This window comes from Emys orbicularis, chromosome 13 (genome assembly GCF_028017835.1).
Source record: "Emys orbicularis isolate rEmyOrb1 chromosome 13, rEmyOrb1.hap1, whole genome shotgun sequence".
In the NCBI taxonomy this organism is placed as follows: domain Eukaryota; kingdom Metazoa; phylum Chordata; order Testudines; family Emydidae; genus Emys; species Emys orbicularis.
Window position 1 is genome coordinate 11,678,512 of NC_088695.1, and position 68,892 is coordinate 11,747,403.

General features: G+C 52.1%; 5 protein-coding genes across 5 annotated transcripts in view; 3 read left to right on the forward strand and 2 right to left on the reverse strand.

Moving 5' to 3' along the window:
* Positions 1-642: 642 nt before the first annotated feature.
* Positions 643-7,812, reverse strand: LOC135888407 (E3 ubiquitin-protein ligase TRIM39-like). The gene is made up of 6 exons (XM_065416215.1): positions 7,402-7,812; positions 7,117-7,203; positions 5,374-5,604; positions 3,575-3,597; positions 2,750-2,862; positions 643-1,160 (listed from the first exon to the last, which is right to left on the reverse strand). Exons 1-6 carry the CDS (start codon positions 7,810-7,812, stop codon positions 643-645), a joined length of 1,383 nt encoding a protein of 460 aa, XP_065272287.1.
* Positions 7,813-25,768: 17,956 nt separating this feature from the next.
* Positions 25,769-32,883, reverse strand: MSANTD7 (Myb/SANT DNA binding domain containing 7). Its single transcript, XM_065415553.1, has 5 exons — positions 32,840-32,883; positions 30,315-30,913; positions 29,530-29,620; positions 27,231-27,793; positions 25,769-26,345 (listed from the first exon to the last, which is right to left on the reverse strand). The coding sequence occupies exons 4-5, from the start codon at positions 27,763-27,765 to the stop codon at positions 25,894-25,896; spliced, it is 987 nt and encodes a 328-aa protein (XP_065271625.1). The 5' UTR covers positions 27,766-27,793; positions 29,530-29,620; positions 30,315-30,913; positions 32,840-32,883; the 3' UTR covers positions 25,769-25,893.
* A 147-nt stretch (positions 32,884-33,030) lies between these two features.
* LOC135887791 (zinc finger protein RFP-like) lies at positions 33,031-45,100 on the forward strand. The gene is made up of 7 exons (XM_065415552.1): positions 33,031-33,464; positions 36,584-36,679; positions 37,644-37,874; positions 39,660-39,682; positions 42,406-42,521; positions 43,090-43,122; positions 43,815-45,100. Exons 1-7 carry the CDS (start codon positions 33,048-33,050, stop codon positions 44,318-44,320), a joined length of 1,422 nt encoding a protein of 473 aa, XP_065271624.1. The 5' UTR covers positions 33,031-33,047; the 3' UTR covers positions 44,321-45,100.
* Positions 45,101-48,020: 2,920 nt separating this feature from the next.
* On the forward strand, positions 48,021-60,878 carry LOC135888248 (zinc finger protein RFP-like). Its single transcript, XM_065416058.1, has 7 exons — positions 48,021-48,428; positions 50,327-50,422; positions 53,030-53,257; positions 54,092-54,114; positions 55,575-55,684; positions 57,438-57,512; positions 60,370-60,878. The coding sequence occupies exons 1-7, from the start codon at positions 48,021-48,023 to the stop codon at positions 60,876-60,878; spliced, it is 1,449 nt and encodes a 482-aa protein (XP_065272130.1).
* A 5,439-nt stretch (positions 60,879-66,317) lies between these two features.
* The window catches only part of LOC135887633 (zinc finger protein RFP-like), a 14,763-nt gene continuing 12,188 nt past the window's right edge, over positions 66,318-68,892 (forward strand). The window contains exon 1 of the mRNA XM_065415355.1: positions 66,318-66,734. Within this exon, the coding sequence (XP_065271427.1) occupies positions 66,318-66,734 (417 nt within the window). The remainder of the gene's footprint in view (positions 66,735-68,892) is intronic.

The window sequence follows — 68,892 nt, forward strand, 5'->3', positions numbered from 1 at the left end:
AGTGCCTCCGGATCAGCATTATCAATACCAATTATTGTACAGTAGATGTAGGTGTAAGAGATTGGGCTGAATCTATACTGACCCTATAACACACCCTGGAAGCTGCTTTTTTTGAATAAATCCCTGATATTAGTTTGTTTACTTGTCTTCTGCCTCTTTTGCATAAAAGCAGAGTGCAGAATGTGCAATTGCATAACCTCCTGGGCAGTATACTAGTCCCGGTTACTAGATTGAAGATTTGTATTGGGAGAGATCAGAAATGCCAGTTAATAGAGCGTTCCGGTTCATAAAGTGCCGGATAACACAGCTTTTACTATACTATTAATGAATAATCTTTCTCACATAGCCTGCCTTGAACCCAGTAGGCATGGCAGGGAAAAGAGAGCACCACCCCAGTTTATAAAAGAGTTTATTTCTGTCGTTTTTACCCAGTGCAACAGACAAGAGCTCCTTTTGTGATATACTAAATCATACTTCAACCCCCACCCCCGTCTCATTCTCTGCAGAAATGTACAGCCCTCTGGGATCATAGAGAACAGGGACCACCAGGCCGGTCAGAGTCATTCTCGCATCTAGTCAGATCGCTCCCATCTCGAGGTTGCTTTGGCAGGCCAGAAATGCACTTCAGATGGGGGCTGCACCTCAGGGACACAGTTGGAGCTGCATGTCCTCCCCACAGAGACAGAACCAAGGGCGGACTCTCTCCCCGCCGAAGGAGGCCGGCGGGAAAGTGAAGATGGGTTTCTCGTTGTCCGCGTCGAAGAAAGACACCCGCCCCACTTCGTAGTCCAGCAAAACCCCAATCCTCCTGGGGTCCCAGCTCAGATAGAGGGTGGTCAGAGGGGAGGTCGGGGCCCAGTATTCATCCACGCACTGGCACAAAACCCAGATTCCCGCCTCATGGCTATGGCTGATCTCTTCCTTCCTCCTCACAGACTCTCTGGCCACCCCCATGGCCCAGTATCCCCCATGCCCCACATCCACCTCCCAGTAGTGTCTCCCCGAGGTGAATCCCTCACAGCCCAGCACACAGGGCTCAGCGTCAAATCTTTTGGGATTGTCAGGCACTCGCCGCTGCGTATCTCCCCATCTCACGCTTCTCCGATCCTCAGACACCGTGAGTTCGGGATGAGCTGTATCTGGATCCAGAGTCACATTCACTGGGGGGGGGGGAGAGAATCAGAGGGTTAGAGGCAGAGCTCAGCTTTAGGGGACATTGGGACCATTTCTCACACTCCCCAGCAGCCCCATCCTCGCTAGGACACTCCCCGATTTCCTGCCTCGCTGTCCTGGGTCCCAGGCAGCTGCCTCTGTGCTGGGGTTGAGCTGGGATTTCACTGCAGCCCCCTCCTGCCAGAATCTAGAAGGGTGCTGTTATGGCTGCCCCCTGCCTTCTCCCCCACTCCCATCATCAGGGACGAAGCAGGGGAGGATGCCCGGATGGAGGCATCAGCTTTAGTTGCAGTTTGGGAACCCACCTCACCCCCCCGTGCAAGGAAAGAGAAGGGGGCAGTACACGGACAAGAAATCTGGCAGTGGGAGGAGCCAGAGGCACCAGCTGGAGAGACCCCTCCCCACCCAGCCATGGGGAGAGGGTAAACCCCCACCACATCCAGCCGATCCCCGGCGACATGCCTGGCTCCCAACACAGCAGTGCCCTCTGCTTACAGGGCTCCGCAAGAGTCACCCCAACCGCCTCTGCCTTATTTTTAACGGGGGAGCTGCTATTTCTCTTCATTCATAACTATTTCTTAAACCCGCCCCCCATTCCCCCCACCGACAATGCAAACAGATCTTCTGCCACCACATACACATATTCTGCAATATGGACAATATGAACCTGTTCCTAGAGCAATCTATTCCTGGGCCTTAGAGAGGCAGCACCTGGGGACACAGGCACCAACTTTATCATATCCCAGGGGGTGCTCAACCCCTGCTTCGCCCCAGGCCCCGCCCCCACTCCACTCCTTCCCCCAAGGCCCCACCCCTTCCCACTCCATTCCACCCCCTCCCGCAAGTGCCCCTGCCCTCGCTCCTCGCCCCCCCCCAGCGCTTCCTGCACGCTGCTGAACAGCTGATTGCGGTGGGCGGGAGGCACTGGGGGAAGGGGGAGGAGCTGATTGGCAGGGCCCACTGGTAGGCGGGAGGCACTGGTGGGGAGGGGGAGGAGCTGATTGTGGGGGCGCTGCTGGTAGGTGCTGAGCACGCACTATTTTTTCCCTGTAGCCCTGGAGCACCCACGGAGTCGGCACCTATGCCTGGGGAGATTCCCCCCTCACCCCTAAGAACAGGGCACAGAGGCCTCCGAATCCGGGGAAAGGAGAGAGGGGGAGAACTGTGGTTTAATTACGGGAAAGATGCAGAGGTACCCAGAGGGAGAGGAAAAACCCTTGGGTTGGTCACTCTGTTTGAGGTGAATTGCACCTAGAGAAAATTTCTACGAAAGCCAGATTGATATTAAACAGAATCAAGAACACAACATGGGCCCTCGGCGTCAACAATAGAGTTTAAATCCTCCAAAAGACTTTACATCCCTCAATAATTAGCATAAGCAGGTTCTTGACCAAGGAATCACATTCATGTCATTCCTGCTAAGTCATAAGGATAATTCCCCAGAATCTTCACTTGATTCAGATATTGTACCAGCTGCCTGTCCTCTTTGGCTGTTTGGTTTTACCTTATCAGCTGATCAGGCAGAGCCCGCCCCCTCTCACATTCAGCGTTACAGCTCCATTTCCTGCCTCAGTACCTTTGGATTCCTTCAGCGTCTTCCTGACACTGTTCCCCTGAGAGAATTCACTGAGGAACTCCTCCAGCTCAAGAGGCATCTCCACCTGCTGCTGGGACTTCCCCTTCTTGCACCTAGAGAGACAGACTGCAGTCAACCTGTGGAACTCTTTGCCAGAGGATGTTGTGAAGGCCAAGACTATAACAGGGTTCAAAAAAGAACTAGATAAATTCATGAAGGATAGGTCCATCAATGGCTAGTAGCCAGGATGGGCAGGGACGGTGCCCCTAGCCTCTGTTTGCCAGAAGCTGGGAATAGATCACTTGATGATTACCTGTTCTGTTCATTCCCTCTGAAGCACCTGGCACTGGCCACTGTCGGAAGACAGATACTAGGCTAGATGAACCTTTGGTCTGACCCAGTATGGCCGTTCTTATGTTCTAATTCATTGTTTTATAACATATAATGTATCACATCACCTGTCAATACGAATTTCGGATAGTGAAGACTGCTGGATTGAGGGGTCAGGTGACTGAATTGCTCTGTGGATCCCAGCCTCAGAACACTGTCAGTCAAGGCACCAGTTTCCCCCACAGGTCCAGTTAACATGCTTCAGTTGCGACGTGAAGAAAGACCAGCTCCAGGGAGGGGAAAGGAGTTATTTTCAGGTGAATAATCCAGCCTTTAGGATGATTAATCACAGGGCCTTAAATAAGGGCACCAAGCCCAGGATTTTGTTCAGCCAAGGAAGGCTGGGATCTGAATTTTAATCCTCCCCCATGCATTTGGCTGGAACCCTTCCCAGCACGGTGAAGCCCGAGGGAGGAGTGAGAAGGCAACACATACCTGCTCAAGGTGCTTCTGACATCCTGGAGGGGAGGGGGGAAAAGAGAGGGAGAAAGAGAGAGAGATTCAGTCCCACAGTGCTAATAATGAAAACTGACACTACATAAATCTCTGTACCTGGTTACACTTTTTCATAGATTCCTAGGTCTGAAGGGACCATCGTGATCATCTTGTCTGACCTCCTGCACGTTGCAGGCCACAGACCCTCGCCCACCCACTCCTAATAGACCCCTAACCTCTGGCTGAGGTACTGACGTCCTCAAATCATGGTTTAAAGACTCCAAGTTACAGAGAATCCACCACTGACACTAGTTTAAACCTGCAAGTGACCCGTGCCCCATGCTGCAGAGGAAGGCAAAAAAACCCCAGGGTCTCTGCCAATCTGATCCGGGGAAAAATTCCTTTCTGATCCCAAATCTGGCGATCAGTTAGACCGTGAGCATGTGGGCGAGACCCACCAGCCAGACACCTGGGAAAGAATTCGCTGTAGTAGCTCAGAGCCCTCCCAATCTACTGTCCTATCACCAGCCTATGTTAAATAGCATAGGGCCAGAACCAATCTTTGAGGGACCCCACTAGAAACACATGTGTTCAGTGATGATTCCCTGTCTACAATTACACTGAGACCTGTCAGTTAGCCAGCTTTAAGTCCATATCATGTGTGCCAGGTTAATTTTATGTTGCTCTAGTTTTTTTAATCAAAAAGTGAAAATGAACAGTGTAACCTCAGGTGTATTTACTGCACCTTCACTAAATCTACCCCTTCTTGTCACTGTCCCTTTGAAGCACAAAGCAGTGAATGTAAACTTATAATGAATAAGCATATGCATCCGAAGAAGTGGGTTGTAGCCCACGAAAGCTTATGCTCTAATAAATTTGTTAGTCTCTAAGGTGCCACAAGTACTCCTGTTCTTTTTGCGGATACAGACTAACACGGCTGCTACTCTGAAATGAATAAATACACTCTGGACCATGATTAAAGGGGGTAGGCCTTTAGCCACAGTGCAGACCTCTTGACGGGTTAGCACAGCGGTTCTCAAACTTTAGCAACCCGAGGACCCCCATTTTGATTTAAACATTTTCATGGACCCCCAAGCCTCCCCATCTCCGCTCAGTCCCAGGCCCCACCCTACTCCACCCCTTCCCCCTTCCCCCAAGGCCCCACCCCACCCCTCCTCTTCCCCGCCTCTTTCCACCCCCTCCCCCGAGCACGCTGCGTCCCCACTCCTCCCTCTCCCTCCCAGCAAGAAGTGCTGGGAGGGAGAGGGAGGAATTGAGGGAAGGAGCGGGAGGAGTTGATCAGTGAGGCCTGCGGACCCCAGTTTGAGAAACACTGGGTTAGCACAACTGCCTTGAAGCATTGACCCAAGACCCTTTCTTGGCCCAAACAAAGCAGGAGAAGAAGGCCGGCCTTGTGATGAAGGCACAGGAATGGGGTTCAAGAGACCCAGAGTCAGTTCTTGACATCGTCAGAGACTTTGGCCCTGTGTCTTTAGGGAAATCACTTAGTCTCTCTGGCCACAGTTCCTCATCCATGAAATGGGGATGATAGACCATACCTACTATAGACCCTGGTGAGTAGATCTTCATTAATATTTGTGAGGTGCCCAGACATTGGACCAAAAGAGGTCTGATCACCAACTTCATAGAGTTTATTTATTTCGATTGGAAAGATCCATAATTATACGCCTCTCCCACCACCCTGACAAATCACAGCACGAAAATGAACTACAATCAAGATTGATACAAAGCAATAGAAAACCCCATCTCCATTTCGCTGCAGAGATTGGAGTTCTCACCTGTGGGAATTCATTCGCTGCCTGCTGGCACTTCCGCTCCATCTCACTGATCTGCTCACTGAGTCGGGAAATCTCCTCGGAGAGTTTGGTGACATTTTCATTCTGTATCCTCACAATCGTCTTGTCCAGCTCTTTTAGCCGGACCAGCAGGAGTCGCTCTTTTTCCTCCAGCATCTGGTGCAGTTGTTGAAATAGAGACACAATCTTCTGCCTCTCGGCTTGTGTCTGTTTCTGTAACAAACAGGGGAAAGGGAAGTTCAGGGACCCAGAGTGGATAAGAGTAATAATTAAAAAAACAAAACAAACCCAGATTTTATTTCAACTATTTGTTTTTTAATTTGGTGCTGCTAGATCTTTACTTTCTTCCCATTTTGTCCAGTTAAATTGCTCAAGCGGAGGTTTGTTCAGTTTCCTAGTTGTTGAGCAAATTTCAGATTTTACAGAGATGTTTTCTTGGAAGAGGTTTTATAAGGAAAACGTTCGTCTGGGCTCAAAAAGGCAAGTCCAGGGTCTTATTAGCAGGGACATGAGGACAGTCAAGTGACATTTGATAAAGCAGAGGGGAGACTTTAGACATCAATACATCTAAAAATGCAGCACTTGAGATACTGAGAAATAAAAATGCTCTGCCTGCTACTCTCCCCAGGGTTCCTAGAGCCTCACACTTGGCCCTGGTGGCTCTGACTGGTGCAGCCTCATATCTGACCTGATCCGTCTGTCCCTGGATAAAAGGGGGCCTTCACATCTGAGTCCTTTCCAGTAGCAGGAAGGGCAGGACTCACAATGACCTTGGCAGAGGCTTGGTGAGAGCGGGCAGGGGAGGTGGAGAAAATAATTCAGAAGTTCTGAGGAAAACTCTGATCTTCTGACACCCCCAGAGCCAGCCATGTGCAAATGGGAACACTGGGACCCTGACTGAGACAGGTCCCAGCAGGGTGCATAAGGGGCATGTGATGGAGGAGAAAAATGGGCCTCTCTCTTATGTGTGGGACTGGCCACACTTGCAGACCTGCCAGGACAGCTCCAGGCTAGTGGCCCTAGTGACAAGGGAAGAAGGAAGCAGGACCAGGGCCCTATGCCTGCACTGTCCAGTGCCCACGGCCCCTCTCCTGGGTCTGGCCCAGCCTCAATGCAGGGCAGGGAGTCACTGCCACAATCCAGCCCACGGAAAGGGACATACAAAGACACAGATCGGGCCACCGTACCAGGGGCCTTCCACCCCCCTCACAGAGCAGGGTCCTCAATTCACCACACCATGCCAGGCCCCCTTCCCCACCCCACACAGAGCAGGACCCCCCAATTAGGGGGGCTATGTCTCTCTACTCCCTCTGGCTTCCCCTGCAGGCTAAGTACCCGCCCCATGGCTCCCTCCACCAGGGACAGCAATTATTCCTTTTGTAATTCAGGGTGTGAACACAGTTACCCTCTATTGGGAAGATGAGCGGGGCTATTGTTATACTGCAATGTGTTAACAAGGGCCATCCACAGATGTGGGTGGCTCCCATTTTACCCTCTCTTTGAATGTCCCAGTTGTCCCCCAAATCTATAGGGCTCTGGCTGTTGAGGCCTAGAGCATCCCCTGAAATTTTGGCATGGATCAGATGCAGTGTTCAGAAGTTACCACCTTACACACAGGCAGCCAAGCTCCATCAACAATTACCTCCCCTGTTCACAGAGTGACACTCCCCCGGACACACAGCCCCCCAAATCCATGTCCCTGCTTGCGTAACAACAGGCACCTACCAGATGCTGCTGGCATCTCCCCTTTTCAGTCTCTTTAAATCCCAGCAGCTTTGCCCTCTCTTCCTGCAGGCGGGTCTGGATTTGTTCCTGATCCAAGAGAAGGGTTTGAGTGGATTGAAGTATTTTGGTGTGTGAGGTTTTCTTTGCCTTGGGGGGTTTAGTCTACACAAAGTCCTGTGTCTGAAGGACTGTGTGACTCTTACTCTTTGTCCCCTGAAATAACAGTGCTATTAAAACAAATAAAAAGAGGCACAAACTCTCTAGCCCTAGCCAGAGCTTCCTTACCTTGTAATCCAAGCCAGCCTCCTCTATGGGAACCACCGTGTGAGCTCTGTGAGCCTGGGAGACTCTGCAAACCACACAGATGGGGGTTTCATCCTCTTCACCGAACAGTTTCAGAGCCTCCTGGTGTTTCTCACACCTTCCCAAGCCTTTGGCTGCCTGGAAACTCAGCCCTTTGGCTATTTCGATAACTCTCGCCAGCTCCCTGTTGGGCCTGAAGTTTCTTTTCCGGGCAGTTTTTCTGCACTGGGGGCAGGAGAAGTTTCTAACCAATCCCGCCCAGCACTGGCTGATGCAGGCTCGGCAGAAATTGTGTCCGCATTGTATCGACACCGGGTCCTGAAAGTACTCCAGACAGATGGAGCAAGCCAGCTCTCTTTGCAGGGTCTCTACCCCAGAGCTCTCTGTGGCCATGGCCAGGGCTCCCTGCACCCCACGTGCAGCCAGCCCGCACCTTGCAAATGCAGCAGCAGCAGCGATTTGAAATTTCCACGTGTTCAGTGTCTGTTACAGGAAAGGGGCGTTTCCATGCCTGGGGCAGCCCTGGCTGGGCTGCAACATGAGCCTTGGTTGCACAGAGCCGTCCCCCCTTCCCCGCCGCCCAGGGGGCTGGGCAGAAAAGTGCGCGCGTTTCTCTCTGTGCAGGGAATAACACGCGATGCCCAGGGGTAGCGCTCAGTTACACGCAGGGGAGAGAATAAATACGTGCCTGGTGTTTGAGTTGGGGGGTTACATGTCGCTCTATGTCCCATCCTCACCTATGGTCACATGGGTGGTGGGTATAATAGGCGAGGTGAGGCTAAGCCTCCCCTGACCCAGGTCCTGGCCCTGCCCATGCTCCACCCTCTCCCCCGAAGCCGGTGGGGGCCAGCAGGCAATCCGGCGCTGGGTCCGGCGGGCGGCCCGGTTCGGGTGCCGGATATGGCCCAGGGTGGTTTGACCGGGGGTCCTCTGGCTGCGGGGGGTGGGGAGGAGGCTTGGGGCTCCAGCAGACAAGGAAGGGGCAATAGCGGTGGGGCCCTGTGGCTAGCCTCCCCAAAGGGGGGAGCTCACGCGCCACCCATGTATGGTCATGAATGTTGGGTAATGTTAGCCAATTCGGCTCGTTTCCCCCTGGAGCTTGTTCAATTACCCCAAGGAGGCACGGAGACAAGGATACGGACACCAAGCTTTTATTTACGATCAGCTGACGGGTGCTCTTTCATAGCCACTGCCAGAGGAAAGAGACACACCTTACTGGTTCAGAATGCCTTCTTATATACTAGTGTACAAACATGTTTACGTGCAACGATATACATTTCTTAAATTCCTTTTTGGACATACTAGGGGTCTGCTTAACATCTTCCCCTAGGTATTTTTGTGTACGTGTATCTAGGAGAGATTACATACATGCAGAGATCAACTGGGATAATAAACAGAGGGTGTGGATTAACTGATGTGATAAGCAAAGGAATGCCCCGAGCGAATAGCTGTCTTTAACTATTTCTCTATCAGTTATCCCCCCTTAAAAGCATGTTGAGAGCTTCTAGACCCCCCAGTCCTTCGTTTTTACTGGTTGATATAGTGCCATCATTCGCTGATATACAATCTGATTAGTTATGCGTTTAACTAATGCAACTAAACAAGGAGCGAAGCAAGCTAGGGTTAATAGGGTTGCGATACAAAATACAACAAGGAGGAAACCCTTTCGGAGCCATCCTATTTGTGGTAGCCAGGAGGTAAACCAGTCTGTGTCCCACCCACCCCAAGTTTGGACTGGGACATGGGTTAACTTTCTTATTTCCTTTGTTAGCTGTTTTACCACCTTTCCATTATTATCTATTTGTAAACAGCAATTGGACTCGTTCAATTTTGCACAGACTCCTCCTTCTTCTGCCAGCAAATAATCAAGAACCATGTGGTGCTGATAAATTGCATTTCTCATTTGGGTTGACTGATCAGCCAAAAGGTCGAGTGCTGTGGCTGTCTGGTTAGTGACTATTTCCAGCACAGCCTGCAATCTAATTATCCGGTTTAGGTTATAAATAGGCTTCCTGGCCCCAGATACTAACTCGCTAGGGTTCCAAGTGGCTGGTCCATAATGTTCTATAATTCTTTCAGGAGGCCACTCCTGAGCTTCCCACTTTTGGGAACTCCCGGCGGTTAAAGAGGAGTCCACGAACCGCTTTTCTCTAACTAGGTCATCATATACTTTGACTCCCAACTTATTTCCCAGTGTTTGGGGTAGCAAAAAGAACAGGGGCCTAATGTACCCAACATAACATATGCCCGTCCAATTTGGAGGCAACCTTCTGTAAGCATATTGCCCGCAGATCCAATAGTGACCTTTTAGGGCCCAAGTCCCTTTAGCAAAGGGACCATCCCAGGTTTCAGAATCCTCCAATGTTGTGTCAAAATATAAAGAATTGCCAGCTCGAAAAGGCGCTCCCGTAATGGTAGGTTCACCTTCTGAGTCACAGTAGTGGCATTTCCAAGCTCCGGCCCCCGCCTTCCAGATACAATTACAGCCTTGTCCGGGCTTATCGGTGCTAGACCAAAAATGATTGAAGAAGGTCCGGGTCCCATTATGGTGTTGCCATGCCCACTGATACCACCGTACCACATGATCTTTACTAGTGGTATTGTCTCGCTGACAACTTAGAACGAGAGCATCAAAGAACCCGTCTAATCCTACTGCCTCACAGCCTTTGCCCCTGTGATGCCAATAGGAACATTTTACCCAGCTACTATTAGAAAGTTTCACATGGGTAAGGTTCCATCGTCCTTGGTACCTGGAACAATTATACGTGTTACAGTTGGAATCATAGCAATCGTATCCTAGGGATAAAGTCCAATCACATTTGCTTTCTCCTAAGTACACTCCCCCTTGCCTCGTCCGGTTAAGGCAAAAGGTTCCTATTCCGGAAGAATAGAGTCGCCAGGGACTACTATCCTCAGTCCATATTCCCGTTCCTTCGTGTACTATACTTAAGTTACTGACCCACCATTTGGGTTGCACCGGCTGAGCTACCCAAGGCCATTTATTTAAACCTCCTGGACCCCCACATACCCAACATTTACTAAGATTAAAAGAGCTTGCTACTGTTTCCCCTAATTGTAAAAACCTATTTTCCCAACCATAGCAATAATGGAAATACATAAACAGAAATATTATAAATGACTTTATTGCTTCTTTCTTTTAAACAGTCCCTTTAGTCCGTCTAATCCTTGGTACTCCCAGATGGAGTCTTCGCCTGTGCCACCCCGGGCTTCCGGTGCCAGGGCGGGCAGAGGGCTGGTGTCCTCTTCTGTTGGCTCGTTCTCCTGACTTTCCTGGTTAGGGTTTAGAAAACGTTTTACCCGTGTATGGTGTGTCCACTTGTCGCTTCCAAGGATCTTAACTGCAGTCTGGCTGATGAGCGAGACAGTATACGGGCCGTCCCAACGTGGAGTGAGGGGATCACGCTTCCACCTCCTGATAAGGACTTGATCCCCAATCTGGAACGGATGCACGGGCTGATCCAAGGGGAGGGCCTGGAAAGATGCCGCGTATCGATGTAGCTGTAACAAAACAGATTGCAGCCCAGATACCTGTTTCCATAAAGAATCGTTCCCCACTTCCCAGTTTACATCTTCCCGGAATCCTGGGATAAGTACTCGGGGGGGAAACCCAAAGACCAGTTCAAAGGGTGAAAGTTTAAGACCCTTACGTGGGGCCCTTCGAACGCGGGTCAGGGCAAGTGGTAGAGCATCGAGCCACTTTAAACTGGACTCTGTACATATTTTAGTAAGAGTGTCCTTGAGAGTTCTGTTCATTCTTTCTACCTGTCCTGAGCTTTGCGGCCTCCAGGGTGTATGCAATTTCCACTGTATACCGAGGGCCCGAGAAACCTGCTGAACCACTTGTGAAGTAAAGTGGCTCCCCTGGTCAGACTCAATTACCTCGGGGAGATGGAAACGAGGAAGTATTTCATGTAACAAAGCCTTAGTGACAGCTCGGGCTTGACAATGTCGAGTGGGATAACATTCTACCCATCCAGTGAGCTGATCCACAAACACGAGTATGTATTTATAGCCCCTACAAGGAGGCATTTCAGCAAAATCAACCTGCCATTTCTGAAAAGGGAAAGCAGCCCAGGGCCGTCCTCCCATTGGGGCAGGAGGGCCGCACCCTTTTTGGTTTGTTCGCTGACAAACAGGACAATTACTGACAATTCTTTGAGCTTCCATGTGCATGCCCAGCCCCTTAAGGGATCGGGTAGCTAAATCAACCATGGCTCCCGACCCCATGTGTCCCTCTCCATGCATAAGCCGAAGAATTTCCTGAAGCACTGGTCGAGGGACAAAGATTTCTCCCCCTGGTAATTTCCACCATCCAGAGGAAATCTGCCTGGCTCCTGCAGCCTTCGCATGGCCAATTTCCTCAGCTGAATATTGGGGAGGAGGAGCCTCAGCCTCTGTGTCTTGGACCATCAGAAGCCAAGAGGCTCCGTCTTGGGCGGCCTCCTTCGCAGCCTGATCAGCTAGGTGATTATACCTACGCTGCTCGGCCTCAGGGGCTTTTCCATGGGCGCGCACATGTATCACGGCAACCCGGAGGGGAAGCATCAGTGCCTCAAGAAGCACTTTAATGAGGCTTCCGTGTGCAATCTTTTGGCCTGAAGCTGTAATAAACCCTCTTTCCTTCCATAGGGTTCCGTGCGCATGCACCACCATGTAGGCATAACGACTGTCAGTGTACAGGTTAAGAGTTTTCCCGGTTCCCATTCGGAGAGCCTCTATAAGGGCCACTAGTTCTGCTGCTTGAGCGGATAGATTAGGGCTGAGTTTAAACCTGTGCACTCCCTTGCCCTTAATCACTACCGCTGCCCCAGTAAACCGCTTGCCGTTCACTACATAGCTAGATCCATCAACATACCCCTCGATATCGGGATTGGGCCAAGGCAAGTCCGAAAGGTCAGGGCGGGGTTTGGTTTCCTGTTGCAAGACTTCAACACAGTCATGAGTGGGGCTAGCCCCACGGGAAGTCTGGGGATCAGGTAGCAAGGTAGCTGGGTTAAGGGAGCTAACGGTCTTAAAAGTTAAGTTAGGGGCCAGCAAAAGCCCTACCTCATACCTAGTATGTCGGCTGGGATTTAAATGTTTTTCTCCTGCGCCTGTTCCCAGTATTTGAGGTACCCCGTGGGGGACCACAACCTCAGTGTCCCCACCCAGGGTCAATTTTTCGGCTTCCTGGACAAGGAGGGCAGTGGCCGCAACAGCCCGTAGACAGGCAGGCCACCCCTTGGCGACAGGGTCCAACACCTTTGAATAATATCCAATAGGTTGCCATGTTGGTCCCGACCTTTGGCATAGGACTCCAGCTGCTACCCCCCCTCTTTCATGAACATACAAGGTGAAGGGTTTCCGGGGATCTGGGAGGGCTAGAGCTGGAGGCTGAACCAAGGCTTCTTTAAGCTCTCGAAATGCTTTTCCCATTTCCCTATTCCATGTCCAGTGAAGCAGACCCTCCTTAGTCAAGGATTCATATAATGGTTTAGCCTTTCCCCCATAGTCAGGGATCCAGAGCCGACAAAAGCCAGTTAAGCCCAGGAAAGCCCTTAACTCACGGGGATTCCGGGGTTCAGGGCTGTCAAGTATAACCTGGATTCTTTCCTTGCCCAAACTACGTTTCCCTTGGCATATATGATATCCGAGAAAGGTAACCTGTTGTTTAACCAATTGAGCTTTTTCCTTTGAAACCTTATACCCCTGTGCCCCGAGGTAGTTAAGGAGTTTTACTGTCTGTTCTTTACAGGCTGCTTCTGTTTCAGTGCTTAAAAGCAGATCATCGCAGTACTGAACTATATTGCATGAGGGGTGGTTAGCCAAAAACGGAGCCAGGTCCCTTTTCAACTGGCTGCCAAAAATCTCGGGTGCACAAGTAAGTCCCTGGGGGACCACAGTCCAAAGATACTGAGCCTTGTAGTGAGTATCTGGGTCCTCCCATTCAAAGGCAAACAGCCTTTGGGATTCCTCATCAAGGGGTATAGAAAAGAAAGCATCTTTTAAATCTATCACAGAGAACCAGCTATGGTTCTTAGGGACCTGTCCCAAGATAGTATGAGGGTTTGGGACTACCGGATAGGGGGCCTCTATTAGTTTGTTAACCTGCCTTAGATCTTGAACCAATCGGTACTGCCCATTAGGTTTAGGGACTCCTATTATCGGGGTGTTATATGGGGATGTACCCTCCGTGAGCCACCCATACTGCAGAAACTTTTGAATAAGAGGCTTTAACCCAATCCGAGTGGTTAACTTAAGGGGGTATTGTCGAATTTGAACTGGGCGGCTCCCTTCCTTAAGAGGGACATGCACCGGTAAGGCATTTCTGGCACGGGCTACGCCTCCCTCCTCTGCCCATACTTCTGAATGGACCCCTTGCAGCTGGTTCTCATCCCTCCCCCGACCCCCCGGAGAGAGATTTCTAGCACTCACAAGTGCCATCTGGTAGTTAGAGGCTTGTTGCTTAGGAAGCCTGACCTCCATAGTTCCATTATCAAATGAAATTTCTACCCGCAACTTAGTGAGGATGTCTCGTCCAAGAAGTGCTATGGGACAGGAGGGGCTACAAACGAACTGATGGGAAATCTGATGGTCCCCTATCTTTACGAGGAGAGGCAAAGTCTTTTCCAAAGCTGTAGTTTGTCCCTCAATCCCCTGTACCATTGCACATCCCTGAGCCCTACCTCGGGGAGCCTTATTAAGGGGGAGCAAACTAAGGGTGGCCCCAGTATCAATAAGGGCTTCTATTGGGCGGCCCTCTATTCTGATTTTTACCGTGGGATCCAGGCTGGCGGCTTGTGCTGCCAGGAGGGGCCGCTGGGTCCCCCGGCCTCCCTATGGGGAGGATTCTTTCCCCGGGAGTCCTGTATTGTAGTAGAAGATAGGGAGGGGCGGAGCTCTATCCTTACACTCCTTTCCTGTAACCTGTCGTTGGGGGCATTCATTTTTCCAGTGCCCTTCTTCCTTACAGATGGCACACTGATTCCGACCCAGACGGGGGCCTTTTCCCTTTCCCGGTGGCCCTGCCCGTCCCTTACTTTTGCCCCCCTTTTCCTCATATCCTCCCCTCAGGGCCATGGCCAAGGCGCGGGCCCCTTTCTTTCGCTCTTCATCATCCCTTCGATCGTAAACCTTCATGGCAATTACTAACAGTTCCTCTATATTTTTGCCCGCCGCCCCCTCCAGCTTCTGCAGCTTTTTCCTAATGTCCTCATAAGATTGCCCAATAAAGAGAGGAATTAGTACCTGTTTCCCATTAGCACTTTCAGGATCTAAGTCTGTGTATCTTTTACAAGTATTACAGAGCCGCTCATAGAAGGCAGCTGGATTTTCGTTCTTTTCCTGTCTTATGTTATACAGCTTGGACCAATTCGGGGTTTTTTGGATACAACGTTTCATTCCCTGTACTATGGCCGCGGCGTATTCTCTATGTTTAGGCTCGCCAACTTTATTCTGTGGCCAGTCAGGGGGGCTCTCAGGCAGCAGAGCATCTACCTCAGCCGAGTTTTTCCCTTGCTCAAGTAACTGTTCGCGAGCTTTTGAGAGAACCAGGCGTCTCTCTCCTGCGGTTAATAGAGTATTAAGCGCAACTCTCATATCGCCCCAGGTAGGGTTATGAGCCGTAATTAAGGTCTCAAATACCGCAGTTAGTGGGGCGGGGTCCTCCGAAAACGGGGGATTCTGCTGCTTCCAATTATATAAGTCACTAGTGGTAAAGGGAACATATATCATTTTAAGGTCACCACCGTGATCCAAAACCTCTCGAAGGGGTGCTTGAAATACTGCGTCACTCTTTTTACCCGATGGACTAACAAATTTTATCTTCGTTTCCCCAGGTGGATAAGTGGAATCTATGTCCCAGTCCTTGGAGCCAACCTGGCTCCTTGTGCGACCAGCTACCGGGCTATGCGAGGGGGTTGGGGTGGACTCTTCTCCAGAGGAGTCTTGGCTATTTGACGCATCCCCTGCTTGGTCACTTGGCTCCTTTTCAAATTTTACGGGTGAAGGGTCACTTGATTCCTTTCTTATTTTTACAGTTGAAGCGTTACCCTGAGGAGGCGGGGAGGGGCCCCCATTTTGGGGTGGGGAAATGGGAAGGCCAGGGTACAAGGGAGGAGGAGGCATCGGATCGGGGGCCGAAGGAATTACAGCTGGCGGGCAAGTTTTCTTAACAGGAGGACAGGGTTTCTTAATAGGGTCACGGGCCAGTAAAGTTTTAATGGTCCTTGCCTTACATTTTTGCAACCATGGGGGAGGGTTAGCTACCAGGTCCTGCCAGATGTCTATATAGGGGTATTGGTCCCAATGCCCATCCCTGATCACAATACTATGTACTGCTTGTACGGTCTCTGGCTTGAGTGTCCCCCCCTCAGGCCATTCTACCCCAAATGTTGTCCATTCAAGAGTACAAAACTTTACAAGATTATCCTTACATAATGCAATTCCATAATCAGTATGGTCTCTAAACTTTTTCCAGTTATTTAGCATACATCTTAAGGGTGTCCCGGAGGAGGTACTCTGTCCGGACCCCATCGTGCTCTTATTCAACTTTCGAGATAAGGAAAAGACAGGGCTCTAGCCCTAATTTAGGGAGACACTTGGTCACGAGGTTCGGCTGACCCCCCTTGCAATCAAGATATCCTGGTCACCGGGTTTCCCCTCGCAGGAGTCTTGGGGCGGCTGAAGTCAGCTTAAGCCTCGGACCTGGTCAGTGTTACTTTACATGAATAAAATCACAGTCTTTTATATTTTTGGCTTCCAGCAGATCATTAGGAGGAAAAACAAGATTACTCCTCCTATGAACAGGAGCACTCCCTGGGGCTTTTCTAAGTCCCAGTAATTATCCAGAATGGCCCACGGACTCGTAGAGTTAGTGGAATTATACATGGGCCATTCCTTATTTACTTAACAACACAACAACACAATAACAAGGTATACACAGAATACAACAATGCCAATATACCCTTCCTTACACAGGCTGCCTAAAGGGTATCTACCATCCAACCCACACTTCGGGGGCGTTATTCCTCAAAACCCAGGAGGTAAACGCACTTACCGCCCGGAGTGGCCGCGTCCGGCAGTTGGATCTTCCCTTCTTTGGAGCCGTCCTGCTTCCGTGTCTTTTGGAGTTCTCTTTAGAGGGGACACAGCCGTCCCGGCCAATTGTAACAACCTGAGGCCCGAGCAAACCAACGCTCAGGGTGGCCACTCCTCAGAATTGCTCTTGGCCGTCGGTCAGAGTCCCCTACAGGGAGAGAAGTCCCATCTGGGTCGCCATTTTGTTAGCCAATTCGGCTCGTTTCCCCCTGGAGCTTGTTCAATTACCCCAAGGAGGCACGGAGACAAGGATACGGACACCAAGCTTTTATTTACGATCAGCTGACGGGTGCTCTTTCATAGCCACTGCCAGAGGAAAGAGACACACCTTACTGGTTCAGAATGCCTTCTTATATACTAGTGTACAAACATGTTTACGTGCAACGATATACATTTCTTAAATTCCTTTTTGGACATACTAGGGGTCTGCTTAACATCTTCCCCTAGGTATTTTTGTGTACGTGTATCTAGGAGAGATTACATACATGCAGAGATCAACTGGGATAATAAACAGAGGGTGTGGATTAACTGATGTGATAAGCAAAGGAATGCCCCGAGCGAATAGCTGTCTTTAACTATTTCTCTATCAGTAATGACTGAAAGGACGAGATCGCGGGTACCAGCTGCAGAAATGAGGTTTCTCCGTAGGGTGGCTGGGCTTGCTCTCCAAGACAGGGTGAGGAGCTCGGCTATTCGGGAGAGCCTCGGAGTAGAGCCGCTACTCCTTCGGATTGAGAGGAACCAGCTGAGGGGGTTCGGGCACCTGATAAGGATGCCCCCTGGGAGGCTTCCTTCGGATCTCTCCCGGGCACATCCCACTGTGCGGAGGCCCCGAGGCTGACCCAGGACACGCTGGAGGGATTATATCTCCCGCCTGGCTTGGGAACGCTGGGGAATCCCCCAGGAGGAGTTGGAACCTGTTGCGGGGGGAAAGGGAGGGCTGGTTCTCCCTACTCTCCATGCTGCCACTGCGACCCTCACCAGGAAAGCAGCATAAAGGGAAAAGAAGTAGAAGATCAGGCTCAGAATGCGGCTCAGGCTGGGTGTCAGCCCCATGCAGGGGCACAAGGGGGAATCACCCACACCTGTCCCCCGACCAACACACCTGTGGGTCTGGCACAGCTGGCAACTGGCCACCACACTCCTGCTGCTGCTGCTCCTCACCCCCCCCTCCCCGCAAGCACAGGTGTGCCACTGGGAAGGGCCATCATCGGCTGGTGGTGTGGGGACGATAGGCCGTCGCCACCACTTGGAGCAGGGAGGGAAGCTGGTGCTGGAAGAGGAGCGCTGCGGGGCTAGGCCCCTGCCTTCCCCCTGCCTGCCCAGCTACAGGGTGGGGGCCTGGGGAGCTGGCCCTGCCCCCTTTGCTGGTGCTTGTGTGTGGGGGGGGTGCAGATGATGGGGGAGCTGCTCTCCCACTGGCTGGGATGGGAGTGGGAGCTGCCCTGACCCTGAACTTGGGGGGAGTCTGCAGCCAGCGGGGGGAGTCCCAGCTGGGCTGGGCTTTGAGGCCCCAACCCTAAGCGCAGGCTGGTGCATGACCTGCCCCAGCCAGGAGCAACCGTGGGAGGGGCATGATTGGGGGACGGCCCCTCTGGAGGCAGAATTAAATAATTGAATAGTCGTTAGAGCAGGGGGACTGGACCCTGGGTCTCCCACCTCCCGTGGGGGCAGTGCCCGAACCACCAGACTACAGCCTCCAAACCACCAGGCTACAGCGTCATGCCCTCTCTCTGGCCCAATGGTTATTTAAGTATTTGTCTACAGTGAAACAGCTTCAGCAGGAGAGACTGAGGGAGCCCCGATCGGGGAGCCAGAAGTTAAGACATTCTCCTGAGAGGTGGGGGACCCCTCTCCAAATCCTCCCCCCCGCCGGGAAAGGGGGGATTTGAATCCTTCTTTCCCCTATCCTAGGTGAATGTTTGAACCACTGGCCTACAGATTATAAGGGAGCTGGTGCTACCTCCTCCGGTGGCTGGGGTTTGAATGGGACCCGCTCCAGCTTGTGGCCTCTGAGCACAGCTACTGGACTGAGCCCCACAGCGGAGATAGGTGTTTGCCCACCCAGGAGCAGCAGAAGCTTCCTAAAAGTGGGCGGGGCTACTGGCACCTGAACCGTGGCCACACACCCTCTGCCGCCCCTTCCCCTGAGGCCCTGCCCTTGCGCCACCCCTTCCTCTCAAGGCCCTGCTCCCACACTGCCTCTTCCCCCGAGCTCCCGCCCCCACGCCGTCCCTTCACCCAAGCTCCCGCCCCCACACTGCCCCTTCCCCTGAGGCCCTGCCCCTTCCTCATGAGGCCCCACCCTCATGCCACCCCTTCTCCCCAAGGCCCCACTCCTGTGCTGCCTCTTCCCCCCAAGACCCTGCCCCCAGCTCGCTCCTCTCTGCTCCCTCTCCCCCCATCACTTGCCCTTATGGCTGGTAAAAAGTGGGGGGCCATGGCCCCCTGACCCCCTCCTTCTGGCGCCCCTGCCTACCTAGCTTCCCCTGCTTTGTGGATCAATGTCTGGGTGCCTAGAGGAAGAAACTGAAGCAACTACGGAACTTGAACAGCGGAAATGTAGTTGCCAAGTAAATTTAGGCACCCGCAGGGTTAGACGGCAGCCAAAGAGGAATTGTGTGGAGCCTAAAACTGGGACTGAAGCACTTAAGGACCTTTGTGAGTCCAGGCTTTTGTTCCAAATTCACTGTCCTCCTTCCTGAAAGCCTCCACTGGCCAGTTTTCCTGCTCTGGTCCCCAGGGCCGGCTTTAGGAAGTGCGGGGCCCAATTCGAACATTTTCGGCGGGGCCCCGGCGGGGATGACTAAAAAAAAAAACATGTAAAAAAAAGCCTTTCATTTCTTAGCAACCAGTTCCCTATAAAAAGTTCTGATTTAAGGGATATGCCACAGTATGTATTTTTTGTACCAATAGGGTTACCATACGTCCAAAAAGAACCAAAAAGCCTGACATGTCCGGGAAAATACGGATGTATGTTAACCCTACCTAAAGTTCTTTTTTTAAAAGATGGGCCTGAACTAGAAATGAGCGCTGTTTCACATGTGTGGGTCCCCGCCACTCCCTGGGGGTGTGCTAGGGTGACCAGATGTCCTGATTTTATAGGGACAATCCCGATTTTGGGGTCTTTTTCTTATATAGGATCCTATTGCCCCCCACCCCCGTCCCGATTTTTCACACTTGCTGTCTGGTCACCCTAGGTGTGCACATGTGTGGGTCCCAGCTGCTCCCTGCCCCCCTCATTGAAGCAGGTGTGCAGGGTTACTGCACTGGGAACTGCAGGGCACCAGTGGACATGGGTCTGGCTGGAGGCAGGGCAGGGGCTGACTGGAGGTAGGGTCTGGCTGCAGGCAGGGCAAGGGGTGCGGGACTGGCTGGAGACAGGGGTGTGTGGGGCGGGCTGGCTGGCTTCAGGCAGGGCCGCAGGGGGGTGCGGCAGGGGTTGGCAGGGCTGGAGACAGAGGAGTGCGGGACTGTCTGGCTTCAGGCAGGGGGGTGCGGCAGGGGTTGGCTGGAAACAGGGCAGGGGGTGTGGGGCTGGCTACAGGCAGGGCAGGGGGTGCAGGGCTGGTGCGAGCGGTGGGGGGACTGGCTGGCTTCGGGCAGGGCCGCAGGGGGGTGCAGCAGGGGTTGTCTGGAGACAGGGCAGGGGGTGCAGCAGGGGCTGGGTGTGGGCAGGGGGTGCAGGGCTGGCTGTGGGCAGCGGCAGGGCAGGGGGGGCGGGGCTGGTGCGGGCAGAGGGTGCGGGTACAGCCCACCATGTACGGTAAGTGCCCCCTCCTCCTCCCTCCCCCACCGGGGTAGCAGCAGCAGCCTGGGATTCGGGGGCTATTTAAAGGGCCGAGGGCTCCCCTGCTTCCACCGCCCCAGCCCTTTAAATAGCCGAGGGAGCCCTGGGGAAGCGGTGGGGCTCCAGCAGCTATTTAAAGGGCCGGGGCGGTAGAAGCAACAGGAGCCCTGGACTTTTTAAATAGCCCCCACAGCCCCGCAGCCCTACCCCAGGGCTCCGGCAGTGGGGCTCTGGTGGCAATTTAAAGGGCCTGGGGCTCCAGCCCCTGCTGGTAGCCCCAGGCCCTTTAAATTGCCCCCTGGGGAAGCCAGGCCACCCAGGTACAGCACACCGGCTCTTGCTGGTACGCCGTACCGGGGCTTGGGCGCGGGGCCCTCTTAGGGGCGGGGCCCGATTCAGGGGAATTGGTTGAATTGGCCTAAAGCCGGCCCTGCTGGCCCCCATGCCATTCTGCTGGGCTTTCTCTGGCATCGGCTCACAGCCCCTGAGCAAATGCTCATGGGACCTTCCCATCTCTGCAGCCCGTCACCAGCTTGCCTCTCATCAGGGCATTGCTGATGGCGCCCACTGTAGAGCTTCTGTACTCAGTACTCCTCGGTGCTTTCTGCACTCTGGTGTGGAAGCGGATTTTTGTGTCAGCTTCATCCTTTGTAGATACACAATGAGCTTCAAAGTGGGCTAGGACCCACCCCCCAAGATCAGTGTTCTCTGTGGGTGGGAGCTGAAAACTATTCTCCATTTCTAGGGCCTCTGGTGGCTAATAAGCAGGGCCGGCTTTAGGCCAATTCCACCGATTCCCCGGAATCGGGCCCCGCGCCTAAGAGGGCCCCACTCCCCCGGCCGGAGCACGGCAAGCCCCGCGGCCCCGCTCCCCCGGCAGGAGCCCTGTGGCCCCGCTCCCCCGGCCGGAGCGCCGGCCCAAGCCCGGCAAGCCCCGCGGCCCCACTCCCCCAGCCGGAGTGCCGGCCCGAGCCCTGCAAGTCCCGTGGCGCCGCTCCCCGGTCAAAGCGCCGGCTGGAGCCCAGCAACCCAGTGGCCCCGCAACCCCGGCCGGAGCGCGGCAATCCGAAGTGCCGCTGAAGACTCGGAGCGCCGCCCGGTGAGTACAAGCCCCAAGAATCGGGCCTCGCACTTGCTAATCAGGGCCGGCTCCAGGGTTTTTGCTGCCCCAAGCAGCCCCCCCCCCAAAAGCCACGATCGCGATCTGCAGCACTTTGGCGGGAGGTCCTTCACTCCGAGCCGGAGAGAGGGACCCTCCGCTGAATTGCCGCCAAATACCTGGACGTGCCGCCCCCCTCCGGAGTGGCCGCCCCAAGCACCTGCTTACTAAGCTGGTGCCTGGAGCCGGCTGCTAATAAGGCCAGTTTCCTGGCACTGCTCTTTGTATCTGCATCCACTGGAGGGGGAGGAGGGAGGACCGTTCTGGGTGCAGGGAATGGCCAATAGGAGGGAAATAGTGGGGCTGAGAGAAGTGAAAGAGAAATCTCTGCTGGTTTTGTAACACTGACAGTCACAAACCCCACTTGTCGGCAGGTGGAATCGAAGCTGGGGCTTTTGGATCTTAGTGCATTAGCCACTACTGCATGAGCCTCAAGCCCTATGGCCCTTAGCTAATTCTGTAGAGCAGACTCATTAATCTCTCTCCCTCTCTTCCCCGTCCCCCTCCCCCCCCCCCCCCCCTCCCCCCCCGCCAATGATCACCTACAGGAGGTGATCATGTGGCTCAGGGTTATTAGAGTGTCCTTGGCTCTGAGTCCACACTCTGTAATCTGTGCCTGTTTCTTAAGTGAAACGTGAAGTTTGCAATCGCCAGGATGTAAGGTAATTAAGTTAATTCACTTACTATTTATTAATTTTAGAAATGTGCAGGAGGTCAGGCTAAATCACTGGTTTTCAAACTTTTTGTATTGGTGACCCCTTTCACACAGCAAGTCTTGGAATGTGGCTTATTCATTAAAAACAGGGGTGGGGTCATTTACTTTAATGGGGGCTCAGGGCTGCCCCACGGAGCTGATAGCTCACGACCCCCCATGTAACCACCTTGCAACCCCCTAAGGGGTCACGACCCCCAGTTTGAGAACCCCTGGGCTAGATGATCATGATGGTCCCTTCTGGCCTTTGAGTCTATGACTCATCTTCAGGGGGAGGAGAACGGAACAATAAGAATCCTTGCATAGATTTTTAGATGCACAATCATCGTTAGCCTTAAATGCTTGGCTCTTCAGACATGGTTTTTTAAATAAATTCTTCAAAAGACCACCTTTATCTAAAAAGCACATTTTAATTACTATAGTAAAAAAACTTACTTCCAAAGTCTTCCTGTCCTTTCTGTCCATCCATTTCTCCCTTCACCCCCCTCCCCCCCCGGCCCATTGAAGGAAGCAACAGCCCTTTGCTTCCAGATAGCTGGAGAAAGAGTTTCCCTTTCTTTACTTCTGACTATCTAATGAACTAGTTTTAAGCAAAATCAGTACCTTAGTAAGATATAAAATCCTTTGTTATGCCTAAAATCTTTGGAAACATATTTTTTAAAGTTGGTGACATTTCATAAACATGTGTATTGTTATGGAGATCACACACAGTAAATTAGTGTTCCCTTTTTCTAAAAGCAATGAACACACTAAACCTCTGTGACTGATTAATTTAAAATAATGTCTGTTTCAGTGAGTTAAATATGTAGTAATCTGGAATGATTATTTTATGAAGGCTTAAGAGTACATTTAAAATATAAAATCAGCTTAGAAATACTGATTAAGAAAATGTAAAACAGAGAAGAACTGCATCATGTATTCCATAATATTTAATGTTGTATTCAGCAAGACAGCTGACTCGCCCTTACTACAAAGTTTTTGCAAATAAATGTCTGACAAACTTCAGGGCATATCAAAAAACCTGTGACTGACATTTTTTATTCCCAAGTTTAGTGCTTTTAATTAGGTACCTTTTGCATGTCAATTCTGCGTGAGGGAGAGGGTACAGGGGTCTCTGCGGGGAACTGTGACTCTCCACCACGTGAGGTGGGCTGGGCATCTTGTTATTCTTTCTGCCTTGTCCCTCCAGCCTGCCCCCCCACCCCCCGGGCTGCAAGCTTAGGCTGCTGTCGGGCATAGGGGCACCAGTTTATAAGGACGGCCCTGGGGGTGCCAAAAAGCGGTGCCCTGGCTCGCCAGGGAGGAGCCACCTTCCGGAGGCACCGGAGATCCAGAGCGTCGGCGGCGAGCCCCAGCCATGGAGGAGCCGGCGCAGCGCAGCTGTGCCCCCCACCCCTCCTGCCCAGGCTGCGGCCTGGCACCCCCCCGGGGGGCTCCTGCAGGCTGCAGCAGATGCATGCGGGCAGAGGCCCCCGTGCCCCCCCCCCGGCTTCCTCCTCGCCACGCTCGGGCTCTGCGGCTCCTGGGGATGTGAGCCGCCACCGGGGCGCGGGGCCCTGAGCCTGCTCCGGGAGGGGCAGCGGCGGCTCACACTCCCAGGAGCCGCAGAGCCCGAGCGTGGCGAGGGGAGTGCCGGGGGGGGGGCGGGGGCGCACGGGGGCCTCTGCCCACATGCATCTACTGCAGGAGCCCCCAGAAGGCAGTTCCTCCCTGCCGAGCTGCTGCAGCGGCCCAAGCCCGGCAAAGCCAGTGAGTGGACTCAGGGCGGGGGCTGCCGGGGGTGGGGAGGGCTCACGGGGGGGGCTGTGCATCCTCCAGGGGAGTTCAGGGGGTGGGTAGGGGGGAACCTGGTCTGGGGAGCAGCCCCTGGGCACGGCTGGCCCCTGGGATCTATAAAGGCCGTTGGGATTTGCCCCTCAATGAACCGATGTACCGGGGGGGGGGGGGGTGTGCACAAGGTGGCAGTTTCGCCTAGGGTGCAAAATATCCTTGCACCAGCCCTGGATATCACCCTTGAAATTGGGCCAGTCTCCTTTGTTGGGAGTCTTGTCTTCTTTTCAGTGTCTTAGTTGCTTGCAGCATAGGTGGAGGCAGGAGAAGGGTGAAGCATGGGCCTGCTCTGTTCTGTTTTATACCCTCAATCCCATGTGCTGGGGAACACAAGTCCAGGCATGTCTGGGGGCATTGCTGAGTCTCCAGGCAAAGTTGAGCAATTCCCCTGGTGTGGCCTCATGCAGGTGAGTCATTGAATTGTAGCTTCCTTGCTGGGCAATGGTTGTTGATGGGTTGTTTGAAACCCCGCCTGGGTGTTGGTCACTTTCCTTGCTGTTGCCTCTGGGGAGCTAATATCTGGCAGATTCCCTAATATACAGCATGTTTTAGTGACCATCATACAACACAATTCTCATAACTTCCTCTGCATTAATGATACACATATATGGATAGAGAAATGACTTTCAGCAGGTCATAACCTTTCTCCTGATACATATAAAGCATGCCTTGTAAGGTAAGATCACAATTATATGAAAATGAGGAATATGGGGGTTACAGTACACTCCCCCAAGGTATAGAATGTAACAGTTATTTTTCGTAAAAGTCAGGGACAGGTCACAGGTGTCCGTGTATTTTTGTTTATTGCCCGTGACTTTTACTAAAAAGAACCGCGACAGAATCTTAACTTCTGTTATCACTGCCTGCTGTGTGCTTCATAATTTCTGTGGAGCAAAGGGAGAGACGTTTCCACAGGGGTGGGGGCAAGGCGGCGGATCAGCAGTCTGCTAATTTTGAGCAGCCAGCTACCGGGGCTATCAGGAGCTCAGCGGGGAGCAACGCGGCTCAGGGTGGCTTTGAAAATCCATTTGATTAATAACCCACGGTAATAGGTGTTGCTTTTCTGCACTGTGCCTGCCAATAGTCTGAACCTTGCTTTGACGGCTGTGTGTGTAGTAATGTAACCTTGGAAATACACCTCTTACTTTGCTCTGAAAATGACTCCCAGCCCCCACCTGCTGCAACCACTAGAGCCCCCTCCCTTGCTACAGCTGGGGAGACCACCCCACACTCCACTCAGCCCCTGGCCCCTCCAAAGGCATTGCCAGTGAGGGGGAAACCGATGCCCGGGGAATGGGCTGAGACCCTATAATGCAGGGGTTCTCAAACTGGGGGTTGGGACCCCTCAGGGGGGTCTTACGATTATTACATGGGGGTTCGTGAGCAGTCAGCCTCCACCCTAAACCCCGCTTTGCCTCCAGTATTTATAATGGTGTTAAATATATAAAAAAGTGTTTTTAATTTATAAGGGGGGGGGGGGGGAAATCGCACTCAGAGGCTTGCTATGTGAAAGAGGTCACCAGTACTAAAGTTTGAGAACCACTGCTATAATGCATTCCTCATAGGGGCCACTCCAGTGGCTGCTGTGAGCGTGGGGGTAGTGTGGGCTAATGCTTAGAGCAAGAAGGGGATGGGAGCCAGGATTCTTGGGTTCTATCTACAGGTCTGGCTCTGTGTGACCTTGTTCACCCCCCGTTGAGTGCCTCAGTTTCCCTCCCCCTTCACTTCGAAGTCATAAAGATGGTTTCGTTTTCAAGAAATGGACTTTTATTGCACACAGAAACATGTGCCACAGAGGTAAACCTTGGAAACCGCAGGGGAATATACAACTGGGAGGGGGAATGCACATTCACCTTCTGTTTAAAAGTGCACAGGCCTGGCCTGTCACACGTCAGTGTATGGGCGGCTGGGATTCCATTCACCCTCCCCGGGGATCGAGTGGAAGGGATACTGCATCGGGCCCCTACGCCAAGTGGAATGTGTGCGAGGGGGGGAGGGGAAGTAGGGCGATGTTAGAGTGCTGTTCTGGAGGGGCTGCAGAGGGAGTAGAGACTTAAAGTATCGCTCCTGAAGGTCAAGCAGACGCCTCAAAATGTCTGTTTGTTCCTTCAGAATCCCCAGCACCTCCTGCTGCATGGCACGCTCAGTTTCCTTGGCTTGCGCCCTGCTCATAACATCCATTTTTTCCGAGACAGCGGTCCTTGGCTCGGTGTCCGCCCTCCCAGAGGCGTTCAATGTCTCATGCAGCGTGTCGGTGCGTGTTCTCTTTGGCCTTTGTCTTATCTGGAAGAGGCCCGCCGACAGTGTGGAGGAAGAGCCCCAGGCCGCACTCCTGGCTGTAAAACCACAAAGGAACCATTTCAGTGCAGATGCAGGGTCCAGGGCAGACTTCCTGCATAAAAATCACTCCCTTGAATCCCCGCAAATGTACAGCAGAACATTTGCATTTCTGCAAGGTGTTCATTGGACTGGTTTGCCGTCTTAGCCATGGGGAGTACGGCCCGGGGGCAGGGGCGTTGGGGCTTCTTCAGAAGTGGGGGTGGGGGAACACAGACCCCTGCCACCCAAATTACAGCCATGTTAAACAGTGGGTGGCCATGCCTCCTGCCCCGATTCCAGCGCCCCTTCCCCATTGTGCCCCTGGGTTCTGGCGCCCCGTCCAGTGATGGGGGTAGGACAAGCTATCACAAGGCAGTGATATCACAAGGGGGTGGATGGAAGAGGAGGGAGAGAAGGGAAACAGGCACTAGTGTTTGCGGTTCGAGCAATTGAAATGAATACTAGCACCATCTCCCATAGGTGACCCTAGCTGATACCACGCTCCTGAGGGTAACAGAGGCGGAAAGGGAACAGCTGCTGCATGCGTTCAGGTATGGACTGGGTCCTTATGCTGCTATCCTGTGTACTGAGATGATGCCTGCCGAATCAATACTGGAGTGGCGCAGGAAAGTGTCCTACCGTGGTGGAAGAAATAAGGCAGCCCTCCCCAGAAACCTTCAACGGATTGCAGACTACCTCCAGGAAAGTTTCCTGAAGATCTCTATGGAGGATTCCTGGGACATCCCTGTGTACATAAACAATCTCTTTCGCAGGGCATCCTCTGCCTAGCTGGTCCGGGCACTGAGAAGCAGACAGCCACTCTACCTCCACTGATTATTTCAATAAAAAATAGCAAATAAGAACATGTGTCCCCACAATATTAATGCTAAGTGTGTACTCACCAGAGGTACCCTCCCCAGCATCACGGTCAGCCATGCTGCAGTGCTGCAACTGGCTGGACTGCTCCGGGGTTACAAACAGCTCCTGGCTCCCAGGGACAATGGATCCCCCGCTCGCCTGTCTCCAATTCGTCTCCTCCTCTTCCTCATCCAGCAGCTCCGACTCACCACTGCCTGCGGTGCCCTGGGACTCTGACTCCTCCGAGGACTCCAGGCGGCTCTTGGGGGTGGTGTCATCGCAGAGGATAGCACGCAGCTCTTTGTAAAAGGGACACGTCTGTGCTGCACCAGAGCGACCGTTCGCCTCCCTTGCCTTCTGGTACGCGAGCCGCAGCTCCTTTGCTTTCACACGACACTGCAGCAGGTCCCTCTGGTAGCCCTTCTCCACCATGTCCCGAGAGATCTTCTCATAGACAGCCGCATTTCTACGGCTGGATTGAAGCTTTGCCTGCACAGCCTCTTCTCCCCACAGGCCAAGGAGATCCAACACCTCCCGCCTACTCCAGGCAGGAGAGCGTTTGGAGCGTGGACCCCGCATGCTCAGCTGGGCAGGCGAGCTCTCCACTCTGAACAAACAAGACATGGGAAATTCTAAAGCTCCCGGTCCTTTAACAGGGGAGGGGTACCTGTGTACCCGGCTGCTGGGCAGCGGAGTTAAGAACGCTGACCGGAGCTGTCACCGCTGAGCATTGTGGGACAACTCCCGGAGGCCACTTAAGCCGCCGGCATCGACTTCATTAAGCGCTATGCTTCTCGCGGAGGCAGGGTAATAAAGTTGACGTAGCGGGCGAGTTACGTTGGCAGGAGGGACCTGGTAGTGTAGACGTGTACACAGTTAGGGCGACATAGGCTGCCTTACGTTGACCTAACTCTGTAGCGTAGGCCAGGCCACAGGCAGGAAGTTCAAGCCTGAAGCTGAGCCGAGGAGTGTGTGATGGGGCTGGGAAGGGCCCAGGGAGCCTCTCTGATAGCCAGGGACTGACCATAATGCAGCCTTGGCCATGATCCCACTTCCTCATCACTCTGGCCACCTGCAGGGCCGGATTAACCTTGTGTGGGTCCGGCTCCAAACGTATTTGTGGGCTCCCATGGAGGCAATGGAGCATGGCACAGGGAGGTCAGTCCACAGAGCGAGGGGCCAGACAGGGGCAATGGGCCATGGCATGGCAGGGGCGGCCCTGCTCCACCCAATCCAGTGCAAGAGCACTATTTACAAACCGGCAGTTGTCAGATGCACAGTGGCCCGCCCGGCCCTGTGCTTCCAGCATGTCCCTTCCCCTCGGGAGCGGGCCCATGCCATGCCACACAGCCCCCCACCCAACACAAATACCCCCACCGACCCCCCCTATGCCAAGAGCCCCCCTGGACCCACTATGCCCAGCACCCCCCCCAGGTCCCCATCACAAATGCACAGCACCCTGCACACCACCCCTGCCCAGCACAGCCCCACCACAACTGCCCAGCACCCCACACAGAACCCCCACTCCCTAGTGCCCCAACACACACAGATCTTCAGACCCCCCCAGATTCCCCAGAGACCCACTTCCCCATGCCCTGCCTCCCGGACGCACTCACCGGCCCTGCTGGGAGGCGACTGTGTCTGCCGGGCTGAGCTGGCAGCGCAGCCAGGGCTGGTCCCAGTGTTGGGAATCGCTCCGGCTCCTCAGGCGTGGCGCAATTGCCCCGACCGGGCTCCCTCAGGACCCACTTGCCTGGAGGGGCCCAGCCAAGCCCCCCACACTGCCCGAGACTGGCCAGGCTTCTGCACCAGTCCCAGGCGGCTCAGCTCCAGGGAGACAGGTGGGGCCCCACAGGTGGTGGGAAGCGGACTGCCCGGAGCCGGAGGTGCACTGCGGTCCAGCCAGGGGGCTAAGAGGAGCCGGCGGGTGGGGCCAGGGGTGGAGAGGAGCCCTGGGCCAGAGGAGAAGAGCAAGTGGTGGGGTGGGGTGGGGGGGAGCCAGCAGGCTGGCAGGGTCTCAGGGCTCAGTGCAAGCAGAGCAGGCCAGGGCCCCTTCTGAGCATGGGCCCGGCTCCATGGTGCCACTGGAAACCAGAGACTGGCCACCTGCTGCTGGATTCGATCAGCGTCTGTCCTGCCCCAGGGCTGCCCAGAGCTCCTGGGGAATCTGCCCCAGCCCCAGAGCCAGGCAAGGAGTCCCAGTCCCACTCCAGCCACAGAGGGGAACAGAGACAGACACACACGATTCCCAACCAGCAGCACACGGCCCCAGAGAGACACACAAACCTCCCACACTGACATTCATCCCCACGGCCCTGCTGGGTAACAACACTGGGCACCTACCAGGTACTCTGGGCTTCTCCTTTCTCTAGTCAGTTTCAATCCCAGGAGCTTTTCTCTCCCTTCCTTCCTGCAGTCGGGTCTGGAATTGTTCCTGGGCAAAGGGACATGGGAGGTGCGGGGTAGGGTGTTAATTTTTTTCCTTTAGAGCATGAGGCTCAATGATCCTCCCCTCCCCCAACAATAACGCTGCTGCACGGATTTAGCTTTCCAGTTTATTTAACCCAGCAGCAGGCCGGGAGAGCACCCACATGGCAACTCACAGGCCAGGCCATGGAAGGTGCAGGAACTGGGGGAGAACCCCCGGTCACAGAGGGGAGCTAGTTTATCTTAGGAATGCAAGCTGGGTCCAGGCCTCCAATGTACAAAGCCTAGTGCCTCCCTATGTAGCAGTGGCCTCTCAGCGTGCTTGGTAGAGATCTCTTTCCTACAACTCTGCTCCCATATTGCTGATTGCTAGTAAAACAGAGGGAGGCAGGTTTGCTCCAAAAATTCATCATCAATTATTCCTAAGGTTGAGGGCCAAGATCAGTATCTTAAGAGTTGAGGGCCAAGATCAGTAACTTAACCTAATGATCCTGATAAGATCATTGTAATTAACAATTAACAACCAATAACGTGGCAGAAAATATGGAGTTCAGGTGAAAGGAACCCCAACATCTGGAAATTCACAAGTAAGGTGCCAGACTCCACGAGGTCTGTCTGAACTGCTGAGCTTTGGCCTCTGAAATCTAGGTTTGGAAAAAAGCCACCGGTACAAATATTGTTAGTGGGCAAATATTTCCTACCTTGTCCTCCTGGGCAGCCTCCTCTGTGGGAACCACCCTGTGAGATCTGGCTCGGAGCCTTGGCTCTATCACACACCACACAGATGGGGGTTTGGTCCACTTCACAGAAGAGTTTCTGGGCCTCCTGGTGTCTCTCACACACTCACTCGTCCTGAGCCTTTGGCTGCCGGTAAACTCAGCCCTCTGGCTACTCGATAACTCTCGCCAGTTCCCTGCTGGGCTGCAGGTTTCTCTGCTGGGCAGTTTCTCTGCACTGGGGGCAGGAGAAGTTTGTATTTAATTCCCCCCAGCACTGGCTGATGCAGGCCCGGAAGAAGTTGTGCCCGCAGTGGACAGACACCGGCTCTTGGAAATACTCCAGGCAGATGGAACAAGAAGCTTCCTCCCGGAGACTTTCGGCAGTGCAGGGCTCTCTGCAGGCAATGGATCCCGCCGGGAAAGGGGTAACAACGTTAGTTTGAATTTACAGCCCTCTGGCAGAGGAACACAGGATGGAATTGGGTGTTTCCCTTCCTGGATCTGTCTCATTGGCTGAGCCGCGTCTGTGACTTCTCCCAGCCCCTGGGGGATCTGGTGAGAAATGTGAAATCCTCTGTGTGCTGGGGACAGTGTTAAACTCAGGTTAATAGGACATTTACATTGGAAATAAAGTCAGACAGAGAGATTTTGTTCCCTTAGGGGAACACAGACTTTAAAGGCATAGTCACTCTTTGAAAATAAATAAATAAATTGAATTCAGTTATTTGACTCCCAAATCACCACATAAGAACAGCCACAATGGCTCAGACAAGGTCCATGAAGCCCAGTGTCCTTCTGACAGTGGTAGGGTGACCATGTGACTGGTTTTTGATTGGAACACACGGTCGAAAAGGGATCCTGGCAGCTCCAGTCAGCACTGCTGACCAGGCTGTTTACTGTCCAGCTGGCGGCGCCACACAGCGGGGCTGGCAAGGTTCCCTGCTAGCCTCCATGACGTGCGGCTCCTGGGAAGCAGCTGGCATGTCCTCACTCCGGCTCCTACGCATAGGGGCAGCCAGGGGGCTCCGCACGTTGCCCCCCGCCCCAAGCACCGCCCTCCCACACTTCGAACTCCCCAGCCCAGAGCCTCTTCCTGCACCCCAAATCCCTCATCCCCAGCCCCACATCAGAGCCTGGCACTCCCAGCCGGAGCCCTTACCCCCTGCCTCCCAACCCCCTGCCCCAGCCTGGAGCCCCCTCCTGCACTCTGAACCCCTCATTTCTGGCCCACCCCAGAACCCACACCCCCAGCCCAGAGCCTGTATCTTCTCTCACACCCCAACCCCCTGCCTCAGTCCGGAGCCCCCTCCTGCATCCCAAACCCCTCATCCCTGGCCCCACCCCAAGCCCGCACCCCCAGCCCGAGCCCTCGCCCACTCTCGCACCCCAACCCCTTGCCTCAGCCTGGAGCCCCTTCCCTCACTCTGAACTCCTCATTTCTGTCCCCACCCTGGAGCCCGCACCCCCAGCTGGAACCTGCACTCCAGCCCCCGGAGCCAGCCGGGTGAAAATGAGCAAGTGAGTGAGAGTGGGGAGAGCTAGTGACCGGGGGTGGGGGATGGAGTGAGCGGGGCGTGAGGCCTCAGAGAAGGGGCAGGGCATGGGCGGGGTCTTGGAGGAGGGGTGGGGCAGGGGTGGGGCAAGGGTGTTCAGTTTTGTGCGAGTAGAAAGTTGGCAACCCTAGACAGTGGCTGATGCCAGGTGCCTCAGAGGGAATGAACAGAACAGGTAATCATCACGTCACGTGAGCCATCCCCTGTCACCCATTCCCAGCTTCCGGCAAACCTGGCTGAGTGGGAGCCATTTAATCAGCACGGAGGCAGGAATCTCCTGGTTTCCATACAGGGCGCAGCAGGAGGCATGGGGCAGGATGGTCCGGGAGATCAGAGGCTGCTAGGAGCGAGCAGGCTCCAGCAGAGAGGCCTGGGAGTACGGGTACGTCTGCACCGCACTGAAAGATCTGTGGCCTGTCTGTGGCTGGCCTGGCTTAGCTGCCTCGGGTTTGCAGGGCTCTAAAATATCAGTGTGGACATTGGGGCTCAGGCTGCAGGGTCTGCGGCTGCCCGCACAGTTCTTACCATGGCCCGGCTGTGGCTCCAAGGCCCTGCTTCAGACACAAGATTCTGGCTGATGTATCTTTACCAATGGCCCACTAGACCCTTCCTTGCTGCTTTCAGGAAGAGTGGCTGGCAGAATATGGATCATATCATACATTCAGGGCTTTGGAGCGGAGCCCGGAGCTGGAGCGCGGAGCAGCTCCGGAGCAGTGGAGCTGCAGGTTTTTGCCTGGAGCTGGAGCGGAGCCGGAGCACAGCTCCAAAGCCCTGGATACATTAATACATTTAACACATGCTACATTATTAACATTCTTTTATTTTTTATTCTAAATTATACAAAATACAAACATAAAATCCTCCTACTACACGCTGCAGTGGCACACTGTGGACGCGTCCTCAGCTGCCAGAACAGAATTTGACCAAGCTTCGTAGTGTTGTGTGTAGACCAACCTCAGTCCTATTGACGCGGCTTGTCACACGGCGATTTCATACTGTGTCCTGCCCAGAGACGGGGGGAATTTCCCCTCCCCAGGGACTGCAACTCCTCACAGCTCAGAAAATGAAGGAGCTTCAGCAAGGGAACCGCCCAGTTGCTGACCAAGGCTGAAGAGATTGTAAAGTGAAACTAACCTTTTCATTCTCCCCCTGGCAGGCAGCCATGGCAGCCCCGGATCCTGTGGAGTGTTTGCAAAAAGAAGTTTCTTGTTCCATCTGTCTGGATTATTTTACTGACCCGGTGTCTATCGATTGTGGACACAACTTCTGCCGCGACTGCATCAGGCAGTGCTCGAAGAAATCGGAGGCCAAACTCTCCTGCCCTCAGTGCAGAGGCACGGCCCTGAAGAGAAAATTCAGGCCCAGCCGGGAGTTAGCAAATGTGGCTGAAATAGCCAAACGGCTGAGTTGCCAGGCTGCCCAAGGGGCAGGAAGGGAGAGGGTGTGTGAGACCCACCAGGAGGGTCTGAAACTGTTCTGTGAGGAGGATCAAAGCCCCATCTGTCTGATCTGCAGAGAGTCCCGCGCTCACAGATTTCACACTGTGGCTCCCATAGAGGAAGCTATCCAGGATTACAAGGTAAGAAACTACAGTTTAGCGCCATTTTTGTACCAGCTTTTTTTTTTTTTAATCCTTATTCTTTTCTCTATTTCAAAGGACACAGAGCAGGAGTCAGATAATCTCTCACATACACGAATCTGTAGAGGGAAAGTGACCACACCTCCCTTAGATTAATAGAGGATATTGTGAAGGCCAAGACTATAACAGGGTTCAAAAAGAACTAGATATGATCATGGAAGACAGGTCCATCAATGGCTATTAACCAGGATGGGCAGGGATGGTGTCCCTAGCCTCTGTTTGCCAGAAGCTGGGAATGGGTGACAGGGGATGGATCACTTGATGATTGCCTGTTCTGTTCATTCCCTCTGAAGTACCTGGCATTGGCCACTGTCGGAAGACAGGATACTGGGCTAGATGGACCTTTGGTCTGACCCAGTATGGCCATTCTTGTATGGCCAGAAGAGACCAGTATGATCATTTTGTCTGCCTTCCTGTATAAAACTGGCCATAGAACTTTGCCCAGTTACCCCTGTGTCGAACCGAGTGACCTGTGTTTAGCTAAAGCACAACTTCCAGAAAGGCATGCAGTTATGATCAGAAAACTTCAGGAGTTGGAGAAACTCTGCCACTTCCCTGGCTACTCACCCTCACTGTTAACATTTTGTGTCTTATTTGTCATTTGAAATGATCTGTCTTTAATTTCCAGCTATTTGTTCTTGTTGCATTATCACCCAATCCACTAGATGAAAGAGTCCTTTAGTACCTGGTATTTTTTCCCCCTTTGAAGGTATTTATGCACTAATCAAGTCACCTTTCAATAGTCATGATAAAATAATCAGATTGAAATCCTTAAATCTCTCGTTGTAATGGCTGGTCTACACTGAAAACTTACACTGACATAGTTACATCTCTCAGGGATGTGAAAAATCCCCCTAGCCCTAGTGTAGACAGTGCTACCCCACTTCTTTGCTCAACCTAGCTACCGCCTCTTGGGGCGGTGAATTAACTACGACCAGAGAACCTCTCCCATGGCTGTAGTGAGTGTCTACACTGAAGTGCTACAGCAGCCACTGTAGCGGTTCAAGTGTAGACATAGCCCTAAGTCGTTATTTCCAGCCCTTCAGTCATGTTTGTGCCTCTTTACTGCACCCTCTCCGATTTTTCATCGTTCTTGTAAAAAAGTGGACCCTGGAATGGGAGGCAGTATTCCAGGATCAGCCTCACCGTGAACATATACACAGGTAAAAAAATATACAAACTAGTCATGACTCCACTGTTTATATATCCAGGGATCATATCAGCCTCCACATCGCAGTGGGAACACATGTTGAACTGTTTGTCCACACTGACCTCTAAATTCATTACAGCAGTGGTCCCCAAACTTCTGAGGGTCATGCCCCCCTAACCCCTGTCCACGTTCCCCTGGCTCCCCCCCCGAGCCAGGACCGGGAGCAGGGCTGCGGCTCCAGGCCGGGAAGGGAGGGCAGACAGGGGTAAGGGGGTTGAGGCTGGGACCGGAGCTGGGGTGGGTCGGGGCTGGGCCAAGGCTGGGGGCAGGTGCGGGAGCAGACCCGCAGCCGAGCTGAGATGGGGTCCAGCAGCCGGGCCCGCAGCCAGGTATGGCTCCGCTCCCGGCCTTGCCCCCAGCCTCGGCCCCGGCCCTGGGGCCGGGAGCGGAGCTGCACTGAGGCTGGGGATGGGACTAGGAGTGGGGCCGGAAGCCGGGCACACGGAGCAGAGCTGGGGGCGGGGAGGGGTTGGGTGGCGCTCCTTCCCTGCCCCCTGTGGGATCTGGCCTGGGTCCCATTGTGGCCCCCCCCCGGACGTTCCTCCACAACCCCCTCGGGGGGCATGCGCCACAGTTTCGGGACCTCTGCATCACAGGGTCACTGCTTTCCAGGATACAGTCTCTCCTTCTGTAGGTCTGGCCTGCATTCCTCGTTCTTAGATGTATAACTTTGAATTTGATTGTAATATACATTTAACTTATCAAATGATCCAGATCGCTCTATATGACTGCCCTATCTTCTTCATTATCTACCACTCCATTAATCTTCACATCATCCGCACATGTAGTCAGCATTGATTTTATATTCACTTCCTGGTCATTGATAAAAATATTGAATAGTTTTAGGTCTTGCACCGATCCCTGCAGAACGCCCCAGTTCAGTAATGGTTCCCTATTGAAAACTATTTTTTGAGGCAGGTCAGGCAGTCCTTAATCCATTTAACATGGGCTCTGTTGACACTGTATAGTGTTGATTGCATTATCACCCCACATTCTGATTAAAAGTCAAATGCCTTCCAGAAGTGTAAGTATAGTACATCTGTACAGTCAACAATTAAACTTGTAATCTCATTGAAAAAAAATTGAATCAGGTTTGACGACCTGTTTTCCGTAAAACCATGTTGACTGGCATTAATTGTATTCACATTGAATCCCATATCAGTTTTTCCAGCATTGTGCCTGGAATTGATAGGCTAACCAGCCTAAAATTACCTAGATCATCTGATTGCCCTTTCTGATTACTGGCATGACATTAGAACGCTTCCAGTCTTCTGGAATTTCCCTACTGTTCCAAGAGTTATTAAAAATGAACACCAGCTAGCCGGAGATCTCCTCAGCTAGTTCCTTTGGAGTTAGTTATCTGGGAACGCTGATTTAAAAATGTTTATCCCTCCTAGATGTTTTCTAACATCCCCCTTGGTTGCAAATGGGCTGGGAAATACTTCATCATCCTCACGTGTGGAATGGATCATCCTGCTTCTTCCCAAGCTCAGACCAGAAATATTTATGGAACACTTCTGCCTTTTCTGCATTGTTCTTAGCAGGTTTATCATGATCATGATGTAGTGATGTGCCAATACCATTGTTAGGGGGTTTGTTTGTTTTTTCTGATATGCTTAAAAAACTCCTCCTTGTTGTCCTTAGCCATGCCAGTTGTGATTTTTTTCCCCCCCTGATGTCTCTGGCCTCCCTTATCAATTTTCCACACTTCATTACTTCAAATTCATATTGATTACTATCTACTTCCCCTTTCCCCCTTTTGTTATGTATTGTTCTAAGAAAATCAATCACAGAAGAAAATAGCCCCCCTTCCCCAGTGAAATCTCATCCAGAGCATTTCCCCCCCAAGGAACAAATCCAGATGCAATTGCAGACTCTGAAAGAAGAGAGAAGAAAGCTCCTGGGGTTTAAAGTGACTGGAGAGAGGAGAAGCCAGGAATATCTGGTAGGTGCCCATTGTTATTACCCAGCAGGGACATGGGCGTGGGTCTCTCTCTCACTGGGTCAGCCTCACTCTTTGACCAGTAGAGTGAACAATAAAAATCAAAAGATGCTCAGGTTGCTAGATCAGCACCTAAAGCAAAACACACAGGAGTCACTGGGAAGAAGAAATCAAACAGCCACAAGCTAGGCTGTTCCCGATCTCTTGCACGGAGCTATAACCCTGGCAGTTACTTCACCGGAATGGCCCTGTGCCAAAATAATGCAGACTTGCTCCAAACGCAAAATCGGTGGCCACAAACTAGGGGTGGAAAGTGCAAAGCACAGTCTAAAGCAGCATTTCTCAAACTGGGGATCCCGACCCAAAAGGGGGTTGCAAGACTATTGTGGGGGAGTCATGAGGGCGGCGGCTGCTGGCCAGGCGCCCAGCTCTGAAGGCAGCGCTGCCACCAGCAGCAGCGCAGAAGTAAAGATGGCCTGGTATGGGGGGGCTGGGTTGTCACTGCCTGAAGTATTTTCAAAGGGGGTCCCAGAAAAAAAAGTTTGAGAACCCCTGGTCTAAACCCAGAGAGGATGGGCTGAGCAGGCAACGGGACAGAGAGAGACACTTTCTACTCCAGTGGACTAAATATAAGGAAGCGAGAGACAGATATTGCCTCAAAAGTATGAGCAACCATAGAAGGTTTCTCAGCCAAACATGATGAGGATAAATTGTGTGTGACCCTGGGAGGAAGGGAAGAGACATCAGCGATAGCAACTGGCCACTGGGTCACGAGCTTCCTAACTCTGAGGAGCGTTAAGCGCTGGGAGAGGTTAACTTGGGTGGTTGTAGAATCCTTGACCTTGGAGGTTTTTAAGGACAGTTAAAGTCACCCTCCTGTACATTCAGGGCCCAGTTATATGTCCCCTGAATCTCTATGTTCTTGACCTGCCTTTCCTTTCCCTTTGTTTTAATCTGTTCATTACAGGAACAGACGAAAACCCAGAGGTGCAAGATCGTGTCTGAATTTGAGCAGCTGCGCCATCTACTGGAGGAACAAGAGCGGCTCCTGCTGGCCCGGCTGGCAGAGCTGGAGAAGGAGATTGTGAACTGGCAGAATGGGAGTGTCGCCAAACTCTCGGAGGAGATTTCCCATCTCAGTGAGCTGATCAGTGAGTTAGAGAAGAAGTATCAGCAGCCAGTGAGTGAATTCCTGCAGGTGAGACCTCCGTTCTAGGCAAGAACTGGAGCCTAGGAAACTCCGTATCTGATTTATGGTATTTCATTCAAATATGTTGATTTTTTTACTTCACATTTTGTCATGATGTTGAGATCCTGGGCGAGCATGGGCAGCAGGGATAATAGGCTAGAGGAGGCTCTGCCTCCCCTGGTGCTGCCGCGGTTGCAGGGTTTGGCGGCAAAGTTTTTGCTTTATTATGCCCCATTTAGGTTCCGGGGCGGCTGAGGAGGTGGTATGTGCTATTTAGCTTCCTGGGTTCCTCAGTAATCTTCCTGGACTCCAAAGGGATTGTCACCTTGGCCTGGATACACTCAGTGTTGCAACACCTGGCTTTTCGGCCCCTTGAAAATCACTGGCGTCCACAAAGCCGGGTTAGCCGCGGTGGCTCCCTATTCAATGCATGCTCGGTAGGGAGCTGCCTCAGCCAGCCGATGGGAGATGCTGATGAGAGGGATGTGCGCTAAGCCCAGAGTTAGAAGCCTAAACCTGGGATGCAGGGAGGCTCCTAGCTCTGCTTGGGAGCCACAAACAGGACCTGCTCTCCTCACTTAGGCATTTCTTGCGAGAAGGGCTTAGGCCAGGGGTTCTCAAACTTCATTGTACTGCAACCCGCTGCTGACAACAAAAATTACTACATGACCCCAGGAGGCGGGACCAAAGCCCGAGCCCTGCTGCCCTGGGTGTGGGGGCCTGCAACTTGAGCCAGGCGGTGGGGCTCAGGCCTCGGCTTTGGCCCCAGGCCCCAGCAAGTCTAACACCAGCCCTGGAGACCCCATTCAAATGGGGTTGCGACCCACAGTTTGAGAATCACTGGCTTAGGCACCTGCTTAACGCCAGACAAAATGGCTGGGTGAGGGGATGAAGCAGGCTCTGCCTCAGAAACCTGTAACGTAGTGGTTAGTGTACTTGCTTAGGCTGTGGGTGACCCCAGTTCAAGTCCTGCTCTGGTGAGCAGGGTGTCTGCCCCCTCTTAGGTGAGTGCCTGCCCTAGAGGATGGACTGCGGTGGGTCTTGCTGCTTGAAGCCATCTTTGTGCTTTATTTACATATTAATTAGACCAGAGACAGAATGAGAATCACCCTCCAGTGCAGTGAGGCCTCTTCCCCTTCCTCTGACCCCATCCCTGGGTCTTGTACTTACCTGATCGGGCCCTATGGGAAAGCTTGGAATAGGAGCCGCTCTTCTCCCCTGGTTCATGGATCGGACTGGGGCTTGGACGTGACGTAGGTGCCTGGACACCGGATGCTGCCTGCCAGAAGCTTGGGGGACTTGTACAGTGAAAATGTAGGTGCAGTGTGAGGCTGGTATCCTCATTTCACACATGAGGCACGGAAAGATGAAGTAAAGCTCGCCAAAGCCACAGAGGAAGGAGCTGGGCCAGCAGCTGAACCCGGATCTAAGTCTGCCCCGGGCCATTAAGCACAAGGGTAGTCACTCTGTGTTAGGCAATAAAGGTCTATCGGTTGGACAGCAGGTGTGCCAGCCGGGCACACCAGCAGCGCTGCTGCGTTCAGATCCTCATGTGGCCAGATCCCGACCTCTGGGGGCCTGCTGATTGATCAATTCGTTATTTCATAATAACTGATTTGTGCTTAAAAGGGGCAGTGGCAGGAAGGTGCGAAATTAACAAAGCACTGATGCTCACCAAATAGAGCGGAGGGTCATAGGGATAAAATGCATGGAAAGGTGCAAAGACCCTTCGTTGTTCATTCTGGTTGTTATTGCTGTGAGACTGAGCTCTCTGTATCTCTCTCTCCCCTGTAGGACATCAGAAGCACCTTGAACAGGTATGTGGCTCCTTCTCCCTCCCACTTGACTGTGTGGGAAGCTCGCCCCACAACTCAACAGCAAAGCACATGGGAGAGGGGCACAGTTCAGCTTCTCCTCTCTAGCTGGCGATGACTGGCTGATTCTGATCCCCGAAGGAAGCACGATTCAATTTGATTATATATACTGTGGCAAATTGCCGGCACTACTATGATGGGTCTCGCGCTTTCTCTTTGCGGGGGGCGGTTCAGGGCGCCGTTTCTTGCCCCTGGACTGGGATATTAACTGCCCCACTACTGTCCTAGAGGAGGGGAGTGGAGAGGGAGGGACCCGGGCCCGCCCTCTCCTCCGGGTCCCAGCCCAGGGGCCCTAGGGATAGCGGTAAACCACTTGAACTAGCGATTCCTTCCCCTGGGCTACTTCCCTCTCCTGCCCTTCAGCTTGTGGGGGCTTCCTGCCCTCCTTCTGCACAAGCCAGGTGTCCCTTTACCTAGGGTCTTGGTCTTCTTAGCCCACTGCAGCACTTCTCCAAACTTTCCTCTGCTTCCCTCCAAACTGCTCTCTGCTCCAACACCAATCCACTCTGCTTCAACTCCTCCAAACTGCTCTCTGCTCCAACACCAATCCACTCTGCTTCAACTCCTCCAAACTGCTCTCTGCTCCAACACCAAACCACTCTGCTTCAACTCCTCCAAACTGCTCTCTGCTCCAACACCAATCCACTCTGCTTCAACTCCTCCAAACTGCTCTCTGCTCCAACACCAATCCACTCTGCTTCAACTCCTCCAAACTGCTCTCTGCTCCAACACCAATCCACTCTGCTTCAACTCCTCCAAACTGCTCTCTGCTCCAACACCAAACCACTCTGCTTCAACTCCTCCAAACTGCTCTCTGCTCCAACACCAATCCACTCTGCTTCAACTCCTCCAAACTGCTCTCTGCTCCAACACCAATCCTCTCTGCTTCAACTCCTCCAAACTGCTCTCTGCTCCAACACCAATCCACTCTGCTTCAACTCCTCCAAACTGCTCTCTGCTCCAACACCAATCCACTCTGCTTCAACTCCTCCAAACTGCTCTCTGCTCCAACACCAATCCACTCTGCTTCAACTCCTCCAAACTGCTGTCTGCTCCAACACCAGTCCACTCTGCTTCAACTCCTTCCCTTGTCTGATTGAAGCAGGGGGGTTTTATCAGGTGACTGGTTTCAGGTGCTCTAATTGGCTTCAGGTGCTTTAATTGACTTCAGGTGCTCTAATTAATCTATAGCAAACTTTCTTCCCTCTACAGGGAATAAGGCTCCCTTCTAACCCTCTCCTACTGCCCTCTGGCCATGCTGTATCACAATACTAAGGGGCCATACTGCAGTCACGAGGTATGGTTTTTGCTCCTAGCCGGCCTACAGCTCACGTACTGAGAGCAACCAACCTTCAGCGGCATGTGCTTTCGCACAGGCAGTATAAACCCACTCAGAACCTTGGGTCATTACTCACCTATGCTGAAGCATGTTCTGCCACGGCTTTACAGTCCGGTACCTGAGCTTGCTCGGGTACGTTAACTGGCATTGCAATCCAGGGCCGGCTTTAGGAAGTGTGGTGCCCGATTCGAATACCTGGCGGCAGTCCGGGTCTTCGGCGGCACTTCGGTGGCGGGTCCTTCACTCGCTTCGGGTCTTCCGCGGCACTGAAGGACCTGCCACTGAAATGCAGCTGAAGACCCGGAGCGAGTGAAGGACCCGCCGCCGACGTGCCGCCGAAGACCCGGACCGCCACCGGGTGAGTAAAAAAATTAAAAAGGCGCCTAAGTTAGGCGCTCTTCTTTAGGGCATGGGGCCCTCTTAGGCGCAGGGCCCGATTCAGGGGAATCGGCCTTAAGCCGGCCCTGTTGCAATCACATCCCAGGATTGCAGTATAAGCCATACCCTGAATAAATAAAGCCCTGTCTCCCTAGCTCAGCCTGTGGGGCAGAGTCACCTTTGGTATAGAAATCTCCCACTGCTGAACAAACCCCCAGGGTAGATTCCATTTCTACTAGACTATAGAATTAATCATCCTAGGGAAAGGACTCGTCCGTCATCTGAATGTGTGTATTGAGTAACTTGGATACCTGAGGGACTGACACATCTGGCAGTGGGCTTTGGGTTTTTTCACCTCTGTGTCACGGGTTAGGACCCTGGCCAGATCAGCCATGATCAAAAATCTTCCCCACCCGATGAATCTTTGGGGAGTTCTTGCTGGAGTCTTTGGGGAGTTCCAGCATGCCCTTCCCCCCCAGTGTGGAGTGGTGATGCCTCAGTTTCTCCACATGATCTTCAGCCCGCTTCCCCTGTAGAGGTGGCTTAGCCCTCCAGCCAAGACACTTGTTCAACCCCTTCCAGGGTAACAGAGTCCTCTGGTCAAAATCCAACAGAAACACCAGACAAAAGAATCATTAGCCCAGCTGGGGTCTGCTTCCAACCTCCTTCCTAGCAGGCAGGCTCCTATCTGCAAGGGCCTGTCTCAACACCCAGAACATGTGCCTAGGCTTCAATCAAACCAATAATCCAGTAGAGGCCTGCTCTCCTGCCATGGGCTCTGGGCAGCTGCCATCCCCAGACAGCATTAATTTCAACTGGAGTTATGCACCTATCCCTAACCCTAACCCTAACCCTGGCTGCTTAGTCCAGCAGCATTCACTGGCGTGAAAGTCACGTTACAAGCCCATAAAATAAAGAACAATCAATAAAAAAGCCTGTCTTCCTCCAGGTGCAAGGTGGGGGACTTCCAGCAGCCACTGGAGATTTTTCCAGACGTGGAAAAGAGACTCAGCAATTTCTCTCAAAAAAATATTGTTCTGAAGGAGACACTGAGGAAATTCAAAGGTACCAAGGGGGCGCAAATCCAGACGTGTGTCTGTGACGGGGAGGATTTAGGCACTAGGCAATTGGCTGCTAAGGGAAAGCCCAGCTAAATAACAGTAAAGGAATATATCATCATCCCTGAAGTAGGGATAGGGTTTCGAGAGGTGTATATAATTGTGTTCTCATAGATGGATTTGCTCATCTATCTTAATTACTGAGGAGCGCGATATACTGGGGATGACATCAGTTCTACCTAACACAAAGGGATCAAATCATATTCTTGATTCTATTTTATTTCAAACTGCCTAGGAATTCGCAGGAGGTGAAACTCACCCCTCTGCAGAGACCCAATGGTCCATCGTCTCTCACTTGAATTGTATTATGGAGATTCAAGAGGTGCATAGATCTTGGCCTGGCCCTTCTGTAGGGGGATGAATTCACGCTCCGTCCACCTTAATTTCTCTCTGTCTGGATAGCTCTGTCCCATCCCCTCCATTTGTTTCCCATCATTAAAGTCCTGTTAGACTGGTGAATTGCAGAAATCTTCTCCTAAAGATAACACCACGACATGCCTCTCTCCTCCCTCTAGATTCTCTGCCGTCTGAATTGGAGGTGGAATGGGGTGAGTGTCTGGAAAACAGCTGGAAAAGTGACTTGTGTCAGGGATATTTCCCTACTGAGAAGACCATGAGAGTTGTGGCTCGGGCTTTGCTTGCAGAAGAAGTTTCTGAGGTCGGACAAAGTAGCCTCTTGGCAATGAAGGAGGAGCTTTACAGGAAAGGGGGAAGGCCTTTAGCACCCCAGTATTAGTAATCCTTTAACTGCTGTTATCCCATGGGAGTGAGAAGGGGGCTGCCGGGCCATATGGAGACTGGCCAGCTCCCATCGCCACTGAAAAACAGCTTTGCTAAAAATTGGAAAATTTGGAAGTTGTTTCGATTTCTCGTGTCTCAAAATTCCACCCTGCCCCTGGGCTAGGGAGAGGAGTCTTGAGTTGGTGCCTTTTCCATTCCCCGTGGGCTGGGGTGACCACCTGGGCTCTTTGGTACAAACAAGAGGCCTCTGCTCTCATTCGGGGCCACTGATTCCAACCCTCCAGGGTCATTCCATGTACACTGGGGTTTGCGTTCTCCCTTTGGCTGCCTTCCGGGTGAGTACAGGATGTCTCTTCAGCAGGCAGCATGATTCTCTTGTCTCTCTCTACTGCTAGGAGTGTCCCAGCCAGGACGGGGCTGCTGGGGAGTGTGAGAAATGGTCCCAGCCTCCCCCAGGGCTGAGCTCTGCCCCTAACGTTCTGATTCTCTCTCCCCGCAGCGAATGTGACTCTGGATCCGGACACGGCGAATCCCCACCTCGTCCTGACCGAGGACCGGAAAAGCGTACGGTGGGAGGACACGCCTCAGGATCTGCCCGACAATCCTGAGAGATTTGATACGTACTGCTGCGTGCTGGGCCGGGAGGGATTCACCTCGGGGAGGAACGACTGGGAAGTGCTCCTGGGGCAGCAGGGATTCTGGACTGTCGGGATCGCCCAAGAATCTGTGTGGAGAAAGGGATGGATCAGTCTGGACCCCGCCCAGGGGATCTGGGCTGTGGGGCTCTGTGGGGGACAGTACCGGGCTTACCCCGACACCCTGCTTCCTCTGAGTAGGAGGCCTGGGAGGATCCGAGTTTCTCTGGACTATGAAAGGGGGCAGGTGGCTTTTTTTGATGTTGATAACGAGGCCCCGATCTTCACTTTCCATCCTGCCTCTTTCAATGGGGAGAGAATCCTCCCTTTCTTCTGGGTCTGGGAATCCCAGCTCACGCTGTGTCCCTGAGCTATGGGCTAGTCTATCCCAGTGTGGACCATGAACCGGGCTCCTCTGGCCTCTGACAAGCCCAGCTCTATGATCCTGGAAACTGACGTGTATTTCTGAGGTGTCAAAACCAGGAAGAGAGTGAAGCGGTCGGGCTAGAGAAGCAATGGGCATGGCCTAGCCTGTGTGTCCTCATCCTCCGTTCTTGGGGAGGATTGTAGGTGTCGGAAGGGTGAGCAAATTAGAAATTCTGTAGCAAGTTCTCTGGATTTTGTAGCCCCTGGGCGAAATTTCATGGGAGCTCCAGCTAATTGTTTCCTATGGAGTATTTGACTTGAAGTGAAATGGGGTATTTATTTTGGCACTGAATTGGGTTTATTTTACTCTGTTCCCACACAGTCAGTTTCCGGGCTCCCATTCATGTGTTTATTGACATTGTTGGGAGAAGGAGAATCTGAACGCTTTGGCTGCTGGTTAGTACTAATAGGGCCTTTAAGGATGTTTGGGACTGTGGATGTTTCTGCTAAAAGCAATTGGCAGTCAAAGGGTTAACAATGTCGACAAATGAAATCGCCCTCTTTAGGTTTCAGAGTTAAACCCGTTGACTTCAATGATGTACTCCACATTTCTCAAGGCTGTGTGGTAAGAATGGGTGAGGGACAACAAGATGGGTCCTGAAGGATGGACCTGGAAAGAGGTGGAGAAAATTTTATGGACTTTTATAGTGTTATTGTTTTAGCAAGTGGATTCTGTGTCTTTATGATCCACCAGATGATTGTATTAAAGTGTCTTGATTGCTCCAATGGGCTCCCTTGTCTTTCCTGTTTAGTACACAATACAGTAGCACCTCAGAGTTACGAACACCAGAGTTACAAAGTGACCGGTTAACCACACACCTCATTTGGAACCGGCAGTACGCAGCCAAGCAGCAGTAAAGCCAAAAAAAAAAAAAAAAAAATATAGCAAATACAGTACAGTGCTGTGTTAAACGTAAACTACTAAAAAAAAATAAAGGGAAAGCAGCATTTTTCTTCTGCTTAGTAAAGTTTCAAAGTTGTGTCAAGTCAATGTTCAGTTTGAAACTTCTGAAAGAACCACCCATAAAGTTTTGTTCGGCATTACGAACATTTCAGAGTGATGAACAACCTCCGTTCCCGAGGGCTTTGGAACTCTGAGGTTCTACTGGAGAGAAATAAGCCAAGGAACCCTCAGAACTAACGGGTGCGGTGGTTGCTTTTTACTGACATGCCCATTGCCACGAGGGTGGGTCACTCCAGTGAAAGGGAATGGCAATGAAAAGAACTTTCTCACCTCTTTTTAGAAATGCCCACGCGTCTACTGGGCAATATTCAAGTGTCTTCATGTGGTTCCTTCGGGATCTAAATGTCCAGTGGTGGAGGCACGTCCGTCACTACATCTGGCTGGAGAGCTCAGCTCAGTGCACGAACACTTCTTGAAACACCTCCTGGACTTAAACAAGGTTCAGGAGCAAAGGCGCCGATTTTCTGAGTTCCCAGGGGGTGCTCGACCCCCACTCTGCCCCAGGCCCTTCCCCCACTCCACCTCTTCCCCCACGCCCCCACCTGCCCTGCCTCTTCCCGCCCCTGCTCCGCTCCAGGCCCTGCCCCCACTCCACCCTTTCCCCCAAACTTCACCCACTCCGCCTCTTCCTGCCCCTGCTCCACCCCAGGCCCCGCCCCCACTCCACCCCTTCGCCCAAGCCCCCCCCCCACCCTGCCTCTCCCTCCCCCCGCTCCTCCCCCCCCCCCCCCCCCCAGGGCCTCCTGCATGCCAGTGAACAGCTGATAACTAGCAGAAAGGAAGCGCTGGAGGGAGGGGGAGGAGCTAATTGGCACTGCTGCCAATGGGTGCCGAGCACCCCTATTTTTTTTCTGTGAGTGCTCCAGCCCCAGAGCACCCATGGAGTCGGTGCCTATGTTCAGGGACCTCAAGGGAAGCTGTCAGTCCGGCCTTCGGAGGTGGCACTTCCTGAGGTGTTTATCTCATAGCGGCGTCTGTGACAACCCAGGCATCCCTACCATGGCTGCCAGCTAGTGGTGTGACCGTGTCGGCCGTTCCACCGACTTGGGTTCTAAATCTGTCCCTGCAGAACCTCTTTGCCCTAATTATCCATGAATGAAAAGCCTTTGGCTGACACAAGCCCTGGAGTCACACAAAGCACTTGTATTATCTTCCTTATTTTGGGAGAAGGGATGGGGTGGGGGTGGGGCCTTGGGGGAGGACGGAGTGGGGGCGGGGCCTTGGGTGGGAGGGGCGGCACAGGGGCCGGGGTCATGGTTTGGGCACCAGTACCCCCCTGCCCACTTTTAGGGAGCTTAAGCCGCTTCTGTCCCTCACTGGAAAGGTCCATAGACAAAACAATCACAACAACCTGCAGACAAACAGACGAAACGTCAGGGCACCGACTTCCTGCTCTGCTTTGTCTCCTGTATCCCCTTCCCCCACCCATCGTCTGACTGGTCAGCCTAAACCAAAGGGTTCTCAGGGTGGGGATGGTCTTAAAACTCCGACCATCCCCGTCTCCTCCCACTGAGGGCAGGTCTATGCTTAAAACGCTGCCGCGGTGCCGCTGTAGCGCTTCAGTGAAGACGCTACCGTTGCTGACGGGAAGACTTCTCCACCTTCCCAGAGAGGCGGTAGCTATGGAATTCTCCCGTCGACACTGTGCTCTCTACACTGGGGGCTAGGTTGGTTTACCTGTGTCACTCAGGGGGGTGGATTTTTCACATCCCCTGAGCGATGTCGTTATATGGACTGAATTCCCTAGTGCAGACCAGGCCTCAGTTTCTGATTTTTTTTTTTGATTGCTTGTTGCTCTGGTAGCACAGTTTGCCTTGCCTTTAATGGTCTGCCATGGTTGATGTACGTCCCTGTCTGCAGCATCCACTCCTTTCCCCCCTCCAGGAAATCATGGGAATGTTAATGAATACGGAGGAAGGATTTTTGCTTTGACCCAGGTCCTGAAATGTATTTAGTCTCCTAACTTCCAATGGAGGCTAAATACCTGAAGATCTGGGCTTTTATTACAAGTTTGTCTGGCCTGCAGCACAACTGGACTCTGAGCCTGACTGGGGCAGGTCTAGGAGCTACAGGAATATCAATAAATAACATAAATGCAACTTGGGTGGCGCAAAGGTGGGAGATCAGCAGGGGATAAAGACGGACAGGGACAGCGCTTCCCTACTTGGTAATCATAGAATCATAGAACTGGAAGGGACCTTGAGAGGTCATCTAGTCCAGTCCCCTGCCCTCATAGCAGGACTAAGTATTATCTAGACCATCCCTGACAGGTGTTTGTCTAACCTGCTCTTAAAAAGCTCCAGTGAGATTAGGTGAAATCTAACTCCTAACCACCAATAATTTTTCTTACTGTGTCTGGATTTAAATAAATGATTACATTACATTCATTTATTGACATTTGGGGGCCGGATTTCACCGTTCTGCCCTTCAATAGCAGAGAGATGCATTCTCTTAATTGCGGTTTCAAAGAGTTTTTTTTAAACCTGGGAATTAAGTAGCGTTGTTCCCTGCATGGGGAGGGTCACTTTGCTCTCCAGGGCCTCAGGGGCTGAAACTAGATGGGGCTCATTCCAGCCCAGCAAATGAGCCGGCTTCAGGAGAAGAAATGCTGTCAGGATGCACTCAAAGGGAAGTGATGTGAAACTAACCTGCTGTCACACTTGTCCTCACGGAGAGAGCCATGGCTACTGTGGAAAAACTCCAAGAGGAAGCTTCTTGTTCCATCTGTTTGGAGTATTTCCAAGACCCGGTGTCTATACACTGCGGGCACAACTTCTGCCGAGCCTGCATCACTCAGTGCTGGGGCGAACTGGCCACAAACTTCTCCTGCCCGCAGTGCAGACAGACCGCCCAGCAGAGAAACTTCAGGCTCAACAGGGAGCTGGCGAACATGGTGGAGCTAGTGAAACAGCTGAAGTTGCCTCCAACAAAAGAGCCAGAGGCGGAGCGAGTGTGCGAGAAACACAGGGAGCCTCTGAAACTCTTCTGTGAGGAGGAACAACAATTAATCTGTTTGGTCTGCAGAGAGTCCTGGGCGCATGGAGCTCACGCTGTGGTTCCCATAGAGGAGGCTGCCCAGAAGTACAAGGTAGGGAATCTCTCTCTCCAGAGTCTCTATTTATGCCTCTTTTATGTTTTTGGTTGGTTGCCTTTTCAATATCAAAATGGCAGGAGTTCAGTAAAGCCTAGTGTAATTTGGGCCCTTCGCTGGGCAATTTCTAGACTAAACGTTTGGGTTTCTTTCCAGTTTAACTTGAACTCCTCATTTCCTGCGTTACTGATGGTCGATTTATGCTCACAACAGAGTTCTTGCATGGAATTTTGGCCCAGAGCTTCAGAGGTCTTTAGATTTCTGGATTCCATTGAAATCACTGGAAATTGAGAGCCTGGGTATCTTTGAGGAGCAGAGCCCTAGCCACAAAATTTTTGACCTGTGCTCCTCATAACTGGTTTTTTTTCTAGTGGAACCTGAGCGCCTAACGTCTCATTCATTCAATTTGCTAACAAGTGTTCCTGCAAGGGGTTGTGCTGTTAAGTTACTGATCTGTGCACCTAACATTTAAGAAAATGCTGTATAGTCTGGGAATTAGACCTAAATGAATGTGCCCTTTTGCATCAAAGGTCGCAGTCTTCCAAACACTAATTAGGGCTTGTCCATTACATGGAGAAATTCCTGATCACCTCTTATTTTGGAGCAAGAGTGCCCTTGCTCCTGTAAAGTGGATTAAGCTGAATAGGAATACGTCACTGTTGTTTTGGAGTAAAAGTGTCCACACATGTACTGTGCTTTAAATTCACACCCACAATGACTGGCAAGTCTAGATAAGTCCTTATGCACATGCTTAAATTTATATAACCATGTCAATGAGGCTACTCAGAGTAGTACGTTAAGCATGTGTGTGTCACAGGATCAGGGCTATTTCACCCTGAAATTACATTCCTCAGGCACTGAACCTGTTGTGACTAAAACTGACTGGAGTAATATATTACTCCTTGCTCTATGCCACATATTTCACTCCCAATAAGGTAATATATTTCTCCAATTCTTGTACGCTGAGTATCCAGTTTAACACTGACTCCTAATTCCCTGGCTTTTTAATGGATGTATTTTGCTAACAACTGCAATGTTCTTGTAAAGATTTTTTACCCTCATGTTACTGATCTATGCTTTCAATCTTAAGGAATATTTTTTATTTGAAAATAGGATTTGAGTTATTTTGTCTTTTTGTCATCTAATAATTCTGTCCAAACACCATATCCTTGAGGGCCTGGACACATTGATCTGGATCCACAAAGCAATGTAGGGCAGGTCTACACTAGCGCTTCCTTCAATGTAACTTAAGTCACTTGGGGGTGTGGAGTCGCCCACTCTCCTGCTGATATAGCTACTGCCGCTCCGGGAGTGGAGTCACAGGTGCTGACTTTTTTTTCCCTAGTGGGTGCTCCACCCCTGCTCCACTTCACCCCTCCTGCCCTGCCCCACCCCCTCCCTCACGGCCCCTCCCTCTTGCCCCTCGATCCCTGAACAGATGGTCAACATTGGTACAGCTGCGCTGCTGTAGGATTCTAGCATAGATGAGCCTTTAGATGTTGCAAGTCCCTTGCTGAAGCTGGTCTATTTGAAATAAAGTTGACTAAGGTTGTTTTATTCTTCTTTTGTGTCATTAATTTCATACCCAACAAAGCAATAACCCACTCCTTGCTCCCCAGACTGCCTGACTGCTAAGCAGGGTATTCAGAGCCCTTGGTTTGTGTAGATTATACAGACCAGCATTACTGACTGGGGGGCAGGGGGAAACCCCAGTGAATTATGGGAGGCAAACTTGGCCCCATCCAGCCAGGGAATTTACATGCAAGTGACATTAAGAAAGTTCTCCCCGTGAGTTAGAGTAGCTGGTAAAGAGTTTATTTAAATGAAATCTGAATTGGATCCACTCCTCCCCCACCCAAAACAGAAATCCCACCAAACCCTTTTTCTCTTCTCAGGAGCAAGTCAAGGCTCGACTGCAGGCTCTGAGGGAAGAGAGAGAAAAACTCCTGGGATTTAAACTGACTGGTGAGAGGAGGAGCTGGGAGTATCTGGTAGGTGCCCAAAGCTGAGATGGGTATCTCTGCCTGTGAGTGAGTATCACTGACCTTGTGTAGACTAGGATTTAAATATGGGCTATTAGATCTTGGGGCTTGTCTACACTGTAAACACCACCATGGCACAGCTGTAGCGCTTCAGTGTGAACACAATTTACGCTGACAGGAGGGGCTCTCCCATTGGCATAGGTAATCCACCTCCCCAAGAGGTCGATGGAAGAATTCTTCCTAGCACTGGCTACATGGGTACTTAGGTCGGCTGAACTATGCTGCTCAGGGGTGTGAAAAATTCATCCCTGACCGCTGTGGTTATGCTGATATAACTTTTAAGTGGAGCCCAAGCTTAAGAGCCTGGGATGTGAATGTTTGTGTCTCTCTGAGACAATAAATGTGTGTGTGTCAGGGTGTTTCTCGCTCTACGGCTTCCGTGTGGGGGCAGTATTTGTGTTTTATTGTGACCACATTCTCCTGAGTGTGATGCGTGTGTGATTAAATTTCCACATGCAGAGGCAACACATAGGGGGGTCATGTGCCCCCCAGATTTGCTGCACAATTTGTACTGAGCATGCTCCCATGGACTGAGCATGCTCAGTAACACTGCTGAAGCCGGCTGCCCTCACTCTGCCCCCCTCCCCCCCCCGTGGCAGGCACGGGTTGTCGCTGTCTACGGGAGTGCCTACAGGAAGTTTCTGGGTGTCTCTCTCGTGTGTGTCCATGAGCATTTGTCTCTGCAGTTTGTATTTGTTTTTTAAATGACCGATGTGCTGATATCATGATTTTTCTCATTGGATTTTTTTGTTGGTGTCATGCTTTTAATTTCCCGCACCTCCCTTTGCCCAGGAGTCTCTGTCAGTGCAGTGTGTGTGTGTGTGTGTGTGTGTGAGAGAGAGAGAGAGAGAGAGAGGGGCCAGGTCTACACTAACATGTTAGTTTGACCCAGCTATGTCATTCAGGGATGTGAAAAATCCACCCCCCCGAAAGACGAAGTTAAGCTGACCTACCCTGGTGTAGACAGTGCTAAGTTGATAGAAGAATTCTTCCATCAACCTAGTGACTGCTTCTTAGGGAGGTGAATTTAGCACAGCAATGGGAGAACCAGTGCCAGATTACCGCATGGGCCAACAGGCTGGAAAAATCTCCCCCGCCACAGCCCCAGGGCGGGAGGAGCTCTCTCTCCCCACCACAACCTCAGTGCAGAGCTTCTCCAGTCTCGGTGCTGCAGTGGGGGGAGGGGGAGCAAGCGGGGGGGGATGAGGCTGTGGTGGAAGGGGTGGAATGGGAGCGGGACTGTGGGCGGAACAGGGGCATGGCCATGGGGGAAGGGGCAGAACAAGGGCGGGGCCGTGGGTGGAACGAGGGCAGGGCCACAGGGGAAGGGGCGGAACAGGGTGGGGTCATGGGCGGGGTCGCAGGTGGAAGGGGCGGAACGGGGGTGGAACTGCAGGCGGAAGGGGTGGGGTAGGGCCACAGTTTTGGCATTGGGGCCCTCTCACTTGCTCCGACCCAGGGCCCCAGGAGACCTTGATCTGCCTCTGGGGAGACCCCCTCCTGTTGCTGCAGTGAGTGTCTACACTGACACACTAGCACGGCGCAGCTGCAGCGCTGCCACTGTAGCGGTTTCAGTGTAGACACAGCCAGAGAGGGAGAGAATGTTAACCTGAGTCCTGCCTCCTGCTGCCCTTTCTGCTGCTAGATGAATCTGGAGTTCACTAGGCCAGTGATATGAGAACATCCTAATCATGCAACGCTGTAGCCAAAATGTGCTCCTTGGATGCATAACCATGGGACTCTTGAGTAGGGGTAGAGAGGTTATTTTACCTCTGTATATGGTCCTGGTGAAACCGCTGCTGGAATCCCATGTCCAGTTCTGGTGTCCTCAGTTCAGAAAGGATGTTGATAAACTGGAGAGGGTTCAGAGAAGAGCTACGAGACTGATCAATGGAATAGAAAACATGCCTTCTAGTAATAGATGCAAAGAGCTCCATCTATTTAACTTAACATAAAGAAGGCTTCAGAAGTGACTGGATCACGGTGTGTAAGTACCTACGTGGGAAACAAATGTTTGATAATGAGCTCTTTGAAACTAGAGGACAAAAATATACCACCATCCTCTGGCTGGAAGTTGAAGCTAGACAAATTCAGACTGGAAATAAGACGTATATTTCTAACAGTGCGGGTAATTAACCACTGGAATATTACCAAGGGTCATGGCGGATTCTCAGTCACTGACAATTTTTCCATCAAGATTGGATTTAAAAAAAAAAAAAAGATTTGCTCTAATTAAAGAGAAAATGTTTTGGAAAATCCTATGGCCTGTGTTACACAGGTCAGACTAGATGATCACAATGGTCTCTTCTGGCCTTGGAATCTATGAATCCATGCTAAAGATCGCACACTATTAACATAAATTAGGACTGACTAAGGAAGCTTTAGGAAGATCTCTCTCTCTCATCCACAGGGAGTTTGTCTCAAAAAAAGTCTTGACATGACTTTTTGGGGTAGTGAGAAATTTCCCTTTGGCAGACACATGGCTGTCTGAAATACCCCTGATCTCTCTGCAGGGTCTTTACCTGCCCATTCCCCATCTCTATCTGTCTGATACAGGAAAAGATCAAAAAGGAGAGGCAGAGAATTGGGTTTGAATTTCAGCAGCTCCGCCAGTTTCTGGAGGAACAAGAGCGCCTCCTGCTGGCCCGGCTGGAAGAGTTGGACAGGATTATGAAGTGGCAAAAGGAAACGGTCACCAGATTTCCCATGGAGATTTCCCATCTTAATAGCCTGATCAGTGAGCTGGAGGGGAAGTGCCAGCAGCCAGCGAGTGATTTCCTGCAGGTGAATTTCCTTTCTGTGGAGATAGGCTCCAGCAGTGGGCCTTTCCCCGTTGCCAGAGCCTTTCCCCACTTCTGTTAGAGACACCCCAGTTGCCTCTGCACAGTATCCTGAACTATTTTCACAGGGGATGATGCATAAAATTGGGGATGACGCACAGGGGATGATGCCAAAATTACCCCCAACATTTTCTCTGATGTGGAATATTCCTGGTATGTAGCCTGCTCTCCCAGTTCTCTGTGAGACGCTGCCTACGGCTGCCCTGTGCATGCAGAATGCGTCAGAGCCCTGTGGCAACTTTGCTTGCCAGAGCTCTGCACTCAGCTAGTGCCCTAGGGAAGTTCAAATCCAAATGAGCCCATAAATATTTAACTTATTGTTTGTATTGCAGTAGCCTCCAGAGGCCCCAATGTGCCAGGCACAGAGAGAGGCTGCAGCAGATCCAGCAAATGAACCCCATAATCCAGCCTCCAAAGTAGGAGGCTAAACATTTTGCTAAGGCAACATAACACGCGCCAAACCCAGGAATCTGCTGTGGAGATGGAGGTGGAGATTGGAGTGGGAAATGTTAATCTTCCTGATTAGCATTTGCCTTTTGAAAACACCCTGGATTGTTTCTCTGTGCCCAATAGAACGTGCCGCCTATCCCCAGGGGAAGATTTAGGGGCCATTTTGGAAAATCCAACTCCGTGATCTAAATGCTTTAATAAATATGTAGAAGTAGGTTGTGACTTTAACCTATGGAACTTGATGGGTGAAAGCTCATTTCCCGCAGGCAGGATCTTTGGCATTTCACATGTGCAATCAACTTCCTTTCTCTCTTTCTCTTCCTTCTAGGACATCAGGATCACCTTGAGCAGGTACATGGCTCCGTCTTACTCTCACTCCCCTTTCATTCTCTTGTCATGTTAAAACCCTGGGGCACAACAGCAAGGTGTAGGGGGCACAATCACAATTCTCCCAGTGTTAAGTTTAATTAAGTGGTTTTAAATAGCTTCCACCCAGTGATTACTTTGTAATGAAAGAAGTGCCGTGGCTGAGGCAATTAGAAGCCATATTTTTTACTTTCATAACTGATGTGTCAAGCCCAGAGGTGCCGGGGCTATGAACTGCCAGGCCTAGAGGTGCCGGGGCTATGATCTGCCAAGCCCAGAGGTGCCGGGACTGTGAACTGCCAGGCCCAGAGGTGCTGGGGCTATGAACTGCCAAGCCCAGAGGTGCCGGGACTGTGAACTGCCAGGCCTAGAGGTGCCGGGGCTATGAACTGCCACACCCAGAGGTGCCGGGACTGTGAACTGCCAATCCCAGAGGTGCCAAAGCTATGAACTGCCAGGCCTAGAGATGCCGGGGCTATGAACTGCCAACCTAAAGGTGCCGGGGCTAGGAACTGCCAAGCCTAGAGGTGCTGTCACTGAGCTCTGGCAAGCCCTGGCACAAATTAAGCAATGCTTCCACCTCTAAGGGACTGGCTGTGTCAGGATGCTGGGGATGGAATAAGAGGCCTTTCATCTCAGCACCTCTACAGGCAAGATAGGTGGGGGGACACCTCCCCGATTTGAGGATTGCACTGCAGCATAGGCAGGAGATGCCTACTGGGAGGTAACAGTGCCTGTGCCCAGAGGCAGAAACATAGGTACCCATGCCATTTTTAGAACATAAGAGTGGCCACACGGGGTCAGACCAATGCCCCATCTAGCCCAGTATCCTGTCTCCCGACAGTGTCCAATGCCAGGTGCCCCAGAGGGAATGAACAGAACAGGCAATCATCAAGTGAGACATCCCCTGTCGCCCATTCCCAGCTTCTGGCAAACAGAGGCTAGGGACACCATCCCTGTCAGCCAGGCTAATAGCCATTGATGGATCTATCCTCCATGAATGTATCTAGTTCTTTTTCGAACCCTGTTATAGTCTTGGCCTTCACAACAACTTCCGGCAAAGAGTTCCACAGGTTGACTGTGTGTTGTGGCTAAAAGGTAGGTGTTGAGTGAGCTTAGGCACCTACAGGGTTAGGTGGCAGATGAAGGGGGTTGCAATGTCACCTAAATCTGGGACTCAGGTGCCTAAATCCCTTTGTGGATCTGGGCCTAATAGTCTCTGTAGCCTAAGGATGGATCATAACTGTGGGGGAAGCATGCACAGCTAGTGCCTCGGTGTCACCTTCTGTGAGGGTAGGACACACAGAGGAATCCATTCTCCATGGCCCCCAGTACAGCAGCATTGACTGGCATGAGCTTCATATTAAAAGGCAATTAAGAAATGCATAATAAGGAGTAATTAATGTAATTAATACAATTCACTTCAGAGAGTTTTCTCTCTCCAGGTGCGAGATGTTCCAGCAGCCCACAGGGATTTCTCTTGAGCTGGAAAAGAGACTCAGTGATTTCTCTCAAAAAACTATTGCTTTAAAGGAGACCCTGAGGAAATTCAAAGGTACCAAGAGGGGAGGCAGGCAGAGAATCGAGATGTGTCTCTGTAACTGTAAGAGGGGACGGGCTCTGGCCACTTAGCGGCCAATGTAAAACCCAGCAAAAGTACAGTAGAGGACCATTGGACGGGGCAGTGGGAACTGTCCAGGGCTAAAGAAGTTTCGAATGAGGATTCAGAAATGAAATAACATGAATATGGTTCAATGTTATATTTACTTGTTTCTCCTACATCATGAGAAATTTGGGATCCAGGTGAAGGGAGCAGTGCCAGATCCAAAAGGGGCTGAATCCTGCTTATGAATAGGGCCCTATCAAGTTCATGGCCATGAAAAATGCGTCACAGACCGTGAAATCTGGTCTCCCCCTGTGAAATCAGGTCTTTTGTGTGCTTTTGCCCTATACTATATAGATTTCATGGGGGAGACCAGTGTTTCTCACATTGTGGGTCTTGACCCAAAAGGGAGTTGCAGGGTGGTCGCAAGGTTTATTTTAGGGGGGTTGCGGTATTGCCACCCTTACTTCTGCATTGCTGCCTTCAGAGCTGGGCGGCTGGAGAGCGGCGGCTGCTGACTGAGGATCCAGCTCTGAAGGCAGCAGCGCAGAAACCAGGGTGGCAATACCATACTGTGCCATCCTTACTTCTGCGCCGCTGCTGGCGGTGGTGCTGCTTTCAGAGCTAGATTCCCAGCCAGCAGCCACCGCTCTCCAGCTGCCCAGCTCTGAAGGCAGCGCCGCTGCCAGCAGCAGCAGCAGCACAGAAGTAAGGGTAGCAGTACTGCAACCGCCCCTACGATAACCTTGTGACCTCCCCCACAACTCCTTTTTGGGTCAGGACCCCTACAATTACAAGACTGTGAAATTTTAGATTTAAATAGCTGAAATAATGAAATTTATGATTTTTAAAATCCCATGACTGTGTAATTGACCAAAATGGACCATGAATTTGGTAGGGCCCTACTTATGAATGAACGGAGAAAGAGATCCAGTAAACAATGGTTTAATAACAGAGAAAAAGAGGGAACAGATCAAGGAGATAGAGCTGGGGGCTGGGAGTCAGGAGACCTGGGTTTTGTTCTAGCTCCTCCACCGATTTGGTGAGCGACCCTGGAAAAATCAATTCGGTTCTCTGTGCCTCAGTTTCCCCATCTCCAAAATCACGACGTTCTATTCCTCCAGCACAGCCACCCCCTTGCACTTTGTGCATAGGAAGTCCCTTCTGGCTTCCGGCAGGAAAGAAAACATGGCGCATCCGTGGTAGGTCACCGCCGCTGTTCTAGTGCTGGCCATCTTGAAATCTGCATGGAGAAGGAAAGCTTCTCGCGTGCCCTCTCTTGGCTCCCTGCCAAGCTCTCCCGTTACTTAGCCTAGCAAATGACGATTTACACCAAGTCTCCCGGCTTAGGTTAGCCCAGCCCCTCACCATTAGGGAGCAACAAGTGGGGCTGATCAAAGCTCGATGGGTCAGGCCAACAGACAATGAGAACTGCAGTCTGTGCTGGGTTCTCTGATGTTCAGTCTAGGAATGTATTGGTGTTCTGATATCCTTCAAGGAAACAAGTGATATAGTCACATAAAAATGCTCCTGGGATATTCTTGATTTGGTTTAAGGTACATCTGGCTTGACTAAACAAGTTTTTTCTCTCCATATCTCTGCCCCTTTCCCTCTCTCTGTTTCCCTTCCCTCATTAAGCGGGCTTGTTTAATTCAGAGTGGAAAGCTGGGCATAAAGTTGACTGCATGACATCTCTCCTCTCTAGACATTCTGGCTCTGGGACTAGAGACTGGTGCAGGGAGATCTCTAGCATGGGGCGTGGACACCATGGGAAGAAAGGGTGAGTTTTTACAGGGATATTTCCTGGTTTGCATTTGTAGCTCTGGCTTGAATGGCAGAAGAGCCTCTGAGATCAAACAAAACAGCCTCCTGCCAACAGAGAGAGAGAGAGAGAGGGCAACAGGAAAGGGGAGGGGGACTTAAACATCCTACAATATTAACCCCTTAACTGCTGTTCCCACATGACAAGCGCGGCATGGGAGTGAGACGGGGCCGGCAGTGCAATCCCCTGACTGAATGGGACTCAGTGCTGTTGGCTTGAACCTCCCCCAGTGTCCCCCCGGGGCACTTGCTTCTCTCCCTCAATCACCTGGATCTCCCATTTTCTCTTCCCACTGGGCTGCGGGGTCTCCATTTATGGTCCTCCCTTCACCCTGGCTCTTTAGGACCTCTCCACTGTTGCCTGACCCTTTGGAAGGTTAATCATGTTTGGATTGGCGGCCAATTGATCGGAGTCTGAGAAGGTTCTTTCCCCAGAATCAGACCTAACACTACGGAGATTGATATCTTGTGGGGAGTCTCAGGTTGTATGACAAGGACTCATTCCCTGACGGCAAAGTAAAACTTTAGATACCTTTATGAAAATAATGGAGAAAGCTAGAAAAGACCTGAGCCACATAACAAGGTAGAGATCATACAGGACCGGGGTTATCTGTGGTATCACTCGATGCATAAGCTCCTAGAATTGCATACGCACAGCCTGGGTTGAGGACCTGGTGGTAAGAGACAACAGGACCAGCCCCATCTCTGGCATCTATAGGCTAATACAGCGGTTCTCAAACTTTAGCAACCCAAGGACCCCCATTTTGATTTAAAAATTTTTGAGGACCCCCAAGCCCCCCATTCCCCCCTAGGCCCCGCACCACTCCACTCCTTCCACCAAGGCCTCTTCCCCTCCCCATCTCTTTCTGCCCCCGCTCCACCCCTGCCCCTCCTCTTCCCCACCTCCTCCCCCGAGCGTGCCCCATCCCTGCTCCTCCCCCTCCCTCCCAGCGCCTCCTGCATGCTGCTGAACACTGTTCCCTGGTGTGCAGGAGGCACTGGGAGGGAGGGGGAGGAGTTGAGGGAGGAAGGGGGAGGAGTTGATCAGCTGGGCCCCTGGAGCACCCTCGCAGACCCCCGGTTTGAGAAATGCTGGGTTAACATGTAACAGCCATTTCAGCCCATGATCATACCATCACCCCTTGCTCCAGCGGATTCGCGATTATTTCTTCTGATGTTCCTTGCGGTAGCACTGACTGGAACATTGTAACTCGTACCATTGAGCAAGCTCTCCTTAGTTCCCAATATCTAAAGGTAGGCCATTAATCTATGCCAAGGGTTACCACCTGCTTAACCACGCTTATGCTAATTTATGCTTCAGCTAATCCTGCAGCGGTTCTCAAACTGGGGGTTGGAATCCCAAAGTGGATCATGACCCCATTTTAATGGGTTCACCAGGGCTGGCTTCGACTTGCTGGGACCCAGGGCCAAAGCCAAAGCCCAAGCCCGAGCTCCACCACCTGGGGTTGAAGCCAAAGCCCGAGGGCTTCAGCCTGGGTGGTAGGGCTCAGGGTTACAGGCCCCCTGCCTGGGCTGAAGCCCTTGGGCTTTGGCCCCTCTGCCTGGGGCAGGAGTGCTTGGGTGGGCTCAGGCTTCGGTCCCCACTCCTGATGTCATATAATATTTTTTGTTGTCAGAACAGGGTAGCGGTGCAATGAAATTTGAGAACCCCTGATTAACAGTACACAGGCCTGTAGGTTTCTCACATTACAGCTGAATATAATGAAAGCAGCTAAATATAGTGAAGGCAAGTGTCACGGAGTGTGGGGGAGTCAGGGCCCCGCACCCCCCACTTCCTGTGATTCACCGTGACTCTCAGCCATCCAGTAAAAGAGAAGGTTTATTAGACGACAGGAATACAGTCCAAAACAGAGCTTGTGGGTACAGAAAACAGGACCCCTCAGTCGGGTCCATCTTGGGGGGCTAGGGAGCCCAGACCCCGCTGCTGGGCCTCCCTCTGTTTCCCCAGCCAGCTCCAAACTGAACCCCCCTCCAGCCCCTCCTCTGGCCTTTGTCTCTTTCCCGAGCCAGGAGGCCACCTGATCTCTTTGTTCTCCAACACCTTCAGTTGGCACCTTGCAGGGGAGGGGCCCAGGCCATCAGTTGCCAGGAGATGGGATATCGGCCATTCTCTGTGCAGACAGCATCACACTGGCCCTCCAGGGCTCTGCAACAATCACACACCATTATCCCACCACCTAGATACTTAAGAAAGGCATAGGGGAAACTGAGGCATTCACACAGTATTCAGAGAAAACATTAAGAACATTCCCACTTCGTCACAGCCAGACAGTGAATATCGGCAAGCTTGCCCTATGGGCTATACCACTGGCTGCCTCCTCCTCCTCCTCCTGTCTGCCACGTGGGCTGGGAGGCAGCTCTCCATCGGTTGGCGTCCCCTATTTCTCTTCCATTCCGCAGTGGGCTGGGTGCTCTTCCCCAGGGGTTCCCCCTCCCCCCCCCACTGCACAGAAGTTTGAGCTGTGATCTGGGCTGCTTCCTGCTTGCTAGCTGGGGACGGGGCGTCTCTCCCTAACAGGCACAGCTGGTGGCTCCCAGGCTCTGCTGCCTCCCCTGCTGTGTCCCTGCTGCTGGCAGTGGGGCAGCCCCCACAGGGAGACGCAGCAGGGGAAGAGGCAGAGAGAAGCAGTCACAGCAGCAGATATAGCAGCACCCCTAGAGCCTGGGAGAGGACAGAGAAGCAGAAAATCAGGGAGCGACCCAGGTGGGATGGGGCTGCTGGGGAGTGCGAGAAAAGGTCCCCTCCTTCGACAGGGCCGAGCTCTGCCCCTAACGCTCTGATTCTCTCTCCCCAGCGAATGTGACTCTGGATCCAGACACGGCTCATCCCCAGCTTGTCCTATCTGCAGATGGGAAAGGCGTGAGACGGGGACACGAGCAGCAGGATCTGCCCGACAATCCCGAGCGATTCGATTCCGTTCTCTCCGTGCTGGGCTGTGACGGGTTCGCCTCGGGCAGACACTACTGGGAGGTGGAGGTGGGCGTTGGGGGAATCTGGTCGGTGGGGGTGGCCAGGGAGTCTGTAAGGAGGAAGGGACGGATGAGCAATTACCCTGAGCAAGAGATCTGGGCTGTGGGTCACTGGGGTGGTCAGTACCGGGCTTACACCGCCTGTGAGACCATTCTACCCCTGCCTACGATCCCCAGGAGAATCCGGGTGGCTCTGGACTATGAAGGGGGGCGGGTGGCATTTTTTGATGTTGACAACAAGTTCCTGATCTTCATTTTCCCACCGGCCTCTTTCACTGGGGAGAGACTCTTCCCTTTCTTTTTGGCGGGATCCCCACTCCGGCTGTGTCCCTGAGATAGGGGTGAAGGGGAATGGTCCCATATGATCATAGGTGCTGACTCCACAGGTGCTCCGGGGATGGAGCGCCCCTGGAAAAAAAAATAGTGGGGGCTCAGCACCCATCAGCCACAGCTGTTCAGTGGCGTGGCCGATCAGCAGTTTGGCAATGCTAATTGGGGGGCTCTGCTAAGCAGCTGATGGCGGTGCCAACAAACAGCTGTTTGGTGGCTCGGAGAGGGGTTTGGGGGAGGGCAGAAAACAGCGAGTGGTGGGCAGGTGGGGGCTTTGGGGAGTGGGCGGTGCGGGGGTGGGAAGAGGCAGAGTGAGGATGGGGCCTTGGGGGAAGGGGCAGAGTGGGGGCGGGGCCTCAGGGCAGAAACAGCCCCGGGGAAAAATAAAAGTCGGAGCCTATTCATGTGACAACCATAAAATAGGTTTCTCTAACTTCTGACTTCATGACACTGAGGCTAGAGCATATTTCTGGCCAGACAAAATGGCAGAGAGATGGACGTGAAGGCGAAGCAAATGGCATTTGTCTGTCAATTCTTTATGATTCTGGAGGCCCAGGGATTTTGCAAGATCAGGGAATAAGAAATGCTGCCCATAGTCACCTGTAATTCTGCAGCCTCTAGGGGAAATTTTGCAGCAACGTCAGAGACAATTTTAAAGGGTGTTTTTAAATAGATTTAAATGGTGCAGTTAGTGTAGCAAGATATTTGATTGTGTTTATTTTACACTATTCCCGGGTGATTAGTTTCCAATATCCCAACATCTTTGTGCTGAGAATGCAGGAGAGATTCTTTTAAGGGGGAGCTGGAGGTTTTAGTTTCTGGATGGGGGACATTTGGGGATTTTGGCGCAGGACCTTAAAGGTATATAGGAGTCTATTTCAATGGGAGTTACACACCTAAATACGTTTGAGGATCTGGGCCATTGGCACCTGGGGTGGGATGAGAGGCTGTTTGGTACTGAGGGATCGGCGTGTGGCTGGAGGTTTTGGTGAAAACAATCAGCAGTGAAAGAATTGACAATGCCCAGTGTAGTAGGAAGAGAACCTAAGATATAAGCCCTTGTATCAGAGGCCTGGTATGAGGCCTGAGCTAAAGTAGTGGGCAAGCTTTGCTGATATAAAGCAAAGTTAGCAAAAGTCAGGCTGTGAGCAAACGTCAGGCTCCGCCTGCTTGCAAGCTCACAGAATCTGACAAGGACAGAGCTAACATTGCAGAAACACAGATTCCTAAGACGTGCTAGGCGCAGAGTACTCACCCAAACACATTCCAGAAGAGTGGTACCAGAACATCCCAATATCAAGGATGGTACCAAAACATTCCCCAAGGATAACAAGAACACACTGACCTCTCCTAAAAGATAAGGTCAGGATGACAGTGTAATAAATAAAGATGTTTTAATCAAACCAATATGTACAAGGAAATGGGTAATAACTAGCTACGTCAGGGGGCAGTAACTAACTATGTCAGAGGGGCAGTACATAATTTGTTTGTATCAGGGTATAAAGGTGTATCTCTGAGAGAGTCCAGCCGAGGCGGTAACGGAAAATCCCGCCATTCACTGAACTGCGTCCATTGTCCATTGTCACGGGCATACATGTCTTTGTAAAGTCTGCCAGGTGCCATTACCGTGCTTTGTCGACAATAAACCTGGCCTGGTTCATCCCTTAATGGATCTTGTGGTCATTGGGCGGTTCGCTTGAGGTCTGCTGTGCCGGCTGTCTGCGCAGAGCTGGGGCAGCACACAGGGAGTACACACACATGCAGCCGAACATCTAACCACACCCATCTTTATGTTTGAGTTAAAAACCCACTAAACTCCATGGGGGAATCTATATTTCTCAGAGCAATTGGAGGTGGGGGGAGGTAGGGAAGGGAGGAGAGAAGACCAAAGAGGGGGGAACCTGAAGAGAAGGGAGAAAACGAATCTTTTCCAAGTTTGAAGTTTTAGGTTTTTTAAGGAAATGGGTTTGACCTTTTCAGGATTCACAAAATTGATTGTGTTAAAGTGTCTCAATAGCTCAAAAAGGCTCATTTGGGGGGGAGGGGAGTTACTGATTTGTTTGCTGTTTTTCTGTTGGGTGAAAGAATTAACAATGCCATCATTAGGTTTCAGAGTACCCCATTGATATCAGTGGTACAGGCCACATTTCTCCGAGCAATGGGATTATGGTTGGGGACCCCATGGAGAGGGGAGAGGAGATGGTGGGACTGGAGTGGCAACCTGAAGATGGTGGAGAAAATTATTAATCTCCCTATCTGAAGAGTATTTCACAGGATTCTATATAGAGAAACAAGGCAGGGGAGGGGATATCTTTCATTGGACCAACTTCTGTTGGTGAGAGAGACAAGCTTTGGAGCTTGCATAGAGCTCTTCCGGTCATTTTATTTCAGGATTTCATTTATTTATTAAGGAAATGGATTTGACATTTTTATGATCCACCCCGACCCCAGGAATGCGTGCGTGCGTGCGTGCGTGCGTGCGTGTGTGTGTGTGTGTGTGTGTGTGTGTTGTTGTTGTTGTACAGGAGCTCTCAACTCCCTTTTATAAATTGTGAATGCTTTTTTTGCCAGCGTGTTTGTAACCACTGAGATGAGTTAGAATGAATGGGAACTACACCAACCCCTTGCTCCTTCTCAGTGATATGCTGCATCTAAATGTGCAAGCCTGGATGGGTCAGATGCTCATATGCTACCAAGATAGAGGCACATAATAAACTAGAGACCTTAGCATATCCTCCCCAAGACTGAAACATTTATTCTTTGAATAGAGAATGCACGTTCTGAGAATTTACAAACAAATCGGTTAGTTGGCTTATACGTTAAAAATGGAGTCTTTCAGAACTTTATCACCCTGTGTCAGACCATTTATTGGATCATAATGAGCTTAGAGAAGGCTGCATATTTCCCATATTTCACTGATATCTAATCCACAGGCTACATTTGAAGTTTTTTTGTCCTTTTTTTAAAAGGAAGAATAGTAATTTTTTGCCATTATTAATAGATTTTAGGCCCAGAAGGGATGATTATGATAATCTAGTCTGACCCACATAACATAGACCAGTACAATTTACCTAGTGATTTCTGCATCAAGCCCATACCTTGTTGCTGAGCTAATGAATAAGTCCATCAATCGCTATTAGTCAAGATGGTCAGGGATGCAACCCCATGCTCTGGTTTTCCCTAAGCCTCTGACTGCCAGATGTTGGGACTGGATGATAGGGGATGAATCTCTCAATAATGCTTCTTTTCTGTTCATTCCCTCTGAAGCATCTGGCATTGGCCATTGTCAGAAGACAGAATACTGGGCTAGATGGACCATTGGTCTGATCCAGTATGGCTGTTCTTCTGAGCATACATTTTAGAAAGCTAGTCCATCCTGATTTAAAGGCCTCAAAGCATGGAGAATCTGCCATATTCCCAGGAGGGTTGTTCCATCAGTTACTTATCACCACCATTAAAGATGTGTATCTTAGTTCTAATCTGAATTTGTCCAGTTTCATCTTCCGGCCACTGGATCTTGTTATGTCTTTTTTCTGCTAGATTAAAGAGCCATCAGCTATCAGAAATTTCTTTCAAATAATCGGTTCAGTGACAAAAGAAAAACAAAAACGCCAGTGAAACCAGAGAAGAGAAACATACAAAAGTTAGCAATAAAAACACAGAAATGAAGGAAAAGAATCAAACTAAGCTCTTTCTCTCAGCCCCACCCCCAGAAGCCTCTTCTTCACTCGGGGGGTAAAAAATGATGTATTCTTAACCTGCATTTAAATCCTAATGAAGACAAGCTTTAGCCTGCAGTAACTGGTCCGGGTAAATCCTCTGGGGGAAGTGGAGTGGGGGCAGATCTGAACCTGGGAAACTCCACTATCAAGGCCCAAAGTCAGCCAGGAGGCAGTGTGGAGGGAGCCTTCAGGATTGGGGCTTAAATGTAACTCAGATACTCACTAGTGGGCTCTGCTGGGAAAGGCTGAGAGATGGAACCCAGGGTGATCAAAGTGAGCAGAGAGTTCTATGGATCTCTTCATCTCCCTTGCGGAAGCTGCTGTCATGCAGATTCCAAACTGAAATATTCATTGGACCAGAGACAGAGAGACACTAGCTAAGGTGCTCCCTTGAGGAGGTGGGGAAACCCCTGCGCAAATCCCTTCTCCTCATCAGGTGGAGCGGGGGGTGGGGGGAAGGGGGAATTGAACAAGGATCTCCCACGTCCCCGGCAGTGAGTGTCCGTCTCCACCTGGTTTGAGGATTGCACTGGGGCTTTGGCGGGAGATGGGCATCCAGATGACTAGAGGGAAGCAGCACACGCCCATGGGCAGAAACGTAGGTGCCTAGGGGACTTTCACCCTGAAAACTCAAGGACCAAGTTGAGCTGAGATGCCAGCTGAGGGGAGGGGAGGGGTTCTGTGGATCACAGTAGCACTGAAATCTGGGGTTTATAATCCTCCATCTCTTTGTGGAGCTGGGCCTAAGTGACGTCCTAGATTCCAAGGCCGGAAGGGACCGTTGCAATCATCTCGTCTGCCCTGCTGTATCACACAGGCCAGAGGACTCCCCCGAAATAATTCCTAGTGGCGATCTTGATTTTTAAAATGGTCAGTGACGGAGAATCCACCCTGACCCCGCGAAGCTGTTTCTGTGGTTAATTACTCTTGTTGAAAGATTGGACACAAGAAGGTTGCGGCAGAGCATGGAGCTGAATCTAGATCCTAGGCTAGTGGATCATCCTCCCTCTCATGGGTGGTGGGTATCATACACCAGGGCAGGCTCATCCTCCCCTGACGGAGGCTGTGGCCCCGCCCCTGTTGTGCCCTGAAGCCCCGCCCTGCTTCTCTACCTGGCGGGGGCTCAGCTCTAGCCGGTGGCCCTGAGCTCAGGCCCGTCGGCGGACAGGGGTGGCGCTGGGCCCAGCGGGGGAGGAGGGGTCGGGCCAGCAGCTCGGCCCAGCGCTGGCGGGGGCTAGCGGCTCAGCCTGGTGCTGGGGCAGGTCCTGCGCTCAGGGGGGCAAGCTGGGGCAGGAAGGCCAGGGCTCCTCTGGCCATGGGGGGGTACTCGGGGCCCCAGAGGGCAGGGGGCCTCGGGTGGAAGGGGGCAAGCTAGCCTCCCCAAAGTGGGGGTTCACCCACCCCCATGCATCCCTGTGCATTCCTCACCAAACTCCCCCAAGGTCTGTAACTCTGAAAGTCTTGCCTATGCAATCGGAAATACCCCTTGCTGTCAAAGGGGGGCGGTTAAGGTGCAGCTAAACCAGTGCTCAAAGCAGTTCAGCCCTAAGTGTGAGCAAATTCACTGCACCTGTCGCTCATGACTATAACAACAGGTGAGGTCTGTCACACAGAAGAGGTGACTTCAGGAAGCGAAAGGCTGGGTTGCTGCTTCCTGCTATGTGCGTTTCAGACCAGAGGGGAAACTGAAAATAACCCAGTCAGGCTCCCTGCAGCTAGCCATGGCCACAGAGAGCTCTGTAGGAAAGCTTGAAGATGAAGTCACTTGTTCCATCTGTTTGGAGTATTTCAAAGACCCGGTGTCTATACACTGCGGGCACAACTTCTGCCAAGCCTGCATCAACCAGTGCTGGGGGAGATCGGAGACAAACTTCTCCTGCCCTCAGTGCAGAGAAACCACCCAGCAGAGAAACTGCAAGCCCAACAGGGAGCTGGGGCATATTGCAGAAATAGCCAAGCAGCTGAGCTTGCGGGTGGCAGCTGGAGAGGAGGGGAGAGTGTGTGACCTGTATGAGGAGGATTTGAAATTCTTCTGTGAAGAGGATCAAAAGCTAATAGGTTTGATCTACAGGGACCGTGAAGCTCACAAGTCTCAGCCTGTGGGTCCCACACCAGAGGCTGCTGCTAGGAATTACAAGGTAGGAAATCGTGGTTAGTATCATAGAGTTAAAACTGTCCTTTTAAAAAGGGGTTGATTTCATTTCTCATGTTCTTCCATGCTCGTCATTTTCATCTGATCTCCTCTGCTCCGACCTGTGACCCCATCTCCCAGCTCTCATCTAAGACCTCTTCCTAGCCAGCGCTCAGAGCCAGGACTCTGGCCTCTTCCTCCACCTGTCGTCCACTTTCAACGTTGTGGACTAAGCTCCTCTGGAAATCTTGCCCTCCCTTCGCTTTTGTGACTGTCCTCTCCTGCTTCTCCTCCTCTCTCTGTAATCGCACCTTCACATAGGTGCCGACTCCGTGGGTGCTCTGGGGCCACAGAGAAAAAAAATGGGGGAGGCTCAGCACCCACCGGCAGTTCCCCTGATCAGCTCCCCCTCCCCCCAGTGTTTCCCACCTGCCGGCAGGCCCCACTGATCAGCGCCTCCCAGCACCTCCTGCCTGCCGCGGATCCGCTGTTCCACGGTGGGCAGTAGGCGCTGGGGGGGGAGGGGGTGGAGTGAGGGCGGTGCGTGCTCGGGGGAGGGGGTGGAAAAGGGCAGGAAGCGATGGGGCAGAGGTGGAGCGGGGGCAGAGTGGGGGCAGGACAAGGTGGGGGGGGCAGGAAAAGGAAGGGCGGGGGTGGGACCTTGGGGAAAGAGCTGGGGTGGGATCTGAGGCAGAGCAGGGTCAAGCACCCCCTGGCACAATAGAAAGTCGGCGTCTTTGCTCCTTCAGCATATCCTTTGGAGCATTGTCTTCGTCCCCAGTCCAACTTTCTGCACTGGCTCCCTGGCCTCCTTCTTCTCTTCTCCTTCTTACACCTTGTCTCTGAGCAATCACATTCACAAACACAAATCCCTCTCTCCTCTCTATACAGATGACTCACAGACAGGAGCAGCAAAAGGTCCCTAAAAATGGGGGGGGGGGGGGGGACAGGTGTCCGAACCGTTGCCCCTCCCCTCGTGCCACCCCTTCCCCTCCCCCCAAGGCCCCACTCCCATGCTGCCTCTTCCCCCCCAAGACCCTGCCCCTCGCTCGCTCCTCTCCTTCCCCTCCCCCCGTCACTCACCCTTACAGTCGGTAAAAAGTGTGTGTGGGGGGCATGCCCCCCTAGCCCCCGTTGTTCCGGCACCCCGCTCACAGAGCTACCCATCTGCTCTGGACCTTCTGTACATCTCCGCCTCCCTCTGACATCTCCTTGTGGATGATCAGCCAATGTGGCCAAGACAGAGCTCTGAATCTTTCCTCCTAAGCTCTTCCCTCTCCCTCCTTTCTCAGTCATCTGAACCGTCACCTCCATTTCCACTGTCAAACACACCTGTGACCTGTGTAATCCTTTGACTCCGCCCCCTTTCTAGGGCCAAGGCTGTGTTTAAATCTTGCTGCTGTTTCTTTACCTCTCTAGGATCTGGCCTTTCCTCTGTCATCCAGGGCCTCGTCATGTCACGTCTCAGTTACAGCAAGATCCTCCTTTCTGGCTTTGGCAAATGCACTCTTACCCCGCGTCATCTCTATCCAGAATGCTGCTCCACGGGTCATTTTCCTGGCTTCTCACTTGGACCATGTCACCCCTCTTTTTTTGTGTCTTCACTGGCTTCCCTTCTCCATCACATCAACACAATCTCCTCATCTTTGCTTTTAAGACCCTTCACACTTATCCTCACCCTACCTGCCATCTCTCATCAGGGGCGCAAGAACGGGGGGGGGGGCACTTTTTACTGGCCGTAAGGACGAGGGACTGGGGGACGGGACGGAGAGGAGCGAGCGGGTGGGGGATCTGGGGGGGGGGAAGCAGTGGAGCGGGGCTTTGGGGGAAGGGACGGTGTGGGGGCAGGGCCGTGGGGCCTCGGGGAGGAGCAGTGCGGAGGCAGGGCCTCAGGGGAAAGGGGCAGTATGGGAACTGGGCTTGGGGGGAGGGGAAGTGTGGGGCAGGGCCTCAAGGAGGGGGCAGGGCAGGGGCAGGGCCTCCGGGGGAAAGGGTGGCACAGTGCAGGGGGGGTGGAACCCTGGCCCAGTCCCCAGCCTCGGCCCCCTTTCCTGGCCCCAGACCCACCCCCAGCTGCGGCCCCAGCCTTAGAAAAGTTTTGGGACCACTGGGTTATGGGCTTCTCGTCACGCAGCAAATGTAAGTGATGTACGCTGGCTACTGGC

Excerpts from the sequence above, each read along its gene's own strand:
- LOC135888407 (XM_065416215.1), bottom strand. The coding sequence starts at position 7,812 with ATGGCCACAGAGAGCTCTGGGGTAGAGACCCTGCAAAGAGAGCTGGCT. Across the intron at positions 7,204-7,401 it reads AGGCTGGCTTGGATTACAAG|GAACAAATCCAGACCCGCCT; the intron begins GTAAGGAAGCTC and ends CTCTTGGATCAG. Across the intron at positions 3,598-5,373 it reads CAGCGAATGAATTCCCACAG|GATGTCAGAAGCACCTTGAG; the intron begins GTGAGAACTCCA and ends CCTCCCCTCCAG.
- MSANTD7 (XM_065415553.1), bottom strand. The coding sequence starts at position 27,765 with ATGCGGGGTCCACGCTCCAAACGCTCTCCTGCCTGGAGTAGGCGGGAG. Across the intron at positions 26,346-27,230 it reads TGCTGGGGAGGGTACCTCTG|CCAGGAGTGCGGCCTGGGGC; the intron begins GTGAGTACACAC and ends GTGGTTTTACAG.
- LOC135887791 (XM_065415552.1), top strand. The coding sequence starts at position 33,048 with ATGGCAGCCCCGGATCCTGTGGAGTGTTTGCAAAAAGAAGTTTCTTGT. Across the intron at positions 36,680-37,643 it reads GGAGAAGCCAGGAATATCTG|GAACAGACGAAAACCCAGAG; the intron begins GTAGGTGCCCAT and ends TGTTCATTACAG. Across the intron at positions 37,875-39,659 it reads CAGTGAGTGAATTCCTGCAG|GACATCAGAAGCACCTTGAA; the intron begins GTGAGACCTCCG and ends TCTCCCCTGTAG.
- LOC135888248 (XM_065416058.1), top strand. The coding sequence starts at position 48,021 with ATGGCTACTGTGGAAAAACTCCAAGAGGAAGCTTCTTGTTCCATCTGT. Across the intron at positions 50,423-53,029 it reads GGAGGAGCTGGGAGTATCTG|GAAAAGATCAAAAAGGAGAG; the intron begins GTAGGTGCCCAA and ends TGTCTGATACAG. Across the intron at positions 55,685-57,437 it reads GACCCTGAGGAAATTCAAAG|ACATTCTGGCTCTGGGACTA; the intron begins GTACCAAGAGGG and ends TCTCCTCTCTAG.